Source organism: Nicotiana tabacum, chromosome 24 (genome assembly GCF_000715075.1).
Source record: "Nicotiana tabacum cultivar K326 chromosome 24, ASM71507v2, whole genome shotgun sequence".
Taxonomy (NCBI): domain Eukaryota; kingdom Viridiplantae; phylum Streptophyta; class Magnoliopsida; order Solanales; family Solanaceae; genus Nicotiana; species Nicotiana tabacum.
Genome location: NC_134103.1, coordinates 26,426,006 through 26,498,094, shown reverse-complemented (window position 1 = coordinate 26,498,094; position 72,089 = coordinate 26,426,006). Strand labels below are relative to the sequence as shown.

General features: G+C 36.6%; 4 protein-coding genes across 4 annotated transcripts; 3 read left to right on the top strand and 1 right to left on the bottom strand.

Annotated features, from left to right (window-relative positions):
- The first annotated feature begins 14,952 nt into the window (after window positions 1–14,952).
- On the top strand, window positions 14,953–26,433 carry LOC107788587 (alpha-amylase 3, chloroplastic). The gene is made up of 13 exons (XM_016610266.2): window positions 14,953–15,330; window positions 16,229–16,359; window positions 16,874–16,928; window positions 17,100–17,222; window positions 17,396–17,516; window positions 17,938–18,287; window positions 19,788–20,458; window positions 21,094–21,283; window positions 21,916–22,022; window positions 23,159–23,408; window positions 23,556–23,678; window positions 24,990–25,157; window positions 25,837–26,433. The coding sequence occupies exons 1-13, from the start codon at window positions 15,070–15,072 to the stop codon at window positions 25,993–25,995; spliced, it is 2,709 nt and encodes a 902-aa protein (XP_016465752.1). The 5' UTR covers window positions 14,953–15,069; the 3' UTR covers window positions 25,996–26,433.
- Window positions 26,434–27,887: 1,454 nt separating this feature from the next.
- On the top strand, window positions 27,888–30,618 carry LOC107788586 (pectate lyase-like). Its single transcript, XM_016610265.2, has 4 exons — window positions 27,888–28,224; window positions 28,707–29,373; window positions 29,503–29,745; window positions 30,047–30,618. Exons 1-4 carry the CDS (start codon window positions 28,022–28,024, stop codon window positions 30,269–30,271), a joined length of 1,338 nt encoding a protein of 445 aa, XP_016465751.1. The 5' UTR covers window positions 27,888–28,021; the 3' UTR covers window positions 30,272–30,618.
- Window positions 30,619–37,485: 6,867 nt separating this feature from the next.
- On the bottom strand, window positions 37,486–42,557 carry LOC107796219 (uncharacterized). The gene is made up of 8 exons (XM_016618962.2): window positions 42,274–42,557; window positions 41,441–41,496; window positions 41,027–41,189; window positions 40,571–40,659; window positions 40,199–40,331; window positions 39,878–39,970; window positions 38,480–38,582; window positions 37,486–37,932 (listed from the first exon to the last, which is right to left on the bottom strand). The coding sequence occupies exons 1-8, from the start codon at window positions 42,448–42,450 to the stop codon at window positions 37,559–37,561; spliced, it is 1,188 nt and encodes a 395-aa protein (XP_016474448.2). The 5' UTR covers window positions 42,451–42,557; the 3' UTR covers window positions 37,486–37,558.
- Window positions 42,558–44,974: 2,417 nt separating this feature from the next.
- LOC107796220 (single-stranded DNA-binding protein WHY1, chloroplastic) lies at window positions 44,975–48,735 on the top strand. The gene is made up of 7 exons (XM_016618964.2): window positions 44,975–45,344; window positions 46,097–46,194; window positions 46,303–46,395; window positions 46,638–46,732; window positions 47,282–47,355; window positions 47,456–47,544; window positions 48,316–48,735. Exons 1-7 carry the CDS (start codon window positions 45,122–45,124, stop codon window positions 48,433–48,435), a joined length of 792 nt encoding a protein of 263 aa, XP_016474450.1. The 5' UTR covers window positions 44,975–45,121; the 3' UTR covers window positions 48,436–48,735.
- The last annotated feature ends 23,354 nt before the right edge of the window (window positions 48,736–72,089 follow it).

Genomic DNA, 72,089 nt, shown 5'->3' with positions numbered 1-72,089 from the left:
TAACCACCATGGCATGCCCCGTGTTGTTTCCACCCTTTGGGTTTACTACCGTGTCACTTGGTAGTGCCTCTTAGGAAGAAAATTTAGAGCTTGAGAGATTTGCCCCATTTGAACTTCTAAGTTGCGGATTGATGTGTTGCGTGACACAAGTTGGGTATCTGAATCGGTATTCTTTTCCATCATTTGCTTGAATATATCTATAATATGCCCCATCTCATTGTTTGAAGAACTTGGACCATGGGAAGGATAAGGAGGCGGGCTGCTCAGTTGTTGGTACATCGGGGGCCCTTGAAAACCCGACCCCCAGTTGCCTTGGTTGTTGTTCCATCCGCCTTGATTGTTACCCCCCCCTCTCCCCCCCCCCCAATTTCCTTGATTGTTGCTGTTATGCCAATTTCCTTGATTGTTATTTCCGCTCAAATTGCCTTGATTGTTAGAATTCCAATTGCCTTGATTATTTTGAGGTCGCCATCATTGTTGGTTTGGGCCTTGGAAGTTATTTCTTTTCCCTTGAAAATTATTCACATATTGCACTTCCTCTTCTTGTTCATTATAGTAATTATCTTACTCAAAACTACCATCTTCTTGCACATAGTTCTCCACTCGATTTTGCACTTGTGGATCCTTGCTCCTCCTCTTGTTCACCATCGTGTTCACTCCTTCCATGGCATTGACTTGCTTGGGATTTTGCACTTGATTTAGTTAGGCATTTGCTAATTAAGTCATGGTGGTTGCCAATTTGGCAATGGCTTGCCCATAGTCTTGCAATTCTTTGTGAAGGTAGATCATATTTGGATCACCTTGTCGAACATTGGCCCGAGATTGCCAAGCCGATGACATTTCCGCCATTTCATCCAAAATCTCACACACCTCTGCATAAGGCGTAGTCATGAAATTCCCACCGACAAGTTGATTCACTACACATTGGTTGATAGTGTTAATTCCACGATAGAAGGTTTGTTGAATCATGTTTTCTGTCATATCGTTGTTGGGACATTCTTTGACCATAGTTCTATAGCGTTCCCATATCTCGTGTAGTGGTTCATTCGGCTCTTGCTTGAATGCTAAGATCTCATCTCGAAGTGTAGCCATGTGCCTGGGAGAGAAGAACTTAGAAATAAACTTTTCCGCCAACTCATCCCAAGTGTGAATAGAATGGTTCGGTAATCGTTCCAACCAATCTAAAGCTTTCCCCCGTAGAGAGAAGGGAAAAGCCTTAGCCTCAATGATTCCTCGGAGTCATTTGTTTGCTTGCTCCCCCAACAAATATCCACAAACCCCTTCAGATGTTTATACGCATTTAGAGTTGGAGCAGCGGTGAAGAAACCCCATTGCTCAAGCAAAGTGAGCATCACATTGGTGATTTGGAAGTTGCCCACCCTAATACGGGGAGGGACTATTACACTAGCATATCCTTCATTGGGTAACACCCGGTGTGGAGCAGCTCGTGGTGGAGATGGGGTGGAACGGGTACATTGTCATGAGGTGCTCAGCCTCTTCTATTGGCTTGAGGTTCAAGAGGTACCTCCTCAACTTGCTCATCCTCGCCGTCCACATCCCCCAAAGTCATATTTCTAAGATCATTGTTTGCCGCCATAGTTGTACCTAAAGTTGTTTCACACAAGTTAATAACACGGAAGGAAAAGAAGATATTTCAAAAACAAACCCAAATATATAGCTAACACCATTTTAACTCCCCAGCAACGGTGCCAAAAATTGATGACGTCCACAACACACCCCGATAAGAGATATGATACGGTCGTATGCAATATAAATTACCCAACTATGAGTCAGGGTCGAATCCACATGGAGTTATAAGGGGTGTTAGGAGTATATACTTGAAGAAAGCGAATGGATTAACTAAATTTGCACTTCCACAATGAGTTTTGATTTCTACTTCTACTATTACTCTAACAATTGTAAGCTAAGTAAACGAAACTAGAAATGAACGATTGTTTTTGGTGTTTTTCCAAATAGTTTAAAAGCCTAGGGATGTGACCATAACCTAGGTGTTCGCCTAATGGGTTAAATACATTAATATTTATTTTGTTGATTGGGGTATATTATAGCTCTCAACTCTACATCACCCACTCGATACCTCTCGGTCAGAGAGTGATTTTGCCCAATTTGGCTTTCTCAAGTCCAAATGAGTATCAAACAAAATAGTTGATTTGAGCTCAAGTCGTGCTCTTACTATCTCTAGTTTGAACCCTTTAAATAGGCCAATCAAACTCTCAATTAGCCCAATTCCTTATTAGCCAAGTTATCCTAGACTAGGTCCCTCTTTCTCAAGTAGAGACTAAGTCAAAAAGGCATGAATCATTGTTTGCAACCATTAATTCTAAAATTGAAGTATGAACTAAGCTAAATAATCAACACTCGATCATAAATAAACATTAAATTAAATACCCATAAGGTTTACACACTAGGGTTGGGTCATAACCCTAGTAAGAATCTAGCTACTCATGATGGAAATTGTTGAAAATAAAGAAGAAAAGCTAATTAAACTCATAATCAAAGGTTAAAATGATAAAATATAATGTTTAAACACTAAAATAATCACAAACTTCCTAAAATGACAAAAGGTAACGGCTACAACATCTTTAAACTTCAAAACTTGACCTAAAATTGTGAAACTCATCTATTTATAGTGGGCCAAAATTCTCTGACAAAAATACCCCTCGGGAGGTTCTGCGGCCGCACAATTTCATGTGCGGTCCGCAGATTTCTTCAGTTGGCAGGAGATAGGATTCTGCAACCGCATATTTCTGGATTGCGGCTGCGAAGCAACTTCTGCCGCCGCACAATTCTTGTGTGGTTCACACTTCAGCAAGGTTTCAGAACTTGGTCTTTCGCACACTCTCCGAACTTGGAATCATTTGTCAGTCTTGGAATCATTTGTCAGTGCAGACCCTGTTTTACGGCCGTACAATTCATGTGCGGTCAGTACATTATCAAAATCCTGTTGGGTTTTTCGCTTGGTTTGTGGCCGCAGATGGAATTCTGCGGTCCGCAGAGCTTCATTGCTTTTGCACCCTTTTATTGCCTTGTGCTCCAAAACACTCCTTTTTGAGTCAGATTTCATCATGGGAGACCAAACTTCCAACATTCCTGCAATTTGTATAATGTTATTAGTTTCGGGAACATAAATCAATACTTTCGGACTAAAACAAAAGCAAAAAAGTGCTAATAAGTAGTCAAAATTCCCACTTATCATAGTCCTCCACCATATCCGTGAAAATAGCGATCATACACTGTTGAAAATCTACTAGTACATTGCCCAAACCAAATGGCATCCTCTTGAATGCAAAAGTACCATAGGGACATGTAAAGGTTGTTTTCTCTTGATCCTCTAGAGCAATGACAATTTGGTTGTAGCCCGAGTACCCATCAAGAAAATAATATAAAGCATGGCTGGCCAATCTATCGAGCATTTGATCTAAGAAAGAAAGTGAAAAGTGATCATTGCTTGTTACTTTGTTGAGCTTGTGATAATCCATACAAACGCTCCAACTGGTCACTGTTATTGTAGGAATCAATTCATTTTTATTATTGGTAACCACCGTCATGCCCTCTTCTTTGGGACACATTGAACCGAAGAGGTCCATGAACTATTGGATATGGGGTAGACAACCCTGGCATCCAACCACTTAATAATATCCTTCTTGACAACTTCTTACATAGCCTCATTGAGTCTTCTTTGATGTTCAATGGACGGTTTAGTATCATCCTCCAACTTGATCTTATATATGCAAAAGGAGGGGCTTATACCCCAAATATCCGTCAAGATCCACCCAATAGCCTTCTTCCTCTTTTGTAACACCGCCAATATGGAATCAACCCGCACGTTAGTCAAACAAAATGAAATAATAACCAGTAAAGTAGAACAAGTGCCGAGAAATTCATACCGAAGGTGTGGAGGCAAATGGCTTCAACTCCAAAGTAGGTGGCTCTTCAATAGAAGGCTTTGTAGGAGGAGTCTTCCTATTTCAAGATCCAAAGATAATTTTGGGGGTGCATAGTTGTATGATCCCATTCCTTGCAAAGAGTTCACGCATTCCATGAAACCATCTATCTCGTCATCATCAAAATTGAGCAAAACGGCCTCCAACATATCACCAACATTGATAGTAGAACTTGTATCATCAACATTAACATCAGTCACTAAGTCCACAAAAGAACACACTTCATTGCTATTTGGTTGCCGCATGGACTTAAACACATAGACTATCACTTTTTCATCACCAACCCAGAAAGTGAGCTCTCCGGCTTCTACATCACAAAAAGCCTTACCCGTAGCAAGGAAAGGTCTTCTAGGAATGATTGACACTTCATAATCAACTTCATAATCTAAAATGAAAAAGTCTGCCGGAAGAATGAATTTATCAACCCAGACTAAAATATCTTCAATCACACCCAATGGCCTCTTCATGGTACGATCATCCATTTGAAATCTCATAGAAGTGGGTCGTGGTTGCCCAATCCCCAAATTCTTGAAAATCGAATTGGGCATCAGATTTATACTTGCCCCAAGATCACAAAGAGCCTTAGCAAACTCGACACTTCTAATTGTACAAGGAATTATGAAAGCACCGGGATCCTCCAACTTAGGAGCGATTGAATGAACAATCGCACTCACTTGATGAGTGACTTTGATAGTTTTAAAATTCATCAACCGCTTCTTTGTCACAAGATCTTTCTTAAACTTTGCATAACCGGGCATTTTTTCTAAAGCTTCCACCAATGGCACATTGGTTGAAAGATTCTTCATCATTTGAATGAACTTCTTGAATTGATTCTCACCATTTTGCTTGGTTGAGGGTATGGAGGTAGAGGCTTAGGCAATTGTGCATTTGCCTTTTGTACTACCGGTTCCGGTATGTCAATGATGTGTTCCGTAATTGGGTTCACCTTCTCTTGATCTCTTCCACACTATCATCAATATCAATCCGAACTTCCTCGTTTGCTTGATCAACATTGTTTGGGATCTCTTCTTCTTGCATCACTTAGTCATCATCGATAAGTTGCCTTTCACTTGAGGTGGGTGCATTCCTGCCTCTTCCACTTCTTGTGATAACCGTCATAGCATGCCCCGTATTGTTACCACCCTTTGGATTCAATACCGTGTCACTTGGTAGTGCACCCTAAGGACGAGAATTTAGAGCATGAGAGATTTGCCCCATTTGAACTTCTAGATTTCGGATTGATGTGTTGTGTGAGGCAAGTTGGGCATTTGAATTTGCATTCTTTTCCATCATTTGTTTGAACATATTATCAATATGTCCCATTTCATTGTTTGAAGAACTTGAACCATGGGAAGGATAAGGAGGTGGATTGCTCGATTGTTGATATATTGGGGGCCTTTGAAAACCCGACCTCCGGTTGCCTTAATTGTTACCCCAACCACCTTGGTTATTGTTTCCCCAATTTTCTTGGTTGTTTCCACTCCAATTTTCTTGGTTGTTTTCACTTGATTGAGTAGGGCCTTTGCTATTTGAGTCATGGTAGTGGTTAATTCGGAAATGGCTTGCCCATGGTCTTGCAATTCTTTGTGAAGGTGGATCATATTCGGATCACCTTGTGGAACATTGGCCCAGGATTGCCAAGATGATGACGTCTTCGCCATCTCATCTAGGATGTCACACGCCTCTGCATAAGGTGTGGTCATAAATTTTCCACCGGCTAGTTGATTCACTTCCTATTGGTTGGTTGTGTTAATCCCACGATAAAAGGTTTGTTGCAACATGTTTTCAATCATATTGTTGTTGGGACATTCCTTAACCATTGTTCTATAACGCTCCCAAATTTCGTGTAGTGGCTCATTCGGCTCTTGTTTGAATGCCAAGATCTCATCTCGAAGTGTAGCCATGTGCTCGTGAGAGAAAAACTTAGCAATGAAATTTGCCGTCAAGTCATCCCAAGTGTGAATTGAATGGTTCGGAAAACGTTCCAACCAATCTAAAGCTTTTCCCTATAGAGAGAAGGGAAAAAGCCTTAGCTTCAATGTATCCTCGAAAACATTCGTTTGCTTGCTCCCCAACATGTATCCACAAAGCCCTTCAAATATTTGTAAGCATTTTGGGTTGGTGCAATGGTGAAGAAGCCCCGTTGCTCAAGTAAAGTGAGCATCACGTTGGTGATTTGAAAGTTGCCTGCCCTAATACGGGGAGGGGCTATTCTACTAGCATAACCTTCGTTGGGCAATATCTGGTGTTGTGCCGCTTGTGGTGGATGCGGTGGAGGTGAGGTGGAATGGGCACATTGTCTTGTGGTACCCGTCCTCTCCTATTAGCTTGAGGCACTTGAGGTACCTCATCGAGTTGTTCATCCTCTCCGTCTAAGTCCCCCAAAAGCATATTTTCGAGCTCATTGTTCGCCATGTTTGAAGCTATGATTTCTTAAACAAGTTAGTAACACGGAAGGAAAAGAAGATATACCAAAAACACACTCAAATATATAGCTAACACTGTTATAACTCCTCGACAATGGCGCCAAAAATGTGATCCACTCCCAATCCACACTCAATAATGAGTGGAAAAGGTCGTTGGAAGAATAGTACCCAACTATGGGTCGGGGTCAATTTCCTCAGGGACCTAAATGTGGGTGTTAGAGTGTACACTTGATGCGTATAGAAGAAATAACTTAAATATGCTTCCAAACAAGTTGATTTTGCAAATTACTTCTATAAACTATACTATCAATGATTAACTAGAGAAATGAAACTAGAAATTGATTAATTATTTTTGGTTGTTTTCAAATAGGTAAAAGGCCTAGGGATGTAACCTTCGCCTAGGTGCTAGCCTAATGGATTAATTATGTTAATGCTTGTTTTAGTGATTGGGGTGTATTATAGCTCCCAACTCTAAGTTACCCACTCAATACCTCTCGGTCATAGAGTGATTTTACCTAATTTGGCTTTCTCAAGCCCAAATGGGTATCAAACCAAATGGTTGATATGAGTTCAAGTTGGGTTTCCCTATCTCTAGTTCAAACCCTTTAATTAGGCAAGTCAAAACCTTAACTAGCCTAATTTCTTGTTAGCCAAGTTTTTCGATATTAACTCCCTCTTTCTCAAGTAAAGACCAAGTCAGAAAGGCATGAATCAATATTTACAACCATTAGATCTAAAATTAAAGCATGAACATGGCTAAATAACAAATACTCAATCATAAACAAGCATCAGATTAATTACCCATAAGGTTTATAAACTAGGGTTGGGTCACAACCCTAGTAAATATCTAGTTACTCATAGTAGAAATGGAAGAAAATAAATAAGAAACACCAATTAAAGCCATAATATAAAACTAAAATGATAAACTATTGTGTTTATTACCCAAATTGATCACAAATTACAAAAAATGGCAAACTACAATGGCTACAGCTAAAAAAAACTACAAAACTTGACCTAAAAAAGTGTTTCCTGTCTATTTATAGTGGCCCAAAATTCGCTAACAAAAATGCCCTTCGGGAGGTTCTGTGCCCGCACAATTCCATGTGCGGTCCGCACTTTGCTCGAGTCTGTAGGTAGAGGGATTCTGCAGGCGCGCAATTTGATATGCGGCTGCACTTCAGCTTCTGCGGCCGCACAATTTCGTGTGCGGTCCGCACTTTTGGCAAGGTTTTCATCTTGGTCGTTTTACATACTTTCTGAACTTTTTGAATTTTTGTTAGTGCGTGTGAGCACCTAATTGTTTACTATATTTGAATTTTTATCACCTTCTACTATGTAAATATTTTCAGAATTTAATATATATATTTTTTTTAGCTTTGTTAATATATATATTTTAGATTTGTTACACTTATTTTTATATAGGATAAGAATTAATAATTATTTAAAAGGTCAATTATTACTATTAGTATTATTTTTATTATTATTTTTATCTTTATTTTTAAATAAAATGAATTAAAAACCAAAAATAAATAAATATAAATTTATTTATTTATTTAAAAAAAATTCGAATGGGAATTAAAAAAATAGGAAAAGTAGAAATATAAAATTAAAAAGTAAAAGTAAAAGTAGGTAGAAATTGTTTAATAAAAAAAGTAAAAGAGAGTGGAAAATTAAAAAAAATAAAAATAAAAGAATGTGGAAATTTAAAAAATAAAAAGTAAAATAAAGTTGGAATTAAAAAATAAAAGTAAGGGTATCTGATTTTATTTTTTAAAAAAAGTAGCAGTAAGTGGAAAATAAAAAAAAGTAAAATAAGTGAAAAATAAAAAAAGAAAAGTAAAAAAATGAGATTTTAAATATATTAAAAGTAAAAAAAATGAGAAATTAAAAAATAAAAGTAAAGGAAAGCGGGGAATTATTTTTTTAAAAAAATAAGAAAAATGGGAAGTGGAAATTTTTTTTAATTAAAAATAAAAAAATAAATAATAAAAATCTGAAAATTTCAAAAAAAAAATTCTATAAATAGAAGAGAAATGTGATGAAAAAAAGAGAGAGAAAAAGGAAAAAATAGGGAATAAGGAATTGAGAAAAAATTATTTTCTTCTAGGATAAGGAAATTTCTACTCGTGTCATTCTTTCTTCGGCTTTCTTTCAAAAAATCCAGCAATTCATCACCTAAACTCCAGCCCCGAACCAACTGGAAACCAAGCTAAAAAGCACCACAAAAACGAGCCGAAAACCCAGCAAAACAGTCCCCTTTTGTATAGAAAACAACAGCTCCAAAGTTGAGTCCTCGAGTTCGAGCTCCATTTGTCGATTTTAGTCGAGGCTCCATTTACATCCTTGTCCATTGTCCGAGCTTCAAAACAGTCTTGTAAAGGTCCATTTATCTCATCATTGTTTTATTAAGATATTATGCTTGAATATAGAATTTGATCTTATTTAGATTCATGAAGATTGAAATATTTTTTTTTGTATTAATTGTTAGGTCTCATTAGCTTTGTTAAATTTTGCTACTTTCTTGACGATTAACATGAAGATTTATAAAAAATGATTTTTGGGCACGTAGTGAATGTTTGAACTTTGGGGATAAAATCTATGTCTGCTAGTTGAAATTGAAAAATGAAGTTTGGACTTAAAAAAAAAATAATGATTGGGCCCAGTGGTTGGGCTGTGCTTAATGAAACATGTACTACTTCAATTGACTAATTGATAAGGGAGTAGCTTGATGAACTAGTATCTGGGAATACTCATTAATTGGCTTTAAAGGGCAAATTGTACAACGATCCAATTTAATTTATCTGGTCCAAAATAGTTTCTGTCAGGCCCAATTTAGTAAGAGCAGAAGCTAACCCATTTTCCACAATTGATTTCCATAGCTCTTGACCTTACACAGATCTCAAACCCGTAAGGAAAAACAAATCATGAACACGTGCTAGTTGCTTTAGGCGTGATTAATAAATCATCGTGACTATGGGTATGGTTCCTGTGGCATGGTCATGATACGTAAACCCCAACTCAAGTACGCGTTTCACGCGACTTGACTTCAACTTTGAATACTAATAAAAATAAACATGTTGTAATTCGCGGGTGCATTTCACGTGACGCGATTCGCAATATGTACAAAAACAAATGAGTTTACGACATCGCGACTTATTCAAATAAGTTCCATAAATATTAAAAAGCGGTAAAAGACAAAAATGCACAATAGGTTTAAAACATGTAATAAATCAGATAATTACGCCAAGTATTAATTGTTAAGCGACCGTGCTAAAACCACGGAACTTGGAAGTGCCTCACACCTTCTCTCAGGTTAACAAAATTCCTTACCCGATCTTCTGTGTTCGCAAACCAAAAATAAGAGTTAAATTTCCTCGATTTGGGATTCTAAAATAAACCGGTGACTTGGGATACCATAAATTATTCCAAGTGGCGACTCTGAATTAAATAAATAATCTCATTTCGAATAATGTCACTTAAATTGGAAAAACTCCCTATCTCCTCGGGAAAAAGGAGGTGTGACAGTGCGATTATGTTTTGCGGCCGCACAAATTGTGTGCGGTCCGCACTTTTCTTCAATCAACTTCTGAGATTCATCACCAAATCTGTGGCCGCAAAGAGAATTCTGTAGTCCGCGCTTTCTTCTGCGACCGTAGAAATACTTCTGCGGACTGCACTTTTGGTCTGCTACTCCCCTTCTTGCCTTATGAGCCGAAACACTCCTTTTTTAGTTAGATTTCTTTTTTAGAGTCCAAATCTCCAACATTTCTGCAATATGCACACTTTTATTAGTTTTGAGAACATAAATCAACACCTTTTGGACTAAAACTAAAGCAAGAAGGTATTAATAAGTGGTTCAAATTTACACTTATCCCATGTATGTAGGAGAAAGATGATCACATACTACATAGTTGGATATTGGATAGGAACAAGAAGATGACTTCTGCTGAACAACATAATCTTCCATCCAGATTGGTAGTCTAGATTCTCTTGAAGATCTTCTGAGTTGTAATGGATAAGGTGGTGGAGTAGGCTCTCTGGTGATGGAATTTGGAGAAGCATGTGAGATGTTGTCTAAGACTGGAAGAAGAGGTGTAGTGACATCAGGAGAATCAGGCTCTAGTAGTTTCAATACTAGTAACAAAGGAGAGGAACCAGTTCTCATATCCTTGAAAGGATAAATGTCTTCCTGAAACACAGTGTCTCTGCTCACAAAAAACTCTTTGGAGTTCAAATCATAGAGATGGTATCCCTTATGAGTGGTTGAATATACAAGATGAACAACTGGGATTGCCATTGAACTGAATTTATCAATTTTCTTGACATTTTTAGCATAACACAGATTTCCAAACACCTTGAGATGTTGCAATGAGGGGACTCTATGAAACAGCCTTTGGAAGGGTGACTGACCTTTCAACAAGACAGTGGGCAGCTATTAAGAAGGTATACATCAGTGGATACACATTCACCCCAAAACCTTAAAGGAACAAATGCCTGAAACCTTAGTGCTCTAGCCATGTCCAAGATATATCTATGACTCCTGTCAACTACACCATTCTATTGTAGTATATATACACATGAACTTTGATGCACAATGACATGATATTTTAACAATCTGTTCACCTGATCATTAAAGAATTCTAAACCATTGTCTATTCTAATACACTTCACACCACAGTTAAACTCGTTCTTGACAAACGTCAGAAAATTTCTCAACACTATAATAGAATCTGCCTTGGTATTCATTAAGAAAATCCAAGTGTATCTAGAGTAATCATCTGCTAAAGTCATGAAGTATCTTTTACCATCATAAGTAGTGACTCTGTAGGGACCCCAAACATTAGCATGTAAAAGATCAAAAGGACAAGCAGAACAGGTAGTGCTTAGAGAAAAAGGCAGTCTTGATTGTTTAGCAATAGGACATACAATGCACGTGTGATCTTTTAATTGGATCTTACTCAAACCATCTATGCTTCTCAATAATTTTAAAGGGGCATGTCCTAATCTTTTATGTCAAAGAGAAGTATCAGTAGTCTTATTGTTGTTCTTAGAACTACTCTCACAGTTACCAGTAGAACTAGAAATGGTATTTACAAATGAATGATTAAGAAGTGTATCCTTGATGTCAGCTGCTTGCCTTGAATTTATATCACCTCTGTTTTTCAGAATATAGAGGCCAACTTCTTATCTACCAATCACTATCACCTTCCCACTTGAGAGTTCTTGAAAGAAATAGAAATCAGAAAAAAATATTGCACAACATTGTAACTCCTTCGTGATCTTTGAAACTGACATTAGGTTGTATTTGAATTCTGGAACATATAGCACATCTCCAATTGTTTTATCCTGAATGATATGAGATTCTCATGTCTTATTTATAGCCACATGTTCTTCAGTACGTAAGTGAACTGTATTCTTACTCATTTGTGACAATTCTTGAAACCTGTTAAACTGACTCAACTTGTGAACCATATGATTGGTTGCTCCTGTGTCTACTATCTAGTTATTGTCAACTAGATTAGACATCAGAGCAGTAGTGATACCTATTGTTCTGTTCGGGAGTAGCCATAGATTCTACTTTCTTCCCTTTGTTCAACATCTGTAGAATCTGATTGTACTGTTCTGGAGTAAAGAACTGAGCTGGAATTGGTGGTGTAGAGGCATATGTTGTATGCTGAGAAGAAAATTGTGCATATGATAGTTGATTTCCTATGTTAGCCACATTGTTAGCATAAGTGTTGTTGATCCTCCTTTCTTTTTGTACTTGAAGGTTGCTGGATATCCATGTAACTTGTTGCAGTTGTCTCTTGTGACACCTTTAAGCTTGCAATAGTCACACTGAATCACATGCCTTCCATAGTTAAAGTTGTTTCTAGATTTGTAATTGTTATTTCCACCATTGTTGTTGCCACCACTGTTATTCACCTTACTACTTAGCAGAGCAGCAGGTTCACTGCCATCAACGTCAACACTAGTGTTGATTGCACAACAACTCTTCCTTTGACTCTCTACATTCACTATCATGGCATAAGCTTGATTTATGTTGGGCAATGAGCGTGTCATAAAGATTTGATCATTTGTATTTTCATAAGATTCATTCAAACCGCTTAAGAACTTATACAACTTTTATAACTGGTAGTGTTCAGCATGTCTAGTGGATTCTGGACATTCATAGGAGGGAGGAGGAGCAAGTGTCTCATACTCATCCCATAACTCCCTGAGTTTTGAAAAATACACAGACATAGATAATATTCCCTGAGTGAGGGCAGTAATTTCCTTGTGAAGATAGCATGCTCTAGAAGCATTTACCTTATCAAACCTCTCTTTAAGATCTTCCCAGACCTAATGAGCATCAGATGTATATATCATAGTACTTATTAGACTTTGAGCCACGATGTTCATTATCCAAGCTAATATAACATTGCATCTGTCCCATAGTTCATGTAAACTAGGATCATACATGTCTTTTCTACACGTTCCTAGAACAAATCCTAGTTTGTTTTTACCACGCAGTACAATTTTCATCTACCTATTCCAAGTTAAGTGATTTTTAGAACCTTGAAGCTGAATTGAAATAAGTACAAAACCTTGTGTATCTGGGGGATGAATGTACAGAGGATGATTGTGATGTACCAAATCCAGATGTTGAGTATTCAATGCCTAAGTTGCAACTGGTACTTGAGGAGCTGGAGTAGAGATTCCTTCATCGTTTACCATCGTAATTTGTTGATTTTACACCAAATAGTGTCGAATTACACAACTGAGGCAGATCGAAATCAAAATCACACAAAATAGAAGTGAATTTTCTGAGCTTGTGGACAAATCGCATTAGAAATTGAACCAGATCAAAAAAACAAACCTTAAAGGTAGGGATTTGGTTGAAATAGCAAAGTAACAGGCAAATGGCGAGTCGAATTGTAGACCTTTCTCTTTAGATATTACTGAGCTAACTGATCAAGCCTGAGTGCTCTGATACCATGTTGAAGAGCTCAGCCATGGCAGGGAGAGAGAAGAGTTAGTGGAGAAGAAGCTCCATTCGTATATTGAGAAGCAATAACAGGGAAAAACGAAAGTCACTGTTTACAAGGCTAACGACCTACACTATTTATAACAACTAACCAACTAACTCACTCAACTACCACTACTAATTATAACTATATTAATTTAAGTACTGGACCCCGCACTTATTCTTTCTATAAAGATCCAATCAAAAGTCATATTTGCATGGTAGTCGCTTATTTGTTCCTTTTTGAAATATATAAAAATACAGTAAATTATTATAGTAGAAATTAAAACCAACTAAAAAAAAATCATAGCCAGTTAAAATAATGACAGGTCTTTATCAAGCTAGCGTTTGGCCATAGATTCCCAAATTTATTCTGAAAAATCTGATTTAGGTGAAGTTTGGTTTGAAGATGAAAATATGTTTGGACATCAGTTTTCAAAACATATTCCCCAAATTTATTTTGAAAAAACATGAAACATGACTTATACCCACAAGTTCTAAAAACTATCACAAATATCCAGCAGTACCATTATCAATAACATTCATTATATTATCGCAAACCATAGTCCTGAACATAAATAAATTTGATACAAAATTATCATTTTTATTAAGAATTACATGATACACTATCAGGTGACCGAGAAAACGAAGCAACATTGTTACAAAATAATAAATGGTGGACTCTTTTATAAAATACAAAAGTTTGGGGCAATTTTTTTAAAAATATAATAATAATATTTTGGCTCAAAACCAGCTACTGAGCTGATGTTGGGATTTGAAATTTTGCATGTGTTTGCCAAATAAAATTCAAATTTATTTTGGCAAAAACGGATCCCAAATAAGCAATTTGAATTGAGATATTTCAGATATTATTTCAGTTTGGGACCCCGAATTGAGAGAGAGAGAGAGAGAAAAACTTCGAATCTACGTAAAGTTGGAAGTATTATATAGAATAGTACTCTCCAAGTCTCAAGTCCGTAGCCGATGGAAAGTGCAATCCCTTTCCGACAAACAGCAAATACTTTTTTCTTTTCCCCCTGGTTTGGCCCATTACTTTATCATCTTAATATAATCAAGTCATTATTTTATTATCATTATTGCTATAAAGTACCCATTAATTACCTCAGTTGCCATCTACTCTGCAATTTACAATGGACACATTTATCCAGATGGGATCTAGAATTATAGGTCTTTATATATGAATAGTAGCATATATTAATCAAATATGTGTCCACTAAATAAATAAACTTTACAATCATTTGAAACTTTATCGATACTATTTTTAAAATAAATTTTTGTTATGCATGATATAAAATACTTTTTAACAACTTTCAAACATTCTTTTGTTTGTTTAAACTATGCCTTGCAAAAAAGATTTGCGAAAATTGTTTTGCAAAAACTAAAAGCAAGGTCAATTTGGATTATAAATTATTATTGCAACATTCTTTTTTAAAAGTGCGGTGCCTGATCGCTAATTCAGATTACTTTAGGGGTACTTTTCGTAATCCTTTTAAAAAGAGTAAAGATTATGTTATGAAAAGAAAGTGTTTGAACATCAGAGAACCGAAAAAGCAATAATTATCCACTATATATATCTGACAAACCAAATTATTTTCGTTCTCTCTTTTTTTCTCATGCTTTTCAGGTGAGAGATCTAGCGACCGGAAAATAAATGTCGACTGTTACTATAGAGCCTCTCGTCGGTCATAGTCTACGGCGAAGCCCAAAACTTTATTTAAATCCAAAAATAACCCCTCATTTTTCTCTAAATTACTCTCGGAAGCCGCTCTCCGGTAACGTGACTTTGAGATTCCGGCCTCGCCGGATAACGTTCGCTCTCCGAGCTAGCTCCACCGACGCTGCCGTCATTGAGACATCGGAACAGTCCGACGTCGTTTTAACAGAGACTTTCTCGGTGAAACGACCGGAAAGGGTAAAATACCTGTATTAGATATTTTCTTTTTCGTGTGTATGTGTATTATTAAGTTAGAGATTCGCCGATTTCTATATGGCGTGCTCTACTTTTATCTTGGCTCTAATTATTGTGTTTGAAAATTCATTGAATCAATAGAAATGAGACGTTTTGTAGGAATTAAGGAGTGTTTGGAGCTAATTGAATTGAGTTTTCGCGGTTTGCCGCCAATTCTGTGAAAAAATTCCTCTTTGTTAAGTTAACAATTAAAAAAAAACAATCCCTTTATTAAGTTCACGGAGTAGTTCAACTTATTTAGAACAGAATTGTTTGAATTATTATCAAGGTAAAAATTGTATAAATCTCTGCATAACTGAGAGGTGTATTGTCTCCGTCATTGCTTCCTGAATATCATCCTATCTTTGGACAAGTGAGAGAAGCAACTATTCACATTTATGTTCGCTCAAGAGGAAGAAAAAGAAGGAGAATAGAAGAAGATAAATTGATCAAGCTTACAAAAACGAGAGAGAATAATTGGAAATTTGAAATCTTCATTCTTAGGTCTGTAGTTTTCCGTTTATGTGGCCCTATTTTATTTTGGTCTAGTCTAGAAAGAATGACCTCTTTTTAAAATTGGAAGCAATTTAACTTAAACTTCCAATTTTACTCTTAAGTTTTATAATTACACAAATATTGTGGTATGTTTAAAACCACAAGATCCATAGGTATTCATTTTTTTCTTAAATTCCGTGCTTAGTCAAATAGGTCCACATAAATTGAAATTGGAGGGAGTAATATATTTGATGCTCCTCTGTTTTCTTTGTTAAATATTTGTGCTTTGTGTAAGTGTCATTTGTTTTACCGATAGTGAAGTAGAGAAAGATTAAGAGCTGCTGAGGTGTTGATTGGCTTATTGCAGGCTGAAGGAAAGATAGCCATCAGATTAGATAAGGGGAAAGACGAAGAGAATTGGCACCTCTCCGTGGGATGTAGCGTTCCAGGGAAATGGATTCTTCATTGGGGGGTCCATTATGCTGGTGATGCTGGCAGGTTAGTCTGGTTTGATAATGGAAGTTCTGCTATTTTTTGTGCTTTGGAGGTAGAAATAACTAAGGTGTAATTTTCTTACATTATCTTTTATAGGAAGGATTTAAATTTAATGTCAAGTTTTAGTCTTTTGCTGTGGCGGAGCAAGGATTTTATATAAGGGGATTCAAAAATGTCTCATGTGGGAATTGAACCTGTGATCAAAAGTAATTTTTGAAACCCCTGTGCCACTTTACTAAAATTTTCCTCATATCATCAAGGGGATTCAACAACTTATATACAACCAAAAAGAACTAGTTTTTACCTTATTTCAATAGTATAATTTTTCAGCGAAGGAGATTCAATTGAACCCCCTTTCTCCAAGCTAGCTCCGCCAATGGTCTTTCGGATGGGGATGGTCTGATCTTTTAGTTTTGATTTAGAGATTTATACCTCATGAACTTGTGCTTCAATAGTTGTTGAATACCTAACGACGCTGGATACATTGTTTCTAAATTTTGCATTTTTTATCCGGCAGTGAATGGGATCAACCTCCTCCAGAGATGCGGCCCTCGGGTTCGATCGCCATAAAGGTGTCTAGTACTCTTTCTCGTGGAAGTTTGCTCGTTCTTGTTTTGTTAATATTTCTTCTCTGAATGTGGATATAATCACTTTAATTTTCAATTTCCGCGAAGGTGTTCGTCTACCTTTTTCCTACATTTCTCATATCTTTTCTTTAAATGGGAATTTCATTACTGTTACAGGATTACGCAATTGAAACTCCTTTGAAAGGGTCATCCACGATTTTGGAAGGAGAAAAGTTTCAGGAAGTGAAGATTGACATAAGGTCTACGTGGTCTATTGCAGCTATAAATTTTGTGTTGAAGGTGGACTTCTACGCTTAGATGTTTAGGCTTTCTTCTTTACGTATTATGCTGCTTAGGACACATTCAACAAGAACCATCTTCATGTATACTGCATTACTGCTCCTCTGATAGCTTTGGTGTTCACTTTTTTGGTTGTGATGGTGCTTTTTTGCCGTTTTATTTTGATGATACAGGATGAGGAAACTGGAGTTTGGTATCAGCACAGAGGGCGGGACTTCAAGATTCCTCTTATTGACTACCTTGAAGATGATGCTAATATTGTTGGAGTTAAAAAGGGATCAGGCATATGGCCAGGTTGTTTAGGATACTTTTTGTCGTGAAATGTACAAATATGTTCATTCTTCTATCGTCTGCCCTTATACGCAATCTATTTCATGTTAGCCTGGCTGATTTCCTCCGAAGGAAAAACAACTCAAATATGTCGAAACCTATCTTTTCTAACAATGAAAATTATTTACCTAGGTTAAACAAGGATTATATCTGTTTATGATATATGATGCATTACTGTTATGAATTTCTATTTTTCCTCAATTTAGTATTACAATAGGTTTTTTTTTTGATAAGTTCATAGAAATTAATTATCAATCCATTATTGTGCTTAGCTGAAATATTAGCAGAGACAGAAAGACCCTCTATGTCTATGTCTTGTTTGAGTAATGTTGTGTCTTTCCAAATTCAAGTTGTAAAAGTTCAGTAGCTCTTTTTTTTATTGCAGGACCGCTAGGGCAGCTGTCGAACATCCTCCTTAAGCCAGAAGCAGCTCCCTCAAAAGGGGAAGCAAGCAGCAATGATGGGTCTAGTGTGAAAAGCAAGCGTCTTGAAGGGTTCTATGAAGTGCATACCATAGTAAAAGAGACTCTTGTTGATAACACTGTTAGTGTCTCTGTTAAGCACTGTCCAGAGACTAAAAAGAATATCTTGTATATAGATACCGACTTACCTGGAAATGTAGTTCTTCACTGGGGAGTCTGCAAAGATGATGCTAAAACATGGGAACTTCCTACAATGCCATATCCAGCGGAAACAGTAGTGTTCAAGAATAAGGCACTGAGGACTTTGCTGCAGGTACTTATTTTTCGATTAACGAACTTTCCATTTCTACCTTAGTTGTGTAGTTCAATTGAGACTAGCAAGAGTACAAGCCTCTAATCTTATCCAATGAAAATGCTGTTCTTTTAACCTCTAATGTTATCTAATTTAATCTGTTTCTTACCAACAAGTCATTGAATTCTACAACCAGGTTTCTCCGACCTGGTATTGTAGATTAGTGACCAAAACCTGGTACTGTAGATTTGTAACCATGGTAATCTCCAATCCTGGATTTTTCAAAGTCCTTTAAGCCTGGAATCTTCATTTATACTCCCCTCCATCCAAGTTAACGGTCTTAGTTTCCCGGTGTGATTATTTTAGAAAGGAGTGGAACATGTGAATTGCTTAGTATTTGTGTTTCACTGTATTAAAGCCTTTTTTTAGAGGAAAACTGGACACAATTTGGGACGGTCCACAAAAGGGGAGTAAGATTAATTTTTTTGGGATAGAGGGAGTACTAAATTTTCTTCCTTTTTTCTTCTTTCCATTGGTCATATGTTTATTCCTTGGCCGGATCTACCGCTTTTAATACTTGAGAAGCCTCAGAAAATGGAAATCATTGCCCTCCCTACACGTTCTGCTTGATAGTGGCTCAATAGTTCTGGATATTGCAAATGTGTTAGGTTGTGCGTTTGTAATAGCTAGTATGTGTTCATACAGATAAACTAATCTTTCTCTTCTTCTTTAATGAATGAAAGGATGCAATAACCTTTTCTATTTTAAGATTTTAATCTGCTGGTCCAATTTTACCTTTGTTGTGTGGTTCAATTGAGTCTAGCAAGGATACGAGCATTTTCATATTAACATTTTATCCAATGAAAGTGCCGTGTGAATCGTTCTAAAGGAATCAGTCTAAGACTGATGTAATTTTGTAAGCACTATTTTAGTGCTGGTATATTAAAAAAAGTACTTATAGAAACAAAATATGAACTTGCCATGTGAATCTGTTCCTGACCAGTAAGTCGTTGGATTCCACCAGCCAGATTCTCTAACCTGGTATTTTGGATTATTGACTATCGTAACATCCAATCAAGGATTCTGTGAAGTGCTTAATTCTTGGAATCTTCATTGATACCTGGGCAAATAAGGTCACTTCTGTCATCAAGCTCTTAAAAGTTTGCAATCTTTTCCCCCTTCAACAACTACAGTATTTTAGATTCGCCCTGAATCTCCAACATGATGGAAGGGTCCTATATGGTGTGTCTAGCATTCTTCTCAAATACTAGTTTCTAGCATTCTTCTCAAATACTAGTTTATCTCCCGGCACGGATTTATGCAGAGTGCTACTATTACTTAGAATCGATCCATATTCAGAAACAAAATTGCCATGCAATAGTTGTGGGTCTCTTTTTCTCTATTATCATCTCATTCACTTTTCTTTGAAAAATGTGTCTCACTGACCAGAAAGAACTAGTAACCTTTTGTTCCTAAGACCAGCCATTCTTTGCTTATTGATGATATATGCTCTCGTGACAGAGAAAAGAGGGAGGCAATGGTTCTTCCGGACTGTTTACTTTGGACGGAGGACTTTCCGGATTTGTCTTTGTGGTGAAGCTGGATGAAAATACATGGTTGAATTGTAAGGGAAACGACTTTTATATACCTTTGTCAGGTGGCATATATCAGTCTAGCACAAAACATTTGGAGGAGACAAAACAAGATGAAGAGTCAAATTCTTCAGAGATACTCAACCGTGCTCCGGAGGAGAAACAAGCAGGCTCTGTGTTTACTGATGAAATAATAAAGGAGATAAGGAATTTGGTGACTGACATTTCCTCTGAAAAGAGTCGGAAGACAAAAAGCAAGGAAACACAAGAAAACATTCTTCAAGAAATTGAGAAGCTTGCCGCGGAAGCTTATAGTATATTCAGAAGTTCAATCCCAACAATTCCAGAAAATGTTGTTTCTGAAGCTGAAGTTTCACAACCTGATGTCAAAGTATCTTCAGGTACTGGTTCAGGATTTGAAATTTTGTGCCAAGGTTTCAATTGGGAATCTCATAAATCTGGAAGATGGTACGTGGAGCTACATGAAAAAGCTACAGAGTTATCTTCACTTGGATTCAGTGTCATCTGGTTACCTCCACCAACTGACTCGGTGTCACCCGAAGGCTACATGCCTAGGGATTTATATAACTTAAATTCCAGGTATTATAATAAAAATTTTCTTCACTTCCATTTTTGGTCAAATTTAAAACGTAAGTCATGGATATCCCTTCTAGATTTATGAGATGAAATTCTAAGTATCTCCTACAAGTTCTAGTATTTTTTTCCATTTATAATTTAAAGTAGGAGATACGCCAAACATTAAGAAGGGCAATCTATTGTTAGGGTTATTATGGATGAGAACTCAATTTCTCTTGGCTATTAGCCTCTTTATTTGAAGTTAAACTGGGGGATATGCCAATAATTAAGAAGGGGCACATTGCTCTTACTACGTCATTCCTTTTTCCCAGCAGAAGATCAGACATATCTCTCATTTTCTACTCGCTTGTTATGACTAAACATGCAAAATAACGCAGTAAGAATATCTGTTTTGTTATCTAGATTTCTGGTTCTGCTTTCTGTCTTTCTCTGGTTCAAGTAGGCTATTCCTTAGTACAGAATTAGCATCTTATTTTATCCTTCATTTTGAACAATGATTAGATAGTTCCTACCAGGTCAAATGAGACTTAAATGAAGCATACTTATTGCTCCCTCGGTTTGTGTTCTTATTTTTATTTATCATCTTGACTTGTTTAGGGTATCTCAACTTTTGCATTGTTTTTCTGTATCTTTGTCAGATATGGTAGTTTTGATGAATTGAAAGTTACTGTAAAGAAATTCCATGAAGTGGGCATCAAGGTTCTCGGTGATGTTGTCTTAAATCATAGATGTGCAAGTGAACGTAACCAAAATGGTATATGGAATATCTTTGGTGGTCGTTTAAATTGGGATGATCGTGCAGTTGTTGCTGATGATCCACATTTCCAGGTGTGTGCTTTTCTTAGATTTTGCCTTGCTGTTGTACTAGCAAAGGAAACTTTTGCGGTGATGCTTGTCCTTCACTGGAAGATTATAAATAATCACAAATTCAGAGAGGGCGCAAAGTAGCAAACTCAAATGTTTGAGAATGTGCCTGTCCACCATTTAATGAATAGTATACCCATCATTATTTTGTTATTTGAAATAAATTGCAGTGAAATATTAGTTCAGAGAAAAAATTTACATTAAAATATTTGATATGTCAAAACAAGTAAGGTTTTTCGAAGTGCTGTTAAAGTTGGAAAAATGAAAGGTCTAAATGTTTCCATGTATGGGTTTTGCTAACGATTGTCCCGACTAATGATATATATGAGTTTTGCTATAGATGGTGTGTGTGCGGAGCTACACTTTGCTATACTCATTTGATTTTCATTCTTGCTTTCAAATTGACTAGGTTACTCTTTAGAATATCTATTAATCGCCAACGAAATGTTCTGCAACTCCTCTACTATGGTTTAGCAAAGAATAGTTCAGACATTGTGGCTATCAGGACATTATTGCTTCCCTTACCCTATGATATACTGACGTGTTTTTACAAGATCTGCTGAATCAGATGTCTAAACTACCTTTTATTTCTACAGGGAAGGGGTAACAAAAGTAGTGGAGATAACTTCCATGCTGCTCCTAACATTGATCATTCCCAGGAATTTGTGAGAAAGGATATCAAGGAATGGTTACACTGGCTGAGGTTTAATTCTCATAGCTTTTGACCTATACCATTGTTCTTCTTTCCCCCCTTTTATTTTCATCTGAACACCTTTTGATCGTCAAAGCAAGAGAATGTCATCCTTGTACTTGTATGCCTGGGATTTTAATGACCTAGCTATTTAACAATAATTATGCATTGGCAATGTCGAAGTAAATTTGATGTCTGTCAATCAGGATTAAAATTTGTTGACACTACATATCAAAATACAAAGCACTTAATTAAGAGAAAGAGATTCGTCTCTGATTCTGTACATATGTTCGATTACTTATCAAGAAAAAAAAAATTCTGCAATGTCTCTATGTCAAGCACATTAGGAAAAGTTGCCAACATAATATAAATATCTGGTGGTTCAGACAGGACTTCTGGGTTTCGGAAGATTGATGCATTCTGTGTCAAGAATAGGAAAGAGACGGTAGATGGAAATTGAGTAGTGCTTAAAGAGAAGACCTGAAATGTACTGCTATCACTCTGGAAGACATCAGATGTCAATTTTTCTCTAAATTTTAACACAATCTCAAAGAAAGCAGTCGATAATTGAAGGCAGTTAAAATTGAAATTGTGGTCGGCCAAAGGACTAGAATACTTGATCCACACTAATGCTTTGATTCAAAATGTGAAAAAAGTAAATGAGGTGCAAACAATATCCTTTACGACGTTCAGAAACAAATAATTTCGATTGATAGTTGTAGATTCAACAGCTGCTTCCTGTGCTGCACTGTCCATTTTTGTGAACAGATAATCAGTATCAGTAGCTCTTTACTTTATTCACTTGCATATAGCAGCAGGATTAGTATCTCATCCATGACCACAGGATGTTGTCATTTTATCCCGTCCGCTCCTTTGGTAATAACTGTCTTTGTCTCTTTGATTGCACCCGCTCATGAAGAAGACTGAAATACCAAGTGGAGTTGCCCAACTGTTAAACTGTGTAAGAAGTGGGTATTTCTCCATCTGTTTCTTGGGTATTTCTGCCTCATTGTATGAAGATGCTGTTTTCTTGCATAGGATACAATATAATTGTCTCTGTTTTACTTTCTTCCAATGTCTTACCCAAGAATGTTCCAACTTCAAAGGTCACCTTGTAACAAATTTTTATGACTGCACTGATTTGCCAGGGAGGAAATTGGTTATGATGGATGGAGGCTTGATTTTGTTCGTGGGTTCTGGGGTGGTTATGTGAAGGATTACTTGGACTCAACTGAGCCTTACTTTGCTGTGGGCGAGTATTGGGATTCACTCAGTTATACTTATGGAGAGATGGATCACAATCAAGATGCGCATCGGCAGAGAATTGTTGACTGGATCAATGCTACTAATGGAACTGCAGGAGCATTTGACGTGACAACAAAAGGAATTCTTCATTCTGTAAGTTTCTCAAACTTTGCTCCTGGCACAGTGGATACAAGTACTTGGCCAGCAGTACTTGTTATAATAATAAAAAGAAAGAGAAGTGGTTGGAAATCACTTTTTCCTGGTGTTAACAGCATTTCCTTTCAACTTCTATGTAATTAGGCAATTGAGAGATGTGAATACTGGCGATTATCGGATCAGAAGGGAAAACCTCCTGGTGTTGTTGGGTGGTGGCCATCTCGTGCTGTTACCTTTATAGAGAATCATGATACTGGTTCTACACAGGTAAATATGCTTTTAGTGTCTATATTTACTGGTGTATTTTCTAGAGGACTAAAGTGGAATTTCATTGTTGAATGTGGTTATAAACTTATTACGTTTCCTAATCTTAAGTTGTAGTGGAACTTACTATTATTATGTTGGAATTTGACATATGTTAAACTATTTTTTTTTTTTGAATTTTGGAATTGTGTTATATTCATGGTTCCAATTTACTTGTTTTAGTAGTATTGGCTCACATTGTATGTTGTTTATTTTTTAGTTAGAATTGATAGATTAGTTTTGTCAAACATTTGAATAATGTTATGACATTATATTTATAAATATTAATTTATTTTATCAAACATGAATTCCATGATGTTCTTACAAAACATATATTTTTAGTTTTTGTAAGTGTCTAAACTATATATTATTAATTTTAAAAATATATATAAATTATTTTTACAATATTGGTTATAAATATATGATTACTAATTAATGTATATTCACAAAAAAGATATACATCTTAAATACCAAATATTATATCATTTATACTTATAAAAATTTATAGGCATATATTTATTATATTAACTTTTAAGTTTTGATAATTATTTCATTTAAAATTTAATCTAACTATGTAATTACACTTGTGCAACCAAACAGTAAACTTGTAATTACACTGTAATTACACTATGACAAACAAACAGGTCATCGTAATTACACAACTATGTAATTACTAGGTTGTGTAATTACTACCATAGTAATTACACCAATTCCAATTACCTGGTGGCTTTCCAAACATACCCTAAAAGTCTTCGGTACTTTTTTGGTACTAGATCATCTCTCTTAGGTTCCATTTGGACTCATCAATAAAGTCCATGCGTTTGAGCTCAAATTTTTGTTTGCCTGTATGAATTAATGGGATAATAGTAAATCTAATAATTGTTTTTTTTGAAATGGATTTTGTCTCATTTAAGTATCACTCCAAACTTTCCATTGATGTTCTTCAAAATCTTTCTTTACATTTTCACCAGTGCTTAGAGTTTGTTAGTTGCAAATCTGGAATTTTTCACGAGCCGGTGCATTAAATAATCCAAATGGAGTCCTTATCGTTATTATTTGTTGTTATCTTTTATTCTTTTGGGTAACATAACCTTATTTTAGTTCCATATTTTTCTTTCTCATTCTGAATCTCTAGTCCAATGTGTAGGGCTTGTCTCATGATCTCCTCAATGGGCTTGTAATTTATTGTTCGCTAGATGGTTGGATAATACCGAGTAAGCATAAGATCTGACTTGCTTTTCATCGTTAACTTTTTTTTGGGCCTTTTCCTTGAAGGGTCATTGGAGATTTCCTGGTGGGAAGGAGATGCAAGGTTATGCCTATATCCTGACTCACCCTGGAACCCCGTCAGTCTTCTTTGATCACATTTTCTCTGGTTATCGATCTGAAATAGGAACTCTTATGTCACTCAGAAAGCGGAATAAGATCAACTGTCGGAGTATGGTAAGTCTCAAAAACCATGTTGACTGATGCAGGTTCATTTGACTTCTGAGGTTAATTTCAGCCTAATCTGAAAATTTATGGTTGATCGATTTTGAATGAATAGGGGAAGGAGAGAAGAGGATAACAAACATTCTATATTTCTTCAGTTAACATATGGCCTCTCCATTTCCTTATTTTCTGTTCTGACAAATCAACATGAAGCCAACTCTTTTTTAGAATTGCCTAGTGATGATACAGTGAAAAGGACCTCTAGAAAGAACTAACAAATAAATATTACATGCTTGCAATACATGAACCTTGGTTGTTCAATCTTGGGAAGTATCAGGTGATAAGATCATCGTAAGGTGAAGCATTATATTTCTATTAAAAAGTATGTCAGAATGGTATTTTGTATGAATTCAACACATATATTCAAATTGTTAACAACAGTGGAACTGGTATTTGCTAGTCAGCTGCAATAATTTCCGTTTCTGACCCTGGTATAGTTATGAAGGTGGGGATTAGGTTTTTTTTAATGCTGAGGTGTTTTATAGTTAGTAATTCAAATACTTAAAATACTCTGAAACAAGCTTTGTTATTTTAAAATTCTGTTCCTATGGGCCTTATCAAGATATCTTTTCGTAATGTGGATGCAAAACCAATCCTATTCCCAACATGCTAAGCCATCTGTCTGAATCAGGTGAAAATAACTAAGGCCGAAAGGGATGTTTATGCAGCAGTTGTTGATGATAAGCTGGCTGTTAAAATAGGACCAGGCCACTATGAGCCTCCAAGTGGGGATCAGAGATGGTCGTTGGCTGCTGAGGGTAACAATTACAAGGTTTGGGAATCTTCATAAGAAAAATCACTCTCTTACGCTTCGGACATGTTTGAGGTTAATGTTGCACCAATTTATTTGCCAAGTGAGTGGAGATGGAAGGAACTAATGTCATCAAAATGTTGTACTGCAGCGGTATATTAGTTTTGCTGCAACTTAAGCCTGATATGGGTAGTTAATTTAAGTTGTTGGAGTAAAAATAGTTCTAAAAAGTACGAAGAGCAAGAGTTGTAGTTAATATTACTTATTAGATTTCGTGAAATCACGGACACTGTATACAGTCTGGTAAAAAATGTATATAGAACCACTACATTGTATTGCCTTCTTAGACGATAGAGGCTTTGTAGATGTAAGGACTTCTGTACAACTAGTAGCCATATTGGCATCAGGACAACATTATTTTTGTATAAATATTGGAATGTACCTATTGATAAATTGTACTTTATTTCTTTTACTGAATCAAGCTTGCCTTGCTCAGAATAGTAGTCTAGTAATGATGTAAATAATGGAGTTTCTGGCTCGGTCACTGAAGCTACTGCCTGTCATGATGATTCGGACAAGAGTCGTAATTTGTAAAGATTTGAGTTCACTTGATGAGAATACTAAAGATTAGTGGCAAATTTGACCCAAAATAGGTTGATCCGGTCTAACCCACATGAGATCAACTTGTATTCAACCTGCACGTGACAAGAGGGGGTTGCTCAGATCGTCGGCACCCCTACCTATACAACCCCAGGGTCGTGGGTTAAAGTTACCAAAGGAGCAATAACTCCAACAAAGGGGATCAAAGAGGAATCAAAGGGAGGGGGGAATCAAAAAAAAAAATGCTCCCGTAAAATATGGGTTAACAAAGGGGATCAAAGAGGAATCAAAGGGAGGGGGGAATCAAAAAAAAAAAATGCTCCCGTAAAATATGGGTTAATATGAGTCAATTTATTTTTATCTTGTCATAATATGGAATCCTTTAAAATGTTTAAAGAAACGTGAAATCAACTCCCAAAAGCTCGAGGTGTTCAATGTCGTTTAAACTAACTCGTTGGGTTTAATCTGCAAATGTTTTTATAAACATCTTGTATTATCTCTGTCAAAAATCGAGAAATTAGTTTTTCATTTCGATTTCAACTGAAAAGTGCAGCCCAGTGCACTAAGCTCTCGTTATGCGCGGGGTCCGGGGAAGGACCGGACCACAAGATCGCCTTTTAAGTGAGTTTAGTTTATATACTATAACTGCAGACGCTTGAATACTTACAGGCATCTCAAATGTCGTCTTTAAGTTTTAATTTTTCATTCTTGAGTCGAAATTATCATGAAGAGCAAGAGTTATTTTCTGTCGAAATCATGCTCTCTTCTTGATGAGCATGTTAGATGGCCATAAAATTGGTGCAGTGGTAGTGATTTAGAAGGAGAAAAAGAAATTCGGACTAGTTAAGTAGTAAAATGTGATTTGAACTCATATTATATCCGTTCTGGTTATAAAGAAGAAAATATTTAAAAACACTTAATATAGATTAATTTTCAAAAACATACGTTTAATTCGAAGTGTCTTTACTATCAGTTAAAAAAGTGTTCAAAATAGTGTAGAGATCTCATATATTTGACTTAGTTTCAGTTTGAATTGTGACTTATTGACTATATTTGTACGTAGATATATATAATATTTCAACAACGGAACTATAAATATAGTTCCAACATTATCCTAGATCCGCCTTTGATGTTTCCTTGTTTGCTAACATCCCTTGACTTGTGTTTTTCCACCCAAAAAAAAATTCAAAAGTTAGTTAGGAAAACCGTTGGTTTCAACCTCAAATTAGTATTTGGTCATCCGTTGTTCCCGCTAAAAAAATGTCCCTATCTTTTCCTATGTTAGTGGTATATATGTGTTTACTATTATTGTATTACCAAGCTTTGGGAACTCACCTGTATTACAAATATCAACTACTACCAAAACTTGGGATTCCCCAAGCTGCAGGTGGTAGCAGAAATAAACTAACAAAAAAGTTATTCTGCTACCATAATAAAAACGAAAGTGAAAAAGAAGAAAAAAAAAATGGCCTCATTTAGTTGTAATTCAGTTATTTTTCTCTTTTCCCTTTTATGTATTGCTTCTTTAATCCCAAACTTGCATGCCAATATTGCTGAATTTGACCCTTATTTGGAAAAGAAAGCTGAAGAAGCCCTCAAGTCTTCTCTTGCTGCTTACAATGAAAATCCTGAGGAACTCACTGATACTTTCAACAAAGAAGTTGGAGAGTAAGTATTTTTTATTTTCTTTTTTTGAACAAATGGTTTCTTTGTCTAAGGGTCTCTTGGTTTCTGGGTTGATCAAAAGCTTAATCATACCCCTAAAAGGGTTGCGCAGTGCATTAGCTCTCGCTATGCGCGTGTCCAGGGAAGGGTCGATCATACCCTTATCGTTAGCAAATCGTCTAGTATCTTTCCGTATGAAACTCCAATAAAGTATTACTGAGGTAATTTTAACCCATAATAAAAAGTACATGGGTAAATTTAGACCTCCCCCCTAGTATTTTGACATATGGAATCTGCTTAGACCACGTTGGAGCTCCATTAAAAGCAAGGGCAAATATGAGATGATTTGCTAACGACAAAGGTATGAATAGCCCCAAGCTGGAAGTATAATGGAGGATAAAATTAAGATATTTTGTATAATAGAGTGGTAAATCTTGGACATCTTCCCTTTTTTAATTAACATTAGTTATTGTCCAACATTGCAGAACAATTTTTAATGGCACAAGGAGGCATCTGAAGGAAGAAGATAAAGATGATAAGGATGACAATGATGGTTGCAAGGCATACAATCCAATTGACAAATGTTGGAGGTGTGACAAAAACTGGGCTAATAACAGGAAGGCATTAGCAGATTGTGCTAGGGGATTTGGCCATGGCACAACTGGTGGTAAAGACGGTAAATTCTACGTTGTCACCGATCCCTCGGATGACAACGTGGAAGAGCCAAATCCAGGAACCCTTCGCCACGCTGTCATCCAAGAAGAGCCGTTATGGATTATCTTCGAGAAGTCGATGATAATCAGGTTGAAACAAGAACTAATGATCAACAATGATAAGACAATTGATGGCAGGGGAGTTTCTGTTCATGTTGCATATGGAGCAGGACTAACCATACAATTTGTGCACAATGTGATTGTCCACAACATTAGAGTTCATCACATCCTTTCTACCTCAGGTGGTATGATCAGAGATTCTATTGATCATATTGGTCTTAGGACAGTGAGTGATGGTGATGCTATTTCCATCTTCGGTGCCAACCGTATCTGGATCGATCATTGTACTTTAACTAAGGGTGCTGATGGCCTCATTGATGCAATCATGGCTTCCACTGCTATCACCATTTCTAACTGCAAATTCAATCATCATAACGACGTAAGTTTTTCTCTTCTCCTATTCTTAATAAGTCAGACACTTAGATAAGGTGTCTAAATGAAAAATTTAGAAAAGATTAGGGGGGTTGTCGATGTGTATTTGGCCTAATAACTACAAATGATGATTCAGGTGATGCTTTTGGGAGCAAATGATGCCTTTCCTCAAGATAAAATCATGCAAGTTACAGTTGCATTCAATCGGTTCGGAAAGGGATGTATTCAGAGGATGCCAAGGTGCAGATGGGGATTCTTCCATGTTGTCAACAATGACTATGCTAAATGGGAAATGTATGCAATTGGTGGCACTGCTAATCCCACCATTATTAGCCAGGGTAACCGCTTCAAGGCTTCCAACAATCCAAACACTAAAGAGGTATGCTTAAAATTCTAATCAATTTTTTTTTATAACAATAGTGGTGTCTGTCGGTGATTTCACCGAGTATCTGCTAACTCCAATCAGTACATATACCAGATAGTATCTGCTTACCAAGGCTTAAGCATATGCGAATAAATCAACCTAACGTTTCTTGTCCAATCACATTTTGATATGTTCTATTAGATTGTAGCATAAGGCTAACATAAACAGTTTTTCAGTTAAAACAGTAGAGAGTCATCATTTCCCTTTTGGGGCTTATTGCATGTGAAATTTCTAACATTAAGTATGCTAAATGAAGGTGACAAACCGGAATGGCGCCCCAGAATCTCTGTGGAGAAACTGGCAATGGAGATCTGAGGGGGATTTGTTCTTGAACGGAGCCTACTTTAGGGAGTCCGGACCAGATATCAAGCATACTCCATTCACAGAACACACCAGCATCAAGTTTGAGCCTGCTAAATTTGTCGGCAGACTCACTCGCAAAGCTGGTGTAATCAAGTGCAAGATTGGAAAAGCATGCTAGCCAATGTTCTATATTTATGTACATAATACTAATATATAAACCATATGTACATTTCACTTTTTGGGGTTGACATGGAGCCGAAGATTTTTTTGGGGGGGTTCTTTTACAGTAAGAGAAGAAAGAAATGGCTGAGACATCTATCTGTTGTCTCGTTGTTTTCTCAGTTTTTTTCTACTGTTTTTCCTTTTTTGCTTTTTCCTGGCTGGTTTGCTCTATAGGGAAAAACAGTTGGGAGAGGGAAAAAAGGAAAAAAGTGGGTTCTGGTGAGAGATCAAGTTTATTTTTTGTAACAGAAAGTTTTGATTTATGATTTCTAATAAATGTAAATTTCCCTGTTTGAATTTCAATATAGGCTACATGTGTCCCCAAGAGTGAAATTTATTGTATCAACCTCTATGCTTTTACATAGTAATAAAGACATAATGCCGATATATTTATACTTCTGTTACTCCCGGTCAATATTGCTGTATTTGTAAATATTAATTCTGCAAAATATAAGTTAACGTAATGAAACAATAATAATAAATTCGAGCCCACTGAATTCACAGTGTTTCCTTAAGGAATTTAATCCCCTCCTAGTACCCAAGGTAATGGATTATTTCCTCCCAGGATAGAACGAATAACACACTGGTGTAGCAGTACTTCAAACCCCAGTGTTTCGGCGAACACAAAGTTCGGTAGCAAATCACACTTACAGTTGCTTTGTTTAAAGTTAAAAAAACAATGCAGAACGAAGGAGTATATACTCAGAAAAACGTATGGAAGTTCTGAGAGGAAGGAGTGCAATGTATAGCCAATTTGTTGAGCGAATTGTATGTTGAGTTGAGTATATTTCTTCAACATTTGCTGCTCATATATATAGCAGCCAAGAAGGAGTGCAAGACCAAACGTCCACCCTTCATGGTGGAGCAAGCATTACATGTTTGTGGAGCAAGCACTTCATGTTTGTGGAGCAAGCACTTCATGGTGGGAAGACCATTATCCGGCTGCCAAATTATCAATACACGGATTGGAAAATATCCGTTTACAAATACGGATAATCTTACGTTAATATTTACTATTAACAAATAAATTTGGTCCAAAAAATTAATCAATCAATCGATCATTTGACCAAATCCAAATCCAAATCCAAATCCGTAGCCGAAGCCGAAGCCGAAGCCGAAGCCGAAGCCGAAGCCGAAGCCGAGCCGAGCGAGCGACGACGACGACGGCGCGAGGCTTGCTTTCTTCTTAACTCTTTAAGAGCTACAAGAAGAGCAATTATATATATACCCACCAAAAATGTCTTCCACTTCCAATATGGGACAATGTCTCATTGTTAAGAGGGGAAACTTAAAATTTTACTCAAAATTTCATTTTCCCTCCATTTCCCATTCACCCCCATTTTAAGAATATTACATCTTAAAAAATAAAACCTCAACAATCCCCCACATGAATGGGGAATGGCTATATCACGGAAGTATGCATGAAAAAACTGTGTGATTTACAAGCAAGGATTAATTGCATCTGGATAAGTAGGTTTCCCTTTGAACTTTCCGTAGTAAACTTATGTCGGATATACTCGGTCAATCGGTAGATTTGATATCTTTGAACCGTCGATCTTTGGTGTATACCTAGACAACCATAAGTCACACAATCAACCCTTAACCGTCTTTGGTTCTCATTGTTGTGTTCGTTTCAGCCATGAACACCGCCTGGTTTCATAAGTGCGTAGAGAACTGGCCTTACAAAGTTCTCCTTGAAGCGGCTCACACTTCACACTTAAATAGGTGATTCCTAAACGTGTCATCCTGTAGATACACTATTTGATATACCCCGTATCAAATTTAGAAATCATTAAAAAGCCTTAATGCTTTATCCTTGGTACTGAACATTGTCTCATCACGAGAATGGACTAAAATTTTATTTGACAATGTTGAACCGTCATTAATGACTTTGTTTGATCTCTTTGAACCTAGATCTTGGGATCTCCAGTCTTCTAGGTAGAGTTACCGCCACAATGACTTGTTCTCGGCCATAGCCCCATTCCCCTTGATGATTTCTCAACTACCTCTCTAGTTAGGCCTTTTATAAGTGGATCCGACACATTATCACTTGACTTTACATAGTCAATTGTGATAATTCCTCTAGAGAGTAATTGCCTAACGGTTTTATGTCTTCGTCGTATATGACGAGATTTACCGTTATACATGACGCTCCCAGCCCTTCCAATTGCCGCTTGACTATCACAATGTATGCATATTGGTGCCAACGGTTTGGGCCAAAATGGAATGTCTTCCAAGAAATTTCGGAGCCATTCAGCTTCTTCACCGGCTTTATCTAAGGCTATGAATTCAGCCTCCATTGTAGAGCGGGCAATACATGTTTGTTTGGACGACTTCCAAGATACCGCTCCTCCACCAATAGTGAATACATATCCACTCGTGGACTTAGAATCAGTTGAACCGGTGATCCAATTTGCATCACAGTATCCCTCAATCACCGCAGGGAAATTACTGTAGTGCAATTCAAAGTTCTGGGTATGTTCTAAATATCCCAAAACTCGTTTCATTGCCATCCAATGAGATTGGCCTGGATTGCTCGTATATCGACTCAGTTTACTTATAGCACAAGCTATGTCTGGTCGTGTACAATTCATGATATACATTAAGCATCCCAATACACGAGCATAATCCAATTGTGATATGCTTTGGCCTTTGTTCTTTGCTAATGCAAGATTCACGTCAATTGGAGTCTTTGCAACTTTAAAGCCCAAGTGCTTGAATTTTTCAAGTACTGTCTTAATATAATGAGATTGTGACAAAGCCAGACCTTGAGGAGTCTTATTGATCTTAATTCCCAGAATTAAATCAGCAACTCCCAAGTCTTTCATATCAAACTTGCTATTGAGCATACGCTTAGTAGCATTTATGTTGGCAATGTCATTACTCATTATCAACATATCATCCATATATAGGCAAACAATGACTATGTGATTTGGAACATTTTTAATGTACACGCATTTATCACATTCATTTATCTTAAAACCATTTGACAACATTGTTTGGTCAAATTTCGCATGCCATTGTTTGGGTGCTTGTTTTAGTCCGTAAAGAGACTTAACAAGTCTACATACCTTCTTTTCTTTACCTGGAACCACAAACCCTTCAGGTTGTTCCATGTAAATTTCTTCCTCCAACTCTCCATTTAAGAAGGCCGTCTTAACATCCATTTGATGAATTTCAAGACCATACACTGCAGCTAATGCTACTAACATCCGTATGGACGTAATTCTTGTAACTGGAGAGTATGTATCAAAGTAGTCTAGACCTTCTCGTTGTCTATACCCTTTGACTACGAGCCTTGCCTTGAATTTATCAATAGTGCCATCATCTTTGATTTTTCTCTTAAAAATCCATTTAGAACCCAAAGGTTTATTTCCAGGAGGAAGATCAACCAATTCCCATGTATGGTTGTTCAATATGGATTCTATTTCACTATTGACTGCCTCTTTCCAAAACAATGATTCCGAAGAAGTCATAGCTTCTTTAAATGTTTGAGGCTCATTCTCCAATAAGAAAGTCACAAAATCTGGTCCAAATGAAGTAGACGTTCTTTGACGTTTACTACGTCTTGGATTCTCCTGATTACATGTACTTTCTTTTGTTTCTTCCCGAGGTCGTTTAGATCCTTCACCAAACGATTCACATTCCTTTTTATACGGATATATATTTTCAAAAAACTCAGCATTATCTGATTCTATAACCGTATTATTATGAATGTCGGGATTTTCTGATTTATGAACCAGAAATCGATATGCTTTACTATTTGTCGCATATCCTATGAAAACACAATCAACGGTTTTCGGTCCTATCTTTACCCTTTTGGGTTTAGGAACTTGCACTTTTGCCAAACACCCCCACACTTTAAAATAATTCAAGTTGGGCTTCCTTCCTTTCCATTGTTCATAAGGAATGGATTGTGATTTGCTATGGGGCACTCGATTTAATATTCGATTAGCCGTAAGAATGGCTTCCCCCCACAAGTTCTGTGGCAAACCAGAACTTATCAACAACGCATTCATCATCTCCTTTAATGTGCGATTCTTTCTTTCCGCAATCCCATTAGATTGGGGCGTGTAAGGGCTGTTGTTTGATGAATAATTCCATATTCTAAACATATTTCTTCAAAAGGAGATTCATATTCACCACCCCTATCACTTCTTATCATTTTTACTTTCTTGTTAAGTTGCGTTTCAACTTCATTTTTGTATTGCCTGAATGCGTCTATTGCTTCATCTTTACTATTCAGTAAGTAAACATAGCAATATCGAGTACCATCGTCAATAAAAGTTATGAAATACTTCTTTCCACCGCGAGATGGTATTGACTTCATGTCACAAATATCTGTGTGAATTAAGTCTAAAGGATTTGAATTCCTTTCAACTGACTTATAAGGATGTTTAACATACTTAGATTCCACACATATTTGACATTTTGATTTTTCGCATTCAAACTTGGGCAGTACTTCCAAGTTAATCATTTTCCGCAAGGTTTTATAATTGACATGACCCAAACGTACATGCCATAAATCATTTGACTCAAGTAAGTAAGAAGAAGCTGAAATATTATTATTATTTTCAACAACCATTACATTTAGATTGAAAAGGCCCTCGGTGAGGTAACCTTTTCCCACAAATGTTCCATTCTTACTAATTACAACCTTGTTGGATACAAAAACGCACTTAAAACCGTGCTTAACAAGAAGTCCAGTAGAGACTAAATTCTTTCTCATTTCGGGAACATGAAGGATATTGTTCAAAGTCATGACCTTGCCAGAAGTCATTTTTAGAAATACCTTCCCATATCCTTCAACTTTTGCTGTTGAAGCATTTCCCATATAAACTGTCTCTCCGGGTTCAGCAAGAGCATAGGTAGCAAAAGCCTCTCTAACTGCACAAACATGGCGAGTGGCTCCTGAATCAAACCACCACAGTTTAGGATTTCCCACCAAGTTACATTCAGAGAGCATGGCACACAAGTTATCAACATCATCATGGTTTACTACCATGTTTGCTTGACCCCTTTTCTTGTCTTTCTTCGGAGCACGACACTCCGTAGATTTGTGTCCGGTTTTCCCATAGTTGTAGCAGTTTCCACTGAACCGCTTCTTGCTTGGGTTGTATTTCGGACCAGAAGCCTTCTTCCTCTTTTTGTTAGCTTCAACAATATTTGCTCACATTATTGTTGAATTTCCACGGCCTCTCCTTTCAGCAGCTTTATTGTCCTCTTCGATTCTCAACCGAACAATGAGATCTTCAAGGGACATTTCCTTTCGTTTGTGTTTCAAATAATTTTTGAAGTCCTTCCACAACGGAGGCAACTTCTCAATCATTGCTGCTACTTGGAATGCTTCGTTGATTACAAGACCTTCAGCAAGTAGATCATGAATAATCACTTGCAATTCCTGGACTTGAGTAATAACAGACTTGCTATCTATCATTTTGTAGTCCAGAAATTTTGCGGCAACGAATTTCTTCATCCCGGCATCTTCAGTCTTATATTTCTTTTCAAGCGCATTCCACAATTCTTTGGATGTCTCCATGCTACTGTATACATTATACAGATTATCATCCAGTCCGCTAAGAATATAATTCTTGCATAAAAAATCAGAATGCTTCCACGCTTCAATCACGAGAAAGCGTTCATTATCTGGAGTTTTATCCGGCAGATCAGGAACATCTTCCTTGATGAACTTCTGTAGACATAACGTAGTTAAGTAGAAGAACATCTTCTGCTGCCAGCGTTTGAAATCAATCCCGGAAAATTTTTCGGGTTTTTCTGCCTGTGCCAACGCCGGTGTTCGGCTTGTCGTTGCGTTGGCAGTCGCCATCGGAACAGCTTGGTTTTCGTTTTCAGTCATCATCTTTTACAGAAAAGAATGACATAAACAAACGTTTAATACACGTTTTCAAACTGGAGTAAAAATCACGTAGATTTTAATATCCAACAAAACGCCACGAAGGCTTAACTCTCCAAAACGGGAGTACACAAACCACAAAGGTTTTAGTTTGCAGAATAATAAGAATAACACAAGTACAGAAATAAATATTAAATTCCTTAAGATTGTTACTCCCGGTCAATATTGCTGTATTTGTAAATATTAATTCTGCAAAATATAAGTTAACGTAATGAAACAATAATAATAAATTCGAGCCCACTGAATTCACAGTGTTTCCTTAAGGAATTTAATCCCCTCCTAGTACCCAAGGTAATGGATTATTTCCTCCCAGGATAGAACGAATAACACACTGGTGTAGCGGTACTTCAAACCCCAGTGTTTCGGCGAACACAAAGTTCGGTAGCAAATCACACTTACAGTTGCTTTGTTTGAAGTTAAAAAAACAATGCAGAACGAAGGAGTATATACTCAGAAAAACGTATGGAAGTTCTGAGAGGAAGGAGTGCAATGTATAGCCAATTTGTTGAGCGAATTGTATGTTGAGTTGAGTATATTTCTTCAACATTTGCTGCTCATATATATAGCAGCCAAGACCCTTCATGGTGGAGCAAGCATTACATGTTTGTGGAGCAAGCACTTCATGTTTGTGGAGCAAGCACTTCATGGTGGGAAGACCATTATCCGGCTGCCAAATTATCAATACACGGATTGGAAAATATCCGTTTACAAATACGGATGGTCCAAAAAATTAATCAATCAATCGATCATTTGACCAAATCCAAATCCAAATCCAAATCCCAAATCCGTAGCCGAGCGAGCGACGACGACGACGGCGCGAGGCTTGCTTTCTTCTTAACTCTTTAAGAGCTACAAGAAGAGCAATTATATATATACCCACCAAAAATGTCTTCCACTTCCAATATGGGACAATGTCTCATTGTTAAGAGGGGGAAACTTAAAATTTTACTCAAAATTTCATTTTCCCTCCATTTCCCATTCACCCTCATTTTAAGAATATTACATCTTAAAAAATAAAACCTCAACAACTTCGTTTAAGAAAATATGGATTTCAAGAACAGATATATGCAGCAGAACCTATCAAATAGAAACTCTTCTCTGTCATTTTTCCATTCCATCAATGTACGTGTTCTCATGCAAAAATCAATCGTGTTATTTGTCACAGTTTTATATTCAAGACACAGATTTTCCATATCCTTATAGAAAATTGATCCAAAGTTTTCAATCGAACAAACACTTAAAACGAAGAACTATCAGAAAAGAAACAGAATATTGGATTAATTGATATATGGGCACAAAGTCAGACATAAGGAATTTCCTTACAAAGAACTATCTTCTTTTGAAGTTGTTTTTGTGAAGACATGTCCTAGCATTGTGCCCTTTCCCTAAGCACACACTGCAGCTATAAGTTCTCTTTGCCCGAGTAGCAGAACTATTGATTGTAGCAACAACTTTAGTCTCATTCTTCTTTTGGTTGCATGTCCTTCTATTATGGCCAGTTCTTCGACACTTGCTGCAATGATGGTTAATCTTGACCATCTTCTTCGGTACAATTAAGCTCGACTTTAAGCAGGTTCTTCTGTTATGACCCTTTGCTCCACATAGTCGACATCTATAACGTCTATCTGTATTGTCTCGAATTTCTGGACAGTAGTTACTCCTATGCCCTTCCTGTCCACAATTTCTACAGTAAAATTTCACTCCTGCAATTAGAAAAATCAGCTATTATCTTCATCTTGAAGAGAAACATGCTTTCATTTTACAATTCTCAAACAAAAAAGCATATCTAATTCAGTATAAACAGAAGACCTTAATGAGAGCACCACTTGATATTCAGGAAAATGTACCAAGACATTGGCTTTTCTGATAAGTGAAATAATAATGTGATCCATATTAAATCCAAACCCCACCCCCCCCCCAAAAAAAAAAAACCAAGCCCCCTACAGAAAATACCAATAAGATGTAGTGCTTGAATATCAAGAGCTATATGCAATATTTATGCCGCAATAGCCAAATGGTGAACTCAACTTTTTGCGACAGGTAAATGAAGGGAAACAAGAATAAAATCTTTCCATTGTTCAAGTGTTTAATGGTTTACAGTAATCATTTTCTGTAGTGTAATAGTTCAAGACCCTTAAAGAAACATTCAAGGGATGGCTTTTGACATCTGCAGCACAACTATGACATAATCAAAGAAGAAAGCAAAACCACCATAAATTTAAGTGTGACATAAGCAAATACTTTATAGACCTTTCATGGATATACTTCTCTTGCGACGGTTATCTAGATCACGGAAGTAATCTTTCATGGAATCGGAGGCACGTTTTCTAGCAGCAGGTGTTCCCTTTGCTTTCTGCATAACAAGTATCATGTCAAAGTAAAACTTTTAGGTTTGGCTGAAGCAATATTGAGAAAATATTCTCCCCTTTCTACCTCATCTATTCTAATCATTATGGAGATCTGCGATTTATGATAGATTTACATCATGATTGATAACTTTAAAAATCAGACAGACATGCTCTGCAGTAACTAACAATAAGTTAACAGAACTTGCAATGCTACTCGGCAAGAGGGCTGATGGAATATGAGCTTATGGATTAGAACGATATATATAAAGCGGCAAAATACACAAGTACCCAAATCCCTGAAAAATACACCAAATCCCTGTTACACACTTTCTGATGACAAATATCATTTTACACACTCAACATTTTCAGAATGCAACTAATACACACCATTTTTGACTCGCGTGTAACTAATACTTTATTTAATAAAGTTCCACGTGTTCAAATTTTATTTAATTTTTTTTATTGGGTTACAACCCCTTCTTCTCCATCTTCATCGTCTGAAATCACTCCCCCAATTTATGGTGTAGATAAAGGACATGGCATTGAAAACATCAGGAGCATATAAGCAAGGTACTCCATGTACAACTCTGCCGCCGACGACTCTATGGAAGAATGGAACTACGGAAGCCAAAACGACATGTTGAACTCGACGTCGTTGGATAAATTCCGGTGGTCGCACAAGAGAACAGGGAGTTCGAGTTCCAGCTCGACTGCGGGGAGGAAGGAACTGGATGCGAGGGAAAGGGGTATCGAGCGGGGAAGTTACGCCGGTGTCGGCGTGGCGAGTGACCGGCGAGTTAAACCGGTGGTGTTCTTTGAAGAAAGCGAGCCTAAAGAGTGGGCGGGTCAGGTTGAGCCGGTCGTGTTTTTGATTAAATTCCTCCTCGATTTGGTTTTACATCTGTAATTTTTACTCGAATGGGAGCAAAGATTTCAAAAAGTTGTCTTATATCTTAATGAGCAGGTTGTCTACATTTTTTAAACCTGCTCTATAATGGTGTTGCAGGTATGAGTTTGAAGAAGATGAGGGCATATTTGTAATTTTATATTTTATATTTTTATTTTTTAAGTTAATGACACATGTCATAATCTTATTGGTGTGTGATATTACCGATCTTTGAAAAAATTGGTCTAAGAAAAAAGTTGAGTGTGTAAGGTGATATGCGTCGTCAAAAAATGTGTAACAAGAATTTGGTGTATAGTTCAGGTGCCTACTTATGTATTTTGCCTATATCAAGCTAAAGTTACACATAGGTTGAAGTCAATCAATTAGTCGGATATGAAGTTGACAAAGTCAAACCTTAATAGCAGCTACTCTTTGAGCATGAAGCGTAGGATCGCCATGGATAATCTTCATCCTCTTACTAAATAGTCCAGTCTTGGCATTTAAGCTCTGCAATCATCCAACTAAACAAAAAAGATTATATTCAAGAATTGGCGAATCCCTCTGAAGTTTAAGCTTTTGCATAGGGATCCAAAGAATCATCCAAATGACATTGTCCATGCAATAATGGTGAAATAGAAACATCAAAATAAGGAAACCAAGTGACAATAGTTTGATTGAAGAATTACACCTATCGGAGAGGACAAGTGGGTTGCTGACAGAAAAATGAATACTAACTTTTAATGATCTGCTGATCTTCAAATTGACTTCTGTATTTGGAGATTGGTAGACACGCTTAGTTTTCCTCTTCGCGTCAAGCTTTATGTCTAAGTTGTCCACTTCATCGTCTTCCTTTACTTTTAAAGGGGAACTGAAAAAGATCATGTAGGCTTCTTATAGAGCAACGTTAACTAAATTTGCAAAGAAGTATTGCTATGCTTAAGCCAAATGTGGCAAGACAAACATGTACCATGGTACATATTGAGTGGCACACTGATGAAAACTTGATTATAGAGCAAATTTATGCGTTGGATGTAACAATATTACAGCGAGAACACATGACTTTGAAAAACCGGAATCTGATTGAAACATGAGGCAGGAAATATTTACCTTGATCGAGCTTTCTCCCAAGGCCTTTCATCAATAGACTCTTCCCAAATGACACAATCTCCACCGCACTGATGACAAGTCATCATACCCTGCCGTACATGAAAACTTCTATTAAGAACATATATAGCTTTTGTATATATGAGCATCACATCGATATTCCAACTGACATATCAAGTGTATATTTAGGTAAGTTTAGAGCTCACTCCCACCGGTCCCAAATATTAGTCACTTATGCAAATGGAATTTGTTTCAAAATATTTGACGCTTTAGAAAAGAAAGAAGTCATTTATTACTTTCTTTTTTTGCGAACCTACCCTTACTGTTCCAATTAGTGGGGTGTTAATCAAGTGAGATGTTTAAGTTAAACAAATAGAGTACATTTTTACGATTAAGACTATTAAATTTCTTTCTTAAGGGGTGGAGGTAATAGCACACATCAGCCAGAAAAGAAGTTACCTTTCCATTACACAATGAACAATCTAAACTGGATCTCTCTATTCCACATTCAATACATGGAGTGTAGCCCCTTCCCCTGCAGCTCGGGCAAGGCAATTCTCTTATATATTGGCCATTTGGGCCAAACCATGATCTTGGACTCGACGCACTAGAAACAACCTTCCTGGAAAATGAATAAAAGCAGGTCATAGGAATGCAGATAGAAGATCGATAGTTAACTTATTCAATAGATAATTATGAGTAAATACGCGAAAAAGGGGTTTCTTATCATGAGGAAGGGGTATAGAATTTATGCTTCAATTATCAAAATAACCAGTCTATGCAGATTTCAATGACTATAGCAGCAACAAAACATAGCCCATGAACTAATGCAAGCAATTAAATAGAAACAGAAGAAAAAGAAGAAGCTAAAACCTTGGCTGCAAATCAGCAGCAAGTCCAAAGAGCTCCTCTGAAGGGTCATGCATAACCTGTTAATAGAACATGTGAAATGTAAGCCCTCTTATCATACAGTATTTCAAGAAACAAAAGGTTAATTTCACTTAAAGTCATTTAACTTTATCCACTATACAGTTAAAGTCACAAATATAGCATTAAAAGTAATTGAACCTTATTCACTATAACTGTTAAACTTTTCACATTGTAACAATAATGTCACAATTATATTTTGATGGTGCATTTACTTGGAAGGGTAGCATTGGAGCAACGGTAAAGTTGTCTCCGCGTGATCTGTATATCACGGGTTCGAGTCGTGAAAGCAGTCACTAGTGCTTGCATTAGAGCAGACTTTCTACATTATACCCTTTGGGATACGGTCCTTCCCCGGACCTACGTGAATGCCGGAAGGCTTGTGCATCATGCTACCCATTATCCACTATAACAATTAAGTCACTCAATTTTACCCGTTACTTTTAAAGGAGAACCAGAAGAACAACAATGAACTCAAAGCTAACGAAGGAGATCCGCAACTTGAACAAGGTACACGGGATCTTTCCTACCCTTTCGATTTCGATAAGCCACTAGTGTACTTCACCACAAGTAAAGTTAATAAATTTTACCACTATAGTTTAGTTACTATACTTTCATAGTCGGTGAAGCTCAAGCTCAGTTGCTTAAATGTGACAAAAAATAATTGTGTGACTTTAACGGTATACTGGGTAAGAAACAGCACATTTCATCTCATTTCACTGCCATAGGTTTGTATATGTCTATGTAAAAACAGAAGAGACTAAAAAAAATAATAGTACCTGATTTTGTTTGATGGGTTTGACAGAATCATCATCAGTAAAAGAAGAGAAGATTGGAAAATAAAGGAAGTTAAGTTTTGTCTTAGAAGGAGACAAAATCCAGTAGTGCAAGTTCTTGTTACAGTATCTCCACTGAGGCAACATTACCCGAAATGATGAACATAATGCTGGTGACATTCTTGCTATAGTTCATGGAAAAACAATGATAGATTTCCTTGAATTGAAAGAGCAGAGAGTTGTGATTTTTTAGGAGGTATATATGTGGATGCAAAGTAGACAGCAAGATTCCATTGATTTATCCTCTGCTTTTGGTCTTAAATGTTTTGGATAATGGGCTCCATACTTTCCTATCTACGGCTCATATTATTCCACCACGTTGCATGACAATCCAATCCAACGGTTGACAAAATATACAATGAGGAAAAGTTTTGGATAATAGGATAGAAAAAATGACAAATTGGTTTAAACTAGTTTCTCATTTATGATGCTGAATAGTTTTAAAATATCAAATAGTAAACAAATTGTGTTTGTTAGATTTAACGGGACCCGTGGGGAAAAAAAAAAGATTTAATGAGAAACACTAGAAAAACTTGGTCGAATCCGATATACTACAGTATCAAAAATTGCACCGAAATGGATAAAAAGTAGCAGGGGGATTGCACCTAAAAAAAGATGCATCGAACTCTAAAAATATAACACACGAAATAAAAAATAATAACAAAATTATACCTATGGTATAAATAGAATTATATTTAAGGTGAATATTTATATTTTATAGAAATTCTAGGGTTTGTTATTTGGTGGTTAAGCCACTTTTTCCCTATAAATATAAGAGTTATTTTCCATTGTAATCCATCTCAAATCAATAAGAATTTTGTATCTCTACTTTTATCTGCAATACTTCTATATTTTGTTAAAAAGATAAACCCTAAGTCTAACACAAACCGAAAAATAGGTCATAAGGCGAGAATTGTCCAATAATATACAAAGAGACTTTCGCATGGCCAAACTCGACACCCTTGCATGTTTTAAATTTGCTAATTAAAGCGTGAATAAATATTTGTAAGCCTAACATCCAGTAAACTAAAAGTTGGGACTTAACATGTATTTTCGTCATTTAACTCAAGGGAGATTATGTTAGCCCACAAGCAAGTTAGTACAAAAATTAGTTAATTCATAAAATATTATCAATATTAGTCAATTAGCTATTTGATTGTCAAATTTTTGCTTTCTGGGAAGGATAAATATGTACGTAGGCCCTATCCCTACCCGGGGAGGTAGAGAATTCGAAGTAGAAGATGAATATGAAAAAAGATGATATGTGTATCACACTGTGTATCATTTATGTATCATATATGTATCATATTTATATCAAATATGTATGACATGTATATCAATGTAAAACTCTGTGCGAGATACATGTGTGGTACATGTTTGATACATGTGTCGCAGAATTTTTTTAAAATATTTTAACTATGACTTTTAATACCAAATCTGTCCAAATCACCTCCAATCTTCCTCAAATTTCGTATATTGACGCATCTATATGTTTTCAATGAATTTCAACTATACACATTGAAAAGGATTCATTTTAGCTTAGATTTTTGGAAGCTTGTTTTTTATTTATTTATTTTATATATTTTATCACGTTGTTTGCTACCTCGCCCATGAAATTTCATTTATGGCTTGCATTTAATGTTGCTAATCACGCTTAAAAATATAGAAGTAGATCTTTGCATATGGTTTTGGAGAGAAAGACCCTTATTTATTTAGGTTTTATAATTATTGTATGTGCTTGACAAATTTTGATAAATTTAGAATAAATGACTAGAGGTCGGTAAGTTAGGACTTATTTTCAACTTTAACCATGGGACAAGAAGTACATATATGAAAAGAATATGGATTCAAAAATTTCATATAGGAGGAAATTGCAATACTCTAATAGCCTGTTTGGCCAAATTTCTCACCATGTCAAAAATGCTTCTTTTTTTTTTCTTCAAAAAAGTGATGTTTTCCTTAATTTGAGGTGTTTGGCCAAACTTTTATTTTTGAAAAAAAAGTGCTTTTGGCTAGAAGCAGAAGCAGCAGAAAAAAAGTAATTTCTTTCCCGAAGAAGTAGAAGCAAAAGTAGTTTTGACTTTTTTTCCTACCAAAAATACCCTCGGCAAAAAATTATATATACCAAAATAACCTTACTTAGTTTTAACTATTAAGTAATATAAAATAACTTTTGGAATGAACTTTCATATTTATTGGATGATTTTTTGATATATTTAAATTATCTTGAAAGAATAAAGTACTTTTTAATTTTATTTTTATATTTTACTTAAAATAATTATAAATATTTATTATTAAAGATAATAATTAAGTTTTTTATTTTATTTATCTACTTATATAATATTAACTATTAAGCAAATCTCTTCGTGTCCTTATTTGTAATTTGACACATAAAAATACTTTTTGAAAAGCTTGGCCAAACACAAATTATTGTTCAAAAGTGCTTTTCAAATTGATTAGTCAAACACAAACTATTTTTCTACAAAAGTACTTTTGAAAAAAATATTTCTCAAAATAAGCTGATTTTTCCAGGTTGGTCAAATAGGCTATAATTCCATAAATTTGGATATTGCTTTTTGCCATAATTGGAAGATTAATTTCATTTTACTTTAAATAAATACACTGTCCCTCAAAATGCCTGCTCAAACACTAGTAGGTGATAGAAAAAGATTTTCCCTTTCTCCATCACTAAAACGAAAGCTCGCTCGCTCCAAGAATAGGGCTTTCCAGTTTCCATTTTTGGGCAGCAAAAAGCTTTATTATATACATACCGTTAGCCATTTGAGAAGCCATGTTAAACCTTTCTCTTTCTCCTGCGGGGTTTGGCCTTAACCTCCAAAACCCTACTAAAACCTCCTCCCCTTATCCCTATCATCAACCTCTCTCTTTCTCCTCCTCCTTCTATAATATTAACCCCTTTAATTCCAACACAAAATACTCTAAAGCTTTGCCCAGAAACCTTTCCTTAACATGCCGCCATTCTGAATACTTTGAACCTCAACAGCAACAACAGGGTAAACTCTGTTAAGTTTTGCAAAATGGGTTTTCTTTTTTTGGACTGTGTCTTATTCTTATTTTATTATTTTCCTATTTTATGGACCGATTAACTTAAAATTCTAGCTCTCAATGGGTTTTGGTTTTGGGTGGCTGTGGTTAAGGTTTGAGGGCTTTTTCTACAATGAGATTGCTAAAATTCCCCTATTTGCTTCATTTGTTAAACTCAAAATAGTGCCTTTTTGCTTGATTTACAGTTGTTTGTTGTAGGTGCAGTCTATATTAGGCATTTGGACAATATTTAGTTGAAATTGAAAAGAAAAAAAAAGAGGATTTGAAGCTGAAGTTGGAAAGAGCATTTGCAAGTTGTTGTGTTTGGACATAAATTTTACTTGGAAAAAAGGTTGAAGATTTGAGAGTAAAAAAACCATTATTTTAGTTCAAATGCTCCACAAACAAGTTTTTCAATATTTCACCCGTATTTCAAATACTGAAGTTCAGTATTGGCAGTTGCTGATGGCCAAAGAGAATTTCAGGAAATACTGAAATATTTTTTCGAACTGTAGTCATTAACGAAAATGTCAGAATATTTTCCCGCTTTTGATTCGTCCGAGAAAGAGTTTTGTCTCCCTTCTACCTTATGTATTGTTTTTTCTAGTACATTGTGCTTAGAGCATGACTAGTATTGGTTTGTAATGATGACTTGGTCAGTTTATATGCTTATGAGCCATTTCATGGTATGAAAGAATTAAAATTGTTCTTGTTTTTTTAGGGGCATCTACGCCTAAGGTTTATGTTGGATACTCGATATACAAAGGGAAGGCAGCTCTCACTGTCGATCCTCGGCCTCCAGAGTTTTCACCTTTAGATGTATGCTTCCCCATGTGTTCGGGTTGCCCTTCTTCTGCTTAATCTGTATTAGTCGTTGAGCAATTGGTAATTTAATGCCTGCTTTGCTTGTTGTAAATTATGGAGCAGTCAGGGGCCTTCAAGCTGTCAAGAGAGGGTTTTGTGCTGCTTCAATTTGCACCTGCTGCTGGTGTTCGCCAATATGATTGGGGTAGAAAGCAGGTAATCATTATGTTAATTCCTATCTTTGCCCCGCTGTAGAATGCATTTTTTATGTGCTTCTCTTACAATGGATTGGGGTGAGGCTAAGGTCTGATCAGATAGTAGAATATGTAGTAGTGATTCGTGGGAGACATGTACGTGATTTTTCACTAACATGGTCAGTGTGCCATGGAGTCGGGCATTATTTCTGCTCTCCTTGTGTTGATTTCTGAGTGCCTTTCTCGGTGTTTTTGTATTTTCAGGTCTTCTCATTGTCTGTGACTGAAATGGGATCTCTTATCAGCCTTGGGGCAAAAGATTCATGTGAATTTTTCCACGATCCAAACAAAGGAAGAAGGTAACACCTACTCCCTTTGTTTCAATTTAGATGATTTAGTTTGACTTGGCACAAGTTTAAGAAAAAAAAGAAGATTTTTGAAACATGTGATCCTAAAAGCTTGCTTTAGGGACAAAAACTTTGTGGGGCCATGACATTTTGGTGGTTGTGAAAGCTTATCATTAAGGGTAAAGTGGGTAAAATAAAAAGTTCAAAGTTAAATTGTTTCCCAATATAGAAATGTGTCATTCTTTTTGGAACAGACTAATAAGGAAAGTGTGTCATTAAAATTGAAACATAGAGAGTACATCTTTTCGCAAAGTCACAAGACCTAGTGTTATTGATTCCTAGTGTGAACATTGTAGTAACCACTGTTCGGCAATTAGCTCCAGTTACCATCTATCGACTGTCCTGGGTATGGTTATGATCTGTTTTTCTTGATATATTTGTAGGCATAAACATACACTATTTATGAAAATACTTGCTTGGAGATCAATATTTTTAATTAATTGATAATATGTATCCTCATCAGTTTAAGTTCTAAGAAGGCATCTTATGTGTGCTTTACAGTGATGAAGGTAAAGTCAGGAAGGTGTTGAGGGTTGAGCCACTTCCGGATGGCTCTGGTCACTTCTTTAATCTCAGTAATTGCCTTCTTCCTTGAAATTCTGTTACACAGAAAATTGGATGGTTTATTTCTAAACTATAGAACATGACTCATTTGCATTCCTTAAATGAATGCAGGTGTTCAGAACAAGCTTATCAATTTGGATGAGAACATTTACATCCCTGTTACAAAGGCAGAGTTTGCAGTTCTTGTCTCAGCATTCAATGTAAGATGAAGCTGGTCTCCCAGTTTCTTTCTTGACATATAGTTGTTATTTGTTTCCTCACCCGTGTGGTATTCTGTTAAGTTAGTAAGCCTCTTGATTTTTGTCAGCTTGAGGCGCTAAATAGCGAATTTTTGCTAAAGTTCATGCATGCAGATAGCTGGTTATTTATGCTGCGTATAGATCCATTCAATAGCCCCATTGTTTGCTATTAACGTGGATGAGAATGGAGAAAGAAACAAGACGAGTGGTAACTTGTGCAAGCTTAAGACTTGGCTTCGTAAGTAGAATATCTTAGGATCAGTCTATTTTGGGAAATTGCCTTTTTCTTTAGGTCCCCCTGGACCTTGTAAAGTGGTCAGAGTCCATTCAGATGCAGAGTACTTTGTGCTTTGTTGTGAAAACCTGGGAATTGAGTTGATAAGGTTTCTCCTGTTACTTTTCTTGCATTTTGAATTAATAGCAAGTGGTGGAAGCTGAATCTTGTTTTTCAAAAAGTGTCTCATGTTATACTACAAGTTAAACCATCTTAGAATGAAGCTATCTACAAGGTGCCAAGTATAATTCAGGCCATAGTATTCTTTGCCAACAACATTGCCCTCCTTCGACTATTCCTCTTGCTAAAGATGAAGCATTGTGACTAGCTAACCCTTTGTGATTGTTGTCGGTGTTGACATTTCAAGGCGGTTTTTCTTTCTGATTGATATTTATACTCTTCTTTCTTTCTAGCAGGATTACCTCTTTTAACATGTTTTCTGCTAATATTTTTTGCAGTTCGTTGTGCCATACCTTTTAGGTTGGCACACTGCTGTGAATTCCTTCAAGCCGGAAGATGCCAGCCGTTCAAACAATGCAAATCCAAGATTAGGTGCTGATTTAGAATGGAGTCGATAGTTCTGGCAGGATAGAGTACGTCGTATGTACTATGATCGAGGAGCAGGATGTTCTTTGGCCCTTCAATCAAAATTTTGTATGACCCTCTTTGACTTGCACCCTCCATTGATTCTACAAGGGGTTTTAACTGGGAGTGCTTTCCTAGAAGTTTCCGCGACGGTTGAATTAACTCTCCTGTTGTAATGCTGATTTAATGTAGTTGTGTTGTGTCTAGGTGTGTTTATTGTGTAGCCATATTGCAGTGGAAATTCCCATTCACTGATTATTCTGTTGAATGTGAAATCATCTAGTTTTTGCCAACCTATTTGGTTCTTTTTATGTCCTTAGTTCAGGATTATATGCTATTCCACCTAGCTTTTCCCAGAATCACAAAAGAGGAAAGATGTCAGCTTGCCAAACAAAGGAATTTTTGACCTGATATTTGCCTCAAGAATGAGGTTGACACTGTGACCTGTGCATAGCTATGTTTTAAGAGGTCCAAAGTATACTTGAGGATTTCTCTACTGTATTTACATGTTCTAGTAAAGTAGAGAAGTATACAAATACAAGGGAAAATTGCCCTAAGTTGTACTAGTCCTCAGCATGCCCACCGACAACATATCCAGTATATTTTCACAAGTAGGATCTGGGAAGGTAATGTATATGCGGGCCTATGTTTTTGACTCAGCACGCTCACCCATATAAGGACCGGACTATTTAACTAAACAAATAAATATGATCTGATGTTCCACACACAATCGGCCAACAACCAAGAAGAAAAAAATATACCATAGCTAATACTTGAGGACAAATGAGAACACGGAAGAGATATATAATGAAGAAAGCTTAAGACCCTAGGGACACGTTTTAAAGTTATGCACGCGGAAGGATGCAAGTGTCTTAAAAAGTGGATCTAGCACTCTACACCGCTATTATAAGGAGAAATGTTAAATATATAATGCATTTAAGACCCTAGTGATGTGTTTTGACGCCATCAAGGTCTAGATTCAACACGAGCAATATCATCAGAACATTTCGTTACCATCTTTATTCATCGTATCCAAAAGACATGATGGATCTTAGACAAAGCCCATGACAAAAATTATGTAAACTGTACTTGTTTGGATGGTTGTTACCTATTGTATTGGATCGTATTGTTACTTTAAATACAATATTTGTTTTGATTGCTACTTACATTTTATTGTATCGTATCGTTAAATCCATCGTTACGTAACGATGAAAAGTGTCACTTTATGTAACGACAGATTTGGTGTGGTGGCGTCGTTACCTTTTTATTCTCTCATTTTGCCACCCTTTATTATTAAATAAACATATTTTAATAAAGAGCACATGTCCTAGTTCATTGTGCCACAATATATCAACATCACCCACGAGATGAAGGTGAAGCAAAATATGAAGCAGAAGAATGCAGAATAGAAGGAAGTGCCTTATTGCATGTGGAACTGTTAACATAGTAATCTAATTAATCAACATTTAAGAAATAATTCGTTAAATTAATTATAAAGCATATGATATTAAAACAGTAAGTATATTTATAATTACGTAATGCTAATACTAGGTTATTAATTTCAAAACTAAGACTTAATTAATTTTAAAAAATAAGTATTTATTGATGGAAAATACTTTCAAAACATTCATTGTAAATGTTTAAGTATTATTAAATTAATTTTAAAAGGGAGAGTCAAAATTAGCTGTCAACACTTGGCACAAGGACATACTATACACTTATTTATTCTACTTTTGATAGTTTCAAAATCTACTGAAAGCAACTTCTTAAGAACTTAGTTTAGATATATCCACGTCTTCTATGCCAAAGAACTACATCTAATTTGTTAGCTTCAGCCTCTTGTAGTTAGAGCAACCACTTTGTCCCTTTTAGTTGTATTAGTGTATAGTAGGTAGAGACGTAGAGTCCACCATCTTCTTTACCAATCCCCTTTACCTTCCCAGCGAAGAGCTCCTGAAACACATAAAAACAGGAAAGAATGTGGCCGAGTACTGTAACTCTCTATTAGTGTCACGACTCAAAATCTAACCATGGTCATGATGTCGCCTATCTTGTTACAAGGCAAGCCTATTTCCCAAAATATTACTACTAAATCGATTATAAGAATTTAATAAAATATTTTCAACATTTGAATTTTTCATAAACTAAATCAACTCTAAATATAATTATAGAAAATACGGAAATGAGCCACAAACATCGGATGTCACTAAGTCATGAGCGTCTAAATCTATGAACTAAGAAATAAAACTGTCTAACTGTCAATACAGTCCAAAAGAAGAAATGATAAAAAGAGTAACAAGGTCCTGCGGACGCTAGCAGCTACCTTGCAGTCTCCAATGATAGCCGACCTGAACTCAATGATCGCCGCGCTCTAACTCACCTGGATCTGCACATAAAGTGCATGGTGTAGTATGAGTACAACCGACTCAGTAGTAACAGAAATAACTAAGGAACTGAGTAGTAGTGACGAGCTAAGCAGAACAATTCAATTATTTCTTTATCACAATTTAGAATAAACAGAAATAAACAAGTAAATTCCATCAACTCAATAAATGCTACAAAGGAATTAACGGGTAAAATGCAGCAACAGCAAAAGCAATGAATCCTCACAGCAATATCACTCCATCACTCAGCACTCAGCTCTCAGCACTCGCACTCAACACTCAACACTCAATAGACTCCGGAGGGGCTCCCAAAGCCCAAGCGCTAAGCACGAACAACTCACGTGCTGCACGGACAACTCACGTACCATAATATCAATCCCTGGATCCGCACGGTCAACTCACATGCTACGCGGACAACTCACGCGCTATGATATCAATACCTGGATCCGCACGGACAACTCACGTGCCTCAATCAAATACCTCACAACAGGCCCTCGGCCTCACTCAGTCATGTACCTCTCTAGCCTCACCGTCATCAACAAATAAGGGAAACACAACTCACGTCAAGTATTACAGCATATCAGCAAATTAATAGGGACTGAGGTAAACATGTACAATAATATCTATGACTGAATGCAAATAATGTGAGCATGAATAAAGCTTAAGCATGATCTCTAACATGAAGGAAAACAAGTTCAACAACAAACAAACACATAACCACATATAATAGCCATTAGGCCTCACAGCCTCACGGGACGGACCAAGTCTCAATCCCTCGCGGTGCACACCGACACGTCCGTCACCTAGTGTGGGTATCACTTCCAAACAATCACGTGATGTCAAATCTCTAGGTTTATACCCTCAAAGCTAGAGTTAAAACTGTTACTTACCTTAACAGCGTAAAATCCTACTCCGGGATGCCCTCGTCTCTGGATTCGGCCTCCAAAAGCTCTGAATCTAACCAAAATCAGAATACTACTATCAACATAGTCTAAAGAATCGAATTCCACAATAAAAACTACATAGATATGCCAAAAATCCAAAATCGGCCAAAACCCGGCCCCCGGGCCCATGTCACGACCCCAAATTCCCTTCGTAGGTTGTCGTGATGGCACATAGTCTCTAAAACTAGGTAAGCCTAACAATGCGGAATGATAATAAATATCTGAAATAGATAAACTACAATTCAAATAATTTCAACTCCCAAAACCCGGTAGAAATAAATCACAAGGTTCTAAGAAATTATTCTCAATGTCTCTATATATCAAGGTCTAAATAAAATATAATGAAGCAACATAAAATAATAGAAGGGGACTCTAGAGTCTGTAGACGCTGGCAGATATACCTCGAAGTCTCCGTGTGCAGGTAACTCACTGACGTCTAGGCTGGTAAGATGTACCTGGATCTACACAAAAAGATGTGCAGAAGCGTAGTATGAGTACACCACAACGTTACCCAGTAAGTGCCAAGCCTAACCTCGGTAGAGTAGTGACGAGGTCAGGTGAGGCCTACTGGAATATAATAATGGCATGGTAAAATGTTTAACAATATAGTAAAATAAAATGACATTGGAAATGAATCAAGTAGTATGTCACTATTTAGTTATGCAAAATAATAGCAAATGATATCTCGTGGAAACAAAACAGAATTTTCTTTCAACATTAAGAAAATCACAACAAATAATCAAGGCAACTGCGGCCATAAATCAATATCAACAAGGGCACTCCCGAGGTACCGCCTCGTAGTCCCAAATCATAAATAAATTTACAATATCACATTTCCTTATCTCACCGCGCGAGCCTTCACAATTTATTTTAAAGAAAATATATTTTTCGAAATAGCATCCCGCGTTTTAGACATCCTTATCACACCGCATGACTTTTAGTAGTTTTCCCTACTAGCCACACGTATCAAGCCACCCTTATCTCACCGCATGCGTTTCAATACCCAGACCTTATACCACCGCATGCGTATCAATATCACAATATATCATAATTTGCACCTCAAGTGCTCAAATAATTTATCTTGTCAAAATAATTCAACAACAATATTTTTTCACAATAAAGCGCTCACGGCTCATGCCAAAATAAATTATCAATAATATTTTTCCACAATAAAGAGCTCACGGCTCCATCACAATGAGTACAAAAATCTTACAAAAATATTCAAGAATAAATAATTCAGGAAAATAATATTTAAAAATCTTTAATACGTTGCATTCAATATCAAATTTAAAAATGTCAAATACTTCATATTAATAATATTTAATTTAAAGAAAATCACCCTTCAAATAATGCACAGAGTAAAAAAAATCAAGTTTCAACTAAACAGGTATAACAATTAGCAGGAAAAGGTCAAACAATTTAAAGTATATATCTCAGACCAATGATGAAGAATATAACAAGATAAAATAATTTAATAAATGCGCAACAGTAATCTACACAATTTAAAAATATAATCTTTCACATTTAGCCCGTGTACACACTCGTCACCTCGTGTACACGACTTTCAACATATTTCAATAATCACATCAATATCAATTCTAGGAAAAAATTCCCCAACACAAGGTTAGACAAGTCACTTACCTCGACTTGCTCCATTTTAACCAAGTATTATGCTTTTTTCTCGATTTTCCGACTCCGATCGACTCGTATCTAGTCATAATTAATTCGACACAGGTCAACAAAAATTATAGAAATCAATTTCATAAGAAAATATTACATTTTCAATGAAATCCGAAATTAGCTCAAAAATTGTCCGTGGGGCCCACATCTCGGAATCCGGCAAAACTTACAAAATCCGAAAACCCATTTAATTATGAGTTCAACCATACCAGTTTCACTCAAATCCGACTCCGGATCGACACCGAAATCTCAAAAATTTGTTTTTATGAGATGTTTAAAATTTTTCAAATTTCAATATCAAAACACTAATTAAATGGTGAAAATAATGATATATTCGTGTATATTGACTAAATCCATGTTAGAATCACTTACCCAAATATTTTTCCTTGAAATTATATCAAAATCGCCTCTTCTCAAGCTCCAATTCATCAAAAAGGCAAATGGGACGAAGTCCCTTGTTTTTATAACATACAGATTTGTGAGGGAGCTCGATTTTGTAAGGGAGCTCGATTTTGACAGGGAGTCCGATTTTGACAGGCAGCCCGATTTTGACAGGCAGCCCGATTTTGGCAGGTAGCCTGATTTTGACAGCATTTCCAGCAGAAAAATTGCAGCAGCTAAGTCCCATTTTTGATCTGTTAACCATCCGAAACTCACCCGAGGCCCTCGGGACCTCAACCCAATACACCAACAAGTCCTAAAATATCATACGAACTTATTTGAAACCTCAAATCACATCAAACAATGCTAAAATCACGAATCATGCTCCAATTCAATCTTAATGAAACTTAGAATTTCCAACTTCTACATTCGATGTCGAAACCTATCAAATCAAGTCCGATTGACCTCAAATTTTGCACCCAAGTCATAAATGACATAACAGAGCTGTAAAAATTTTTAGAACTGGATTCCGACCCCGATATCAAAAAGTCAACTCCACGGTCAAACTTCCAAACTTTAAATTCCTATTTTAGCCATTTCAAGCCTAATTTCACTACAGACTTCCAAATAAAATTCCGATCACGCTCCTAAGTCCAAAATCACCATACGGAGCTGTTGGAATCATCAAAACTCTATTCTGGGGTTGTTTTCATATAATTCGATATCCGGTCACTATTTGAACTTAAACTTTTAATTTTCTTTTCATCAAAATTCCGTATCTCGGACTAAGGACCTCAGAATTTGATTCTGGGCATACGCCCAAGTCTCAAATCACGATACGGACCTACCGGAACTATTAAAATATTTATCCGAGTCCGTTTGCTCAAAATATTGACCAAAGTCAACTCAGTTGAGTTTTAAACATCTAATTCACATTTTAATCCATTTTTCACCTGAAAACTTTTCGAAATATTTTACAGACTGCGCACGCAAGTCGAGAAATGATAAAATAGTACTTTTTGAGGTCTTAGAACATAGAATTAATTATTAAATTTAAAGATGACATTTTGGGTCATCACATTCTCCACCTCTAAAACAAACGTTCGTCCTCGAACGGAGTTAGAAAAATTACCTAAGCTGGTGAATAAGTGTGGATAACGGCTGCGTATATCAAGCTCGGTCTCCCACGCCTCCTCGACCGGATGACCCCTCCACTGAGCCTTCATGGAAGCAATGTTCTTTGACCTCAGCTTTCGAACCTGCCTATCCAAAATAGCCACTGGTTCCTCAACATAAGATAGATCGTTGTCCAACTGAACCGAACTGAAGTCTAACACATGAGACGGATCGCCGTGATATTTCTGAAGCATGGAAACATGGAATACCGGATGAACCGCAGAGAGACTAGGTGGTAGTGCAAGTTTGTAAGCCACCTCTCCAACTCTCTCAAGAATCTCAAAAGGCCCAATATATCTAGGGCTCAACTTGCCCTTCTTCCCGAACCTCATCACACCCTTCATAGGCAAAACCTGGAGCAATACCCGCTCACCAACCATGAATGCAACATCACGAACCTTCCGATCCGCATAAATATTCTGTCTAGATTGGGCTGTACAAAGTTGATCCTGAATCAACTTAACCTTTTCCAAGGCATCCTGAACCAAGTATGTACCCAAAAGTCTAGCCTCGCTTGGTTCGAACCAACCCACTGGAGACCGGCACCGCCTACCATACAAGGCCTCATACAGAGCCATCTGAATGCTTGACTGGTAACTGTTGTTGTAAGCAAACTCCGCAAGTAGTAAGAACTGATCCCAAGCACCCCCAAAATCTATCACACACGCACGAAACATATCCTCCAGTATCTGAATAACGCGTTCGGACTGCCCGTCCGTCTGAGGGTGAAATGCTATACTCAAGTCTACCCGAGTACCTAACTCACACTGTACTGCCCTCCAAAACCGTGAGCTAAACTGTGTACCCCGGTCAGAGATGATAGATATTGGTATGCCGTGAAGTCTGACAATCTCGCGAATATATACCTGAGCCAGCTGCTCTGAAGAGTAAATAGTAATCACAGGAATGAAATGAGCTGATTTGGTCAGCCTATCCACAATCACCCAAACTACATCAAACTTTCGCTGAGTCCGTGGGAGCCCAACAATGAAATCCATAGTGATCCGCTCCCATTTCCATTCTGGAATCTCTAACTTATGAAGTAATCCACCTGGTCGTTGATACTCATATTTCACCTGTTGACAATTTAGATACCGAGATACATACTCCAATATGTCTTTCTTCATCCGCCTCCACCAATAGTGTTATCTCAAGTCCTGATACATCTTTGCAGCACCCGGATGAATAGAGTACCGCGAACTGTGAGCCTTCTAGAGAATCAACTCACGCAAGCCATCTACATTGGGTACACATAGCCTGCCCTGCATCCGTAGTGCACCGTCATCTCCAATAGTGACTTCCTTGGCATCACCGTGCTGAACTGTATCTTTAAGGACAAGCAAATGAGGGTCGTCATACTGACGTTCCCTAATACGATCATAAAGAGAAGAATGAGAAACCACGCAAGCCAAAACTCGACTCGGCTCGGAAATATCCAGTCTAACAAACTGGTTGGCCAAGGCCTGAACCTCCAAGGCTAAAGGCCTCTCTGCTACCGGTAAATATGCTAAGCTGCCCAAACTCTCCGCCTTACGACTCAAAGCATCGGCCACTACATTGGCCTTTCCAGGATGATAGAGAATGGTGATATCATAATCCTTAATCAACTCCAACCATCTCCGCTGCTGCAAATTAAGATCCTTTTATTTAAACAGATGTTGTAGACTCCGGTGATCGGTGTAGATCTCACAATGGACACTGTACAAATAATGCCGCCAAATTTTTAAGGCATGAACAATAGCTGCTAACTCCAGGTCATGTGCAAGATAATTCTTTTCATGCACCTTTAACTGTCTGGACGCGTAGGCAATCGCCCTACCGTCTTGCATCAACACTGCGCCGAGACTAATACGCGACGCGTCATAATACACAGTATAAGATCCTGTACCTGTAGATAATACCGATACTGGGGTTGTAGTCAAAGCTGTCTTGAGCTTTTGAAAGCTCTCCTCACATTCCTCGGTCCACCTGAACGGAGCACCCTTCTGGGTCAATTTGGTCATAGATGCAACAATAGAAGAGAATCCCTTTACAAAGTGGCGATAATACCCTGCCAAACCAAGGAAACTCCGGATTTCAGTAACTGAGGACGGTCTGGACCAACTCTGCACTGCTTTAATCTTCTTCGGATCTACCTTGATCCCCTCGTATGAAACTATATGACCCAAAAATCCCACTAAATCAAGCCAGAATTCACACTTAGAAAAATTTGCATATAACTTCTTTTCTCTCAAAGTCTGAAGCACAGTCCTCAGGTGATGTTCATGATCTTCCCGACTCTGGGAATACACCATAATGTCGTCAATAAACACAATGATGAAAGAATCAAGATAGGGCTTAAATATACTATTCATTAAGTGCATAAATGCTGCTGGGGCATTGGTTAGCCCAAATGATATCACAAGGAACTCGTAATGACCGTACCGAGTCCTGAAAGCAGTCTTCGGGATATCTGGCTCCCGAATCTTCAACTGATGATAGCCTGAACGTAAGTCGATCTTAGAGAACACTCTGGCACCCTGAAGCTGATCAAATAGATCATCAATGCGAGGCAATGGATACTTATTCTTCACTGTAGCCTTGTTCAGCTAGCGGTAATCAATACACATCCGCATAGAACCATCCTTCTTCTTCACAAATAAGACAGGAGCACCCCAAGGTGATACACTGGGCCGAATGAAACCCTTATCAAGAAACTCATGTAATTGTTCTTTTAATTCTTTCAACTCTGCTGGGGCCATACGATATGGTGGAATAGAAATGGGCTGAGTTCCCGGTAATAAATCAATTCCAAAGTTAATATCCCTATCGGGTGGCATACCCGGAAGATCTGCTGGAAATACATCAGGAAAATCCATTACTACAGGAACTGACTCCATAGTAGGAGTATCAATACTAACATCTCTCACATAGGCCAGATACACATCACACCCCTTCTCAACCATTCGTTGAGCTTTAAGAAATGAAACAACCCTTCTATGAACATGATCCGAGGTACCTCTCCACTCTAGCCGCGGTAGACCTGGCATAGCCAACGTCACCGTCTTGGCATAACAATCCAGAATAGCATGATAGGGCGATAACCAGTCCATGCCCAAAATAATATCAAAATCCACCATACCGAGCAATAATAAATCAGCCCTGGTCTTAAAACCACTGATAACAATTAAACACGACCGATACACACGGTCCACAATAATAGATTCACCCACGGGTGTAGATACATAAATAGAAGAACTCAAGGAATCTCATGATACACCCAAATACGGGGCAAAATAAGATGACACATAAGAATAAGTGGAGCCTGGATCAAATAAAACTGATGCATCTCTATGACAGACCGGAATAATACCTGTGATAACAGAATCAGATGCAACTGCCTCTATACTAGCAGGAAGGGCATAATATCTGGCATGGCCTCCCCCTCTAGGGCGACTTCTACCTGCCCGACCTCCACCTCTAGCTGGCTGTGCAGGTGGAGTGACAACTGGTGCAGTAATCATGGCCTGAGAAGTCTGAGGGCCCTATGGAATAAGTGGGGCCTGAGAAATCTGTGGAGGTGCACCCCTCCTAAATCTGGGGCAATCTCTCATAATATGACGAGTGTCACCACACTCAAAACAAGCCCTCGGAGGACGTGGCTGCTGGGACTAGCTCGAGCCTGATTGACTAGACTGCCCGCTGAAAGCATCCCGTACAGGAGGTACAGAAGACACTAGCGGTGCATAATATGGAACCTGAGGTCTGGGAGTAGCTGGAATACCACTGGAAGCTGGAAGTGTTGAATGAATAGGACGACTCACATAACCTCTGCCATGACGAGCTACAACTAGGGCACGAGAATTATTATATGTGCCAGAATCTTGGGGTCTCTTAGCTTCCCTCTCTTCCCTCTCCGGATCCGCATACCTTCCGATCTCCTAGCAATTGACACCACATGTTGGTATGTGATGTCCATCTCTAGCTCTCGGGCCATACTGTATCTGATATTCGGGTGGAGACCCTCAATAAATCTGCGAACCCGCTCTCTAATAGTAGCAACTAAGGGTGGTGTATGCCTAGCCTAATCAATGAATCGGACCGCATACTCTGACACGGTCATATAACCCTGGCGCAACTGCTCAAACTCTGCGCGCCATGCATTCCTAAGACTCTGAGGAACATACTCCCTTAAGAACATATCCGAAAATTGAGTCCAAGTGAGTAAAGATTCCTCAGCAGGACTATCCAACTCATATGCCTGCCACCACTGGTAGGCTGCTCCTCTAAATTGGAATGCCGTGAAAGAAATCCCACTGGAATCCATAATACCCATAGTACGAAGGATACGGTGACATTCCTCTAGAAAACTCTGAGCATCCTCTGAAGCTAAACCGCTGAAAGTGGGATGGTGGTACTTTTTATACCTCTCAAGCCTGAGCTACTCCCCCTCTGAAACTGATGTCCTAATATCAGGCCGAACTGGGACAACTGGTTGCACTGGTATAACCTTTTGGGCATGGTCAACTTGGGCACGTGGCTCTGGAGTACGGACGGCGGGAGTCTGCGCTCCTCCGCCAGCCTGAGATGTGGCAGGAGCAAGTGGAATTAATCCTGCCTGAGCTAAAGTGCCAAACATGCTCAAAAACTGGACAAGAGTCTCCTGAAGTGCAGGAGTAGTAACAGGCGTCTCAGGTGCCTGCTCTCAAACTGGAGCTATTGGTGGCTCTGGTGCAGCAGTTCGTGCAGGTGCTCTAGCTGCACCACATGGTCTTCCTCGGCCTCTGGCTCGGCCTCTGCCCCGACCCCGGCCTCTAGCGGCTCCAACAGGGGGTGCGGGTGTCTGATCATCAGATCCAGTTGTGCGAGTCCTCACCATCTATAAGAGAATAGAAATACAATTGTTTAGAACTTTAAAATCAAGAAAGGCGCACGATAATGAATCAAAGAAATGAATATTTCCTAACAATTCCATAGCCTCTCGAAGATAAGTACAGACGTCTCCGTACCGATCCGCAAGACTCTACTAAACCTTCTTGTGACTCATGACACCTATGAACCTAGTGCTCTTATACCAACTTATCACGACCCCAAATTTCCTCCGTAGGATGTCGTGATGGCACCTAGTCTCTAAAACTAGGTAAGCCTAACAATGCGGAATAATAATAAATATCTGAAATAAATAAACTACAATTCAAACAATTTCAACTCCCAAAACCCGGTAGAAATAAATCACAAGCTTCTAAAAAATTATTCTCAATGTCTCTATATATCAAGGTCTAAATAAAATATAAGGAAGCAACATAAAATGATAAAAGGGGACTCCGGAGTCTGCGGACGCTGGCAGATATACCTCGAAGTCTCCGTGCGCAGGTAACTCACTGACGTCTAGGCTGGTAAGATGTACCTGGATCTGCACAAAAAGATGTGCAGAAGCGTAGTATGAGTACACCACAACGTTACCCAGTAAGTGCCAAGCCTAACCTCGGTAGAGTAGTGACGAGGCCAGGTGAGACCCTACTGGAATATAATAATGGCATGGTAAAATGTCTAACAATATAGTAAAATAAAATAACATTAAAAATGAATCAAGTAGTATGTCACCATTTAATTATGCAAAATAATGGCAAATGATATCTCGTGGAAACAAAACAGAATTTTCTTTCAACATTAAGAAAATCACAAAATCAAGGCAACTGCGGCCATAAATCAATATCAACGAGGGCACTCCCGAGGTACCACCTCGTAGTCCCAAATCATAAATAAATTTACAATATCACATTTCCTTATCTCAGCGCGGGAGCCTTCACAATTTATTTTAAAGAAAATATTTTTTCCGAAATAGCATCCCGTGTTTTAGCCATCTTTATCACACCGCATGACTTTTAGTAGTTTCCCCTACTAGCCACGCGTATCAAGCCACCCTTATCTCACCGCATGCGTTTCAATACCCAGACCTTATACCATCGCATGCGTATCAATATCACAATATATCACAATTTGCACCTCAAGTGCTCAAATAATTTATCTTGTCAAAATAATTCAACAACAATATTTTTTCACAATAAAGCGCTCACGGCTCATGCCATAATAAATCATCAATAATATTTTTTCACAATAAAGAGCTCACGGCTCCATCACAATGAGTACAAAAATCTTACAAAAATATTCAAGAATAAATAATTCAGAAAAATAATATTTAAAAATCTTTAATACGTTGCATTCAATATCAAATTTAAAAATGTCAAATACTTCATATTAATAATGTTTAATTTAAAGAAAATCACCCTTCAAATAATGCACAAAGTAAAAAAAATTAAGTTTCAACTAAACAGGTATAACAATTAGCAGGAAAAAGTCAAACAATTTAAAGTATATATCTCAGATCAATGATGAAGAATATAACAAGATAAAATAATTTAATAAATGCGCAACAGTGATCTACACAATTTAAAAATATAATATTTCACATTTAGCCCATGTACACACTCGTCACCTTGTGTACACGACTTTCAACATATTTCAATAATCACATCAATATCAATTCTAGGGAAAAATTCCCCCACACAAGGTTAGACAAGTCACTTACCTCGACTTGCTCCAATTTATCCAAGTATTATATTTTTTCCTCGATTTTCCGACTTCGATCGACTCGTATCTAGTCATAATTAATTCGATACAGTCAACAAAAATTATAGAAATCAATTTCACAAGAAAATATTACATTTTTCAATGAAATTTGAAATTAGCTCAAAAATTATCCGTGGGGCCCACATCTCGAAATCCGGCAAAACTTACAAAATCCAATAACCCATTCAATTACGAGTCCAACCATACCAGTTTCACTCAAATCCGACTCCGGATCGACACCGAAATCTCAAAAATTTATTTCTATGAGATTTCTAAAATTTCCCAAATTTCAATCTCAAAACACTAATTAAATGGTGAAAATAATAATATATTCGTGTATATTGACCAAATCCAAGTTAGAATCACTTACCCAAATATTTTTCCTTGAAATTATATCAAAATCGCCTCTCCTCAAGCTCCAATTCATCAAAAAGGCAAATGGGACGAAGTCCCCTGTTTTTATAACTTACAGATTTGTGAGGAAGCTCGATTTTGTAAGGGAGCTCGATTTTGACAGGGAGTCCGATTTTGACAGGCAGCCCGATTTTGACAGGCAGCCCGATTTTGGCAGGCAGCTCGATTTGTCAGGGAGCTCGATTTGTCAGGGAGTCCGATTTTGACAGGGAGCTCGATTTTGTCAGGGAGTCCGATTTTTGACAGGGAGTCCGATTTTGACAGGGAGTCCGATTTTGATAGGCAACCCGATTTTGACAGGCAGCCCGATTTTGACAGCATTTCCAGCAGAAAAATTGCAGTAGCTTTTGCAGCAGCTAAGTCCCACTTTTGTTCCGTTAACTATCCGAAACTCACCCGAGGCCCTCGGGACCTCAACCCAATACACCAACAAGTCCTAAAACATCATATGAACTTATTTGAAACCTCAAATCACATCAAACAACGCTAAAATCATGAATCATACTCCAATTCAATCTTAATGAAACTTAAAATTTCCAACTTTTACTTTCGATGTCAAAACCTATCAAATCAAGTCCGATTGACCTCAAATTTTGCACCCAAGTCATAAATGACATAACAGAGCTGTGAAAATTTTCAAAACTGGATTCCGATCCCGATATCAAAAAGTCAACTTCCCGGTCAAACTTCCAAACTTTAAATTCCTATTTTAGCCATTTCAAGCCTAACTTCACTACAGACTTCCAAATAAAATTTCGATCACGCTCCTAAGTCCAAAATCACCATACGGAGCTGTTGGAATCATCAAAACTCTATTCCGGAGTTGTTTGCACATAATTTGACATCCGGTCACTATTTAAACTTAAACTTTTAATTTTCTTTTCATCAAAATTCTGTATCTCAGACTAAGGACTTCAGAATTTAATTCCGGGCATACGCCTAAGTCTCTAATCACGATACGGACCTACCGGAACTGATAAAATACTGATCCGAGTTCGTTTGCTCAAAATATTGACCAAAGTCAACTCAGTTGAGTTTTAAACATCTAATTCACATTTAAATCCATTTTCACCTGAAAACTTTCCGGAAAATTTTACGGACTACGCACGCCAGTCGAGGAATAATAAATAGTGCTTTTCGAGGTTTTAGAACACAAAATTAATTATTAAATTTAAAGATAATATTTTGGGTCATCACAGCCCATGTCTGGAAACCAGTCAAAAATGGCAGAATAACAAACCCCGTCCTCACCCGAGTCTAACCATATAAAATTCGTCCAAATCGGACTCTGTTTGGTCCCTTAAATTCTCACTTAAAACTCACTAAAACGCAAACCCTAACTCCTTCAATTGCACCCTAAACCCCTACTAATTTCATGGCTAATCAATGAAAAAATATCATAAACGAGTGTAAATAAACCCAAACGACTTACCTCACTGATGTCTCGTGATTCTCCCTTGAAAAATACTGCCCCAAAGCTCAAAACCGTTCAACAATGGTGGAAAAAGGGAAAACATTCGCGAAGGGTTACTTTTATAGGTTCTGCCCCAGGGGTTCCGCACCCGCGACCCTCTTCTTCGCACTTGCGCGGCCGCACCTGCGGACGTCACTTAAACGCCAAGCTTCGCGCCGATGCAACCTCCTTCGCACCTGCGGGCTCGCAGGTGCGATCCTCTCTTCGCATCTGGGACTAAGCCCTAAGCCTCCATCTCCGCATCTGCGAGCCTCCCACGCATCTGCGATCATCGCACCTATGGCTCCCCATCCGCAGGTGCGGCCACACCAGAACAGCAGCTCCAACTGCATTTTCCAACTTCCAAACTCCCCGATACCCATCCGAAATCATTCCGAGCCCCTCGGGACCTCAACCAATAATTCAAACAAGTCATATACCACTACTCGGACTTAGTCGAACTTTCGGAACGCCCAAAACAACACCAAAACACCAATTTAACCTTGGATTCAAGCCTAAGAACTTCTAAACTTTCAAATTTCGCCAACGACGCCGAAACCTATCAAACCACGTCTGAATGACCTTAAATTTTGCACACACATCACAAATGACACTACGAACCTACTCCAACTTCTGAAATTTCATTCCGACCCCGATACCTAATTTTTCACTACCGACCGAAATCACCAAATTTCTAACTTTCGCCAATTCTCGCCTAATTCTACCACGGACCTCCAAATTACATTTCGGACACACTCCTAAGTCTAAAATCATCCAACGAAGCTAGCCGAATCTTAAAAATCCAAATTCGAATTCGTTTACTCATAAGTCAACTTCCGGTTGACTTTTCTAACTTAGCTTTCTAACTAAGAGACTAAGTGTTCATTTCATTCCAAAACTACTCCGAACCCAGACCTACCAACTCGATACAACTCAGCACAGCTGAACAACACATAAAAAAAATAGAAATGGGGGAAAACGGGGCTATAACTCTCAGAACGACTGACCGGTCGTTATAGTTAGCTTAGAAACTGACAGTAGGCAATAATTAAATGACCCTTTAACAAAATAATAAGGAACCATCAATTAGATATACGATCTCAGGTCATAAAGGAAATATTACATAATTCCCAAGTTTAATTAAGAGGGTAAGTGCATGTGTATACAAACTCCAAGCGATTTTGCGCATGAATTATGCCGAGGTCGTTCGACCTGATCCATATAATCGTGTACATACACTACCGAGGTCGTACGACCCGATCCATGGATGCATCTCATATAAATATATATACTGCCGAGGCGTTCGGCCTGATCCACAGGAAAGAACGAAACTTATCGAATTGTGAGTCACGTGCTTACAACATAGGTACATGAACATAAAGTGGAATTTTGAATTGCATATTTACAACTCCAAGATAGACCCACGAAAGAATATAATTTTCATCAATAATTAAATATTCCGCCAACTTTCTAAGTAATGAATCTCGATTCAACATGGCCTAATCTTTAACCAAATTTTACTTATTAATGCACGCAATTAAACAAGCAAGTTGAGTCCAAACAGTGCAAGTAATAGCATAATAAAGGCCTATGTCTACTGGGACATAACATAAATTTTTAGCTACACACAGACTCTCGTCACTTCGTGGGTACCTAGCTCCTGCAATTAATAGCAAATAATAATTTAAACACATATGGAGTTAATTCCCTCTTACAAGATTAGGCAAGAGACTTACCTCGTTCCCAAGTCCACTTATTGGTCCACAAATCACTCTAAAAGTCTCAAGTCCATGCCGAACAATCCGAAACTAGCCAAAGGTTGTACAAACTAATCAATAATTGCTCAAAAATATATTTTTTAACTATTAGAGTGATTACCCAAATCCACTTTGAAAGATTTCTAAAATTTACCCCCGGGCCCACGTGCCCGGATTCCAGAAATTTTTGAAGATAAATGTTACCCATGACCTCCCAAACTCAAATATATAATTCATTTTAATTGCCATAACCAAATCAGTGATCAAATCTCAATTTTACTTAAACCCTAGGCTCTTCACAAAATCCCACAAGTTTCACTAATTTTCATGTTTAATCTACCTATAATTCGTGTATTTAACTTAAGAATGGGTAGAGTTTACTTATTTTATGATGTTGATGAGAATCCCTCCCAAAAGTGCTCTCAAATTCGCCCAAGATCAAGGAAAAGTGTGTGAAAAATAGGCTAAGTTCCGAATTAAATGCACTCCACTCCCCAGCGACTTCTGAACCTGTGGTTGGAATCTTCGCTTCTGCGGTCAGTCGTCCGCATCTACGGAAAGCACTCAACTCTTGACCAGCCGCACCTGCTGCCACGTTCCGCATCTGCGAGCCCGCTTCTGCGGTTCGTCGCCCGTACCTACGGATCACCTCGTGCATCTGCGACCAAGGCCAGGCTGCCTCGATCCTCATCTGCTGACCCCTCATCGCAGAAGCGCCTTCGCTTCTGCGGAAAGTCACTCGCTTCTACGGACCTCGCTGACTCCTCGCCATTCTGCACCTACGGCCACTCCCACCGCAGGTGCGAATGCACCAGATACCAGAAATCTTCATCACCTTGCCAAAGTGAAACCAAGCTCCGTCGACCATCCGAACCCCACCCGAGGCCCCCGGGACCTCGATCAAACATGCCAACAAGTCCTAAATGATTCTATTTCATATCCTATTTTTTCTTAGTAATATTGCAAGTTTTACTCTTCATATTTTTTGTGTGTGACATCATGAAATGACGACAAACGTTACAATCTATCCAAACTTTGTATTTATCAAACAATACGATACGATACCATACAATACAATACGATACATTATAAAACGACATGAAACAACCATTCAAACAAGTTGTAAGCCAGATAATTATTTTTTAAAAATAATTCTTTTCATTTTATTTTTCTTTCTTCTCGACGATAAGTCAAAGATTAGTGCATAAAAAAGTTAGTATTTTATTCAGGTTAATTTCACGTCATCTCAACGATAGAGAATTAACGTCTTTGAAGACCTATTAGACATTTAATAATAATTTCTTCTATTTAAAAGCCATAATAAGTGATGAAGATACCGACTTTTTACCCTGTATGAAAGTAAAAAACGAATAGATGGTTTGCAAACTTCACACCTTCAACTACTACCTTACATTATGAGTTCGTCAATTTCTATTTTATCTGAAAAATATATTAATTCTTTTTGGTCATTAGATGTATTTGTTTTAATTAATAAAAGTGTGACTTAGTTATAATACTACAGTTGTTGAAACATAGCGTCGTATCTACTAACTCATTGACCATCACACTCGAAATCGTCATATGTATAACTTTTGTCTGTTTTCAACGAGGAAAAGGTTAGACTTTATAGATAACGGATTAAAATTAATCATTTAGGTTTACTTGCCCACCTAAGTAACTAAATATATAAAGCAACTATTAATATAGTTTGATCCATGAGAACGAATAAGATAAATAGGTATGTGGTATTTAATTAATGTGCAATTAGTATTGCAATTTGTACCGACCTCTTAATTGACTATTGATGAAAATCTTCATGGATCAATTATTTGTTTCCTAGTTGAATTATAGAGAGTGATATACCAACTCCCCTCCATTTCCTAGTCTTTCCATTTTTTCAAGTTTCTACTTAAATTTGAGACACTTGTCATGGTTGAAATTTAATGGATGAGATTTAATTGAATAAATTAAATTCCTAAACACAGTTAAAGTATTTATTTCTTTCTTTATTCCCAAATAATATCTTTTATAATCCCATAATTATAGCTACATATTATCTAACATTCCTTCACTCTTTCTTGTAGTAGTTTTCTTTCCATGAGTTAATTATTTTTTACTTCTACAATCTTACATTCTCATTAAAAAAAAAAAAATTTAGAAGTAAATTCCAACATTTGACAATAAAAATTAAAGAATGGTACAAATCTATTTTGAGGAAAATACAAAATAACAGAGAAATGGCAACTCAAGTTGAGCCTCAAAATGGATTTGTACCGTTCTTTAATTTTTATTGTCAAATGTTGGAATTTACTTCTAATATTTTTTTATTTTTTTTATTTTTGTAATGAGAATACAAGAAGATTTTTTACAAGTGAAAAGAAAAATTAACTCGCGGAAAAATAATTACTACAAAAAAAAAAGAGAAGGAATATTAGATAATCTTAGATACCACCCCCACAACAACTTGAATAAAGCAACATGTTATAGTTTATAAAGTAACATCTCAAAAAGCAAAGAATAAGAGCAGTAATAAGCAAAAATAGAGAGAAAAGAGTAGTAGAATTATAGCAAGTTCACCGTTAAAAGAGACAAAAGATATTATTTGAAAATAGATAAAAGAAGAAATTAAATACTTTAACCATGATTAGTATTTTAATTTATTTAATTAAATCTCATCCATTAATTTTTAACCATGACAAGTGTATCAAATCCAAGTAGGAACTTGGAGAAATGGAGAGACTAGGAAATGGAGGGGAGTTGGATCCCTACTTCTAATGAATTCAAACAAATTTGTGTTAATTATTTCCCATATTTCCTTGTAAAATTTGTTTTAGCATACAAAATGGGTAAAAGCAATGGCTAGTTTATAGGCATCGCGAAATAGTATTTGCCTAACCACATAACAATTTAATAGCATCAATTTTGGAATGAGGGGAGTAATTTTAATAATTTTGAGCTTTAGATAGTTATATTAAAATATTTCTATTTTATATTCAAACTCTTTTAGAGAATCAAGAAGTAAAAAGCTTTAAATACTTTTTAGTTATACGAAAATTAAGCAATGTGGGCGAGATATATATATATATATATATATATATATATATATATATATATATATATATATATATATATATATATATATATATATATATATATATATATATATATATATATATATATATATATATATATATATATATATATATATATATATATATATATATATATATATATATATATATATATATAATTTTTGTCGTCTAATCTTAAAAAAATGAAGGATTCGATTAATTATTCTTCCCTGAAAATAAATGGTAAGACTCTTTTGGTCGTGTTGTGACTAATTAGAATATTAGAGAATCTAGGATTTCTAGGACATATTGGTGCACAGATAAAGAAAAGAGAAAAAAAAAGTTAAGTGAGAATTGATCTGTATTCTTTTGAATAAATAATTCAGTATTCAATCAAGTGCACCATTCAGTCTTTATGGAGCATTATGCCAACCGATAATATTAGATCAATTCTAAAAAATACATACATAAAATACCTAATTTTGCGAAGAAATTATGATATCGCGTGTCCCATACACTACCCTATAAATCTGCCCCTGATTAGAGTGGACTAATAAATGGTGATATATAGAAAGAACCTGCGAAACTATTGCAATAAAAGTAGGAGACACAATAAAAATATTTTGATAAAAAAATACTATAAGTTTTATCAGTAAGCTTTTAAATAAACATGCTTAGGTCAATATATTAATTCAAAGGAAGTGCTATAGAAAACAGTAAATTTAAATCAGCATCTGTTAACCCACTCTGGTATCAAAACGACCGGTTATTATTTTATTACGAACCTTAGCAAATCCAGAGCTAATCAACAAATTTTAATGATTTTTTAGTGCTACATACCCTATTAAATTGACTGCCGTTCCTAATAAATTGCAACTTGTACCTATTTTTATTTTGGGCAATGCGACAAGTTGGACAAAGAAGTCGTGCTATTGACAACCTAGCTATAGGTGAAGGCCTTTACAATCTAAATAAATACATTTAAATTAGTCGTCATATCAATACATATTTGTTATTTTGGGTATCAATATGTGAACGAGCATGTCGATTCACCTTTTATATAAGATGGAGATAAGGTAATACTTATGTTCCTTTCCTTCGTAGTTTCACTTTCTGCTTATAAATAAGGAGTTAAATCACAAATGTCTGTCTCACTCTCTTTCTCTTTTAAACAAGTATAAAAACAATAGAAGAAAATTACATTTCTTTTCGTTGAAAAATTAAAAAGGATTTAAGTTATGTGCATTGACAGTGTATAGAACTTTTATAATATCAACTCAATTTTAACCACTTATAATAAGTTATATTACACTATTTTTCAAGTTACCATATCAGACTTACGTGAAGAATGAATACAAAAGAAGAAGAAAAAATGCATACCTTCTTTTTTTTTTTTTGGGGGGGGGGGGGGGAGGGGTTATAAATAAGTCTTCTCTTCTTTTATTGAAAGGCGGAAATATTATGTAGATAATTATGCATCATATAGATAATAATAGGTCTATAATTACTATATTCTAGGAATTGTAGAGCCCGTTTGGATTAGCTGATTGTAAATAGCTGATAAGCTTGTAGTGCTGAAAAGTTTTTTTAAATGCTGAAACTGATTTTTAAAATAAGCATTTACGTGTTTGGATAGAAGTGCTGAAACTGATAATAAGCAGTTGATGTGTTTGATTAAAAAATGTTGATAAGCTATTCTTTTGTTAAAATGACTAAAATACCCTTGAATCTTTTTCAAAAGATTATAAATTAAAATTTTCTTTGTAAAGAAAAGAATTAATAATGAATATGGAATGAAGAGAAAGTTAAAAAATTTATTTTGGGAAAAGTATTTTGTGAATTAGAAAATATTATTAAGGATAAACTAGTAAAAGTGTTGGTCAAACTAAAAGTGCTTATAAGTTGAAAAGCCATAAGTTGGGGGTGACCAGCTTATGACTTATGGCTGATTTTAGCTTATAAGCACTTGACTTATAAGCACTTTGAGTGTTTACCAAATGCGTAGATAAGCCAAAATATGCTTATAAGTGAGTTTGACCAGCTTACAAGCTTAGCCAAACACCTCTGTAGTCTAAGTCTTAGGATGTTTATCTACTCTGCATGATAGAGTACTACTATAAGTTTTTGTTTTTCCGGCAACATTAATAAAGACCACTTGAAAATAACTTTTCTTTAATGTTCTTATCCCTTATAAGCCTCTAGATTACGAACAATATTTTTTATTGGAAAATGATCAACTGCCCTTTACAAGGTTGAAAAGTTGTGAAGAATTTCGTAGGATTGATAAAAATAAATATTACTACACCAAATATGAACTGAACGTATCATGCAGTCCAACGCGATTTTTCTAGTAAAACAAACTTCTAGATCTATTTAAATGGTAAGAAACAATGAATTAATGTCTTGAATCTTCATGAGAATCTTACACATTTTTGTATCTATTGTGGTCTTGTTTATTTTCGAGGAAGACAAAATGTCCCTTGTCTTTTTTTTTTCCCCCTTCTTAGGGAGGGGTAGGCCTTAAATATGGAAAGATCCTTGATAAGATTTGAATTTGTCCGTCAGCTTCCTAAGTCAGAGCTCATCGCACAAGATTTGTCTAGTATGATTTATATTTTTTGTGTAGTTTGTGAGCTATTGTACAGTGAGCAGGTTACCCAGTGCGAACCTGAAGAATAGCAACTACGAATTTTCCCGGAAAATTTCCAACTAAAGAAAAAAGATTTGAAGTTGTGCAATATTTCTATGGTTTCGACCATTAGGCTACAACTCAATCTCATTTTGCAAGTATCTAGTGCTTCAAATCATTTTTCTAAACCAGTTTAGTTTTTAATTTATGGAACTACTCTCTCCGTCTCATATTATCAGTCTTGGTTACTAAAAATAATTATCTTAAATTATTTGTCATTTTAGAAGTTCAAGGCAAAATTAATTATTTTTTTTCTTTTATACCCTTAGTAATAATTACCCTTGAAGACTACAAACATCTCAATTATGAACAATTTTGTTCAAATACCAATGAAGAAGGAATAAATATTAAAACATGAATAAGGTTAAAATAGTCAAAATTCTATCCTAACTAATTTTTCTTAAAAGACGTGTACAAGAGGGTAAAAACTTACCCGCACTGAGTGTTTACACCTAGTTTAATTAAGTTAACCATACAAGAAAATTAAGGTTTATTAGGAGTTGTTGTTAGCAAATAAAATTTTAAAAGGTATTAAAGTCATACGAGTAGTAACTAACGTTACGAAATCTAGGGTTGCCGTCCTCTTTCGCCTGTTTCCTATATATTTTATTCAAAGCATTCTTTTGCTATCTTTTTGTCTTGATTTCACAGGAAACTGAGTTTACTTGTGCAATGATGCATCTGGAAAATTAATATGCAGTTTTATGTAAAAATAAATTAATCTGAGAGTATATTATGGGAGACAAGTTTTTCATTTTCTTCTTTATATTCTCATTGAGTACAGTAACACGAAAAAAATACTCTGCCTTTTTTTTTCTTTTCCTTTTCCTTATCAATAATTTCTATTAGACTGTTTTTTATTGTACTAGTTTAAGGATATGCACATTGCGCGTGTACTCTATCTCGATAACTATAATTTTTAAAAATTATATAAATATTATATTAAAATTATATTTTAACTTAAAAAGGGTAAACGATATATTGCAATGCATTTGCGTGTGTACCTATATCAATGAGTATATAATTAAAAAATAAAATAAAACTAAAAAGGTATGAGTTCTTGAAAATGATTAATATTGATTATATTTA

Bases quoted from the DNA above. Each gene is read 5' to 3' on its own strand.
- LOC107788587 (XM_016610266.2), top strand. From the start codon at position 15,070: ATGTCGACTGTTACTATAGAGCCTCTCGTCGGTCATAGTCTACGGCGA. The intron at 17,517-17,937 runs GTTGTTTAGGAT...TTTTTATTGCAG, and splicing joins GGGATCAGGCATATGGCCAG to GACCGCTAGGGCAGCTGTCG. The intron at 23,679-24,989 runs GTAAATATGCTT...TTTTCCTTGAAG, and splicing joins ATGATACTGGTTCTACACAG to GGTCATTGGAGATTTCCTGG.
- LOC107788586 (XM_016610265.2), top strand. From the start codon at position 28,022: ATGGCCTCATTTAGTTGTAATTCAGTTATTTTTCTCTTTTCCCTTTTA. The intron at 29,374-29,502 runs GTAAGTTTTTCT...ATGATGATTCAG, and splicing joins AATTCAATCATCATAACGAC to GTGATGCTTTTGGGAGCAAA. The intron at 29,746-30,046 runs GTATGCTTAAAA...TGCTAAATGAAG, and splicing joins ACAATCCAAACACTAAAGAG to GTGACAAACCGGAATGGCGC.
- LOC107796219 (XM_016618962.2), bottom strand. From the start codon at position 42,450: ATGTCACCAGCATTATGTTCATCATTTCGGGTAATGTTGCCTCAGTGG. The intron at 40,332-40,570 runs GTAAATATTTCC...GATCTTTTTCAG, and splicing joins TGGGAGAAAGCTCGATCAAG to TTCCCCTTTAAAAGTAAAGG. The intron at 38,583-39,877 runs GTTTGACTTTGT...CTTGTTATGCAG, and splicing joins AAAGAGTAGCTGCTATTAAG to AAAGCAAAGGGAACACCTGC.
- LOC107796220 (XM_016618964.2), top strand. From the start codon at position 45,122: ATGTTAAACCTTTCTCTTTCTCCTGCGGGGTTTGGCCTTAACCTCCAA. The intron at 46,195-46,302 runs GTATGCTTCCCC...ATTATGGAGCAG, and splicing joins CAGAGTTTTCACCTTTAGAT to TCAGGGGCCTTCAAGCTGTC. The intron at 47,545-48,315 runs GTAAGATGAAGC...TATTTTTTGCAG, and splicing joins TTCTTGTCTCAGCATTCAAT to TTCGTTGTGCCATACCTTTT.